Below are 53,625 nucleotides of genomic sequence, written 5' to 3' on the forward strand. Positions count from 1 at the left end.
AAAGATTCTGGTTTGAGGATCTGATAACCTAAATTAAGAGATTTGAGCACAACACTTTGCTCTCTAAGATAAAATAGAGAAAAATATACCTACTTTGTGAAATAAAAGAAAATACATGTTAAAATATTTTGTAAACTATAAAATACTACATATAAAACATCAGTGATACCTTTACATACTCCTGGCAAGAAGATACAGGTAAAATTGCCCTCAGATCAATGAAAAGAGCAGGGAAAGTTTGAGCAAATGTTGGTATTGGCTTGCAATTAGCAGGTACATGGTACTGACAACAAAGTAATGGGGCAAGAGGCAAGGAGTATAACATAACTCTTGGTTAGAGAATAAAGGAAGGATAACTGGCAACCTTGGTGACTCATGGCAGACATTAATCATTTATTGAGTCATTTCTATATGCTAAAGTTAAAGAAGAATGTAAGATACACGCTTTTGAGGACCTTACCTTCAGTGATAGACATTACTGTGCTAGCCAATATTTGTGCATCGTTTCCCTTTCCTGGACATGCAGGAGAATTACACTTCCTACGTATTTAAATTTGGCATAGCCACGTGACTTTCTATGGCCAATAAAGTATGAGTGGAAATGGCAGGTATCACTCTGGGTGAAAGCATTTAAAAGGCAGTGTGCAATTTCTCCATATTCTTTTCTCATGCTCTGGAAATTATGGGAGCAGTGTTGATAAGGAGATGATACAAGATGAAAAAGCCTGGAGTTCTGAGATTTGACATATAGTCTAGCTACCCTAGAATAGATTCTGAATGAACAAGAAATAAACTTTTATTTTAATAAACCATGAGATTTTTTTATATCATTTATTACTGCACTGTTACTTAGGCTATCCTGACTAAAGCACAATCTACAGAGAAATTATAGCATGGCGAAAGAGTACACTCATCCTTCAGTAGCCAAAGGGGATTGATTTCAGGACCTCCTGTGGATATCAAAATTCTCAGATATTCAAGTCCCTTATACAAAATGGTATAGTATTTGTATATAACCTATGCACATCCTCTGGTACACTTTACATCATCTCTAGATTACTTATAATACCTAATAAAATGTAAATGCTATGTAAATAGTTGACAGCACACAGAAAATTCAAATTTTGCCTTTTGGACCTTTCTGGAATTATTTTTTCAAATATTTTCAATCTGCAGTTGGTTGAATCTGTGGATGTACTACCCACAGATATGGAGGGCTGATCGTACATACATCTGAGGCAAAAGGAGCTGGATGTTTTACCTCATCCTAACTATTTATTATTGGTTGACTTTGAATATATTACTTAGTCCCTCTGAGCCTCAATGTTATCCTTGTAAAATGAAGATAATAATGCTTGCTTAAATTAAACCTTAATTAAAAAAATATGTGCAGGATGAATAAATGAATAAATAATTATTTGTCAAAAAAAAAAAAAGAGTCAAAGCTGTCTAATGAAGGAAGAGGCTGCCTGAGTAGACTGCAAGGTTCCCATCAGTAATAGTGTACTTAAAGAGGAGACTGCTGAAATAAGACAGGCACTGAACTGGGCCATTTTTAATGTTCTTCACCTTCTACACTGACTCTTTCTGTACTTCTTCAGGAAATGGACTCACTAGATTCACCCAACTTGTGTACTACAGCATCACAGGTTTCCCACAGTTGTGACTTCCAACTTTGTACCCTGTCCCCCACTGAAGCAATGCCATATAATTAGGTATGGATCTGAGAGCAACAGGAATAATGCAATATAGGAAGAAACTGACCCATCAGCACAGAGAATGCAAAAAAACAATCAGTACTGTTCAATGTGCCTTATATTTGTAAAGAAAATGTAAGAATTCTCTATCCTCGAAGTCATAAATTCAATTTAAAATATTATGGAAAAAAACTTTTTAACAAGTCTATACAGTAAAGCAAATGTGGCAAAATGTTAACAGTTGTTAATCTAGGTGTATAACACTACAGTGATCCTCTTTCAGTGTTGTGTATGTTTGAAATTTTTCAAAATAAAAAGTCTGAAAAAAAAATTGTTTCATGTGAGAAAGTGTCTATTTTTAATAGTAAGTTAATTAAACAAGGAAGCCATTAGACTAGGTGGTTCTAATACCTTAGCAACCTATGTAAGAAAACCAAAACCTAAGCCTGTAAATGCCTAGAAGTTAAGAAATCAAAACCTAAGGACAACTAATCACAAACAGCCAACTAGGCTTTCCCAAATAAGGCAGCCACTTGAATTATCACAAATAAAATTATTTCTTGCTTTGCTTTTTCATCTTCTCTATAAAAGTCTTGCCCCTAACTCTTTTCTTTAATAAATTTATTTATTTATTCATTTATTTAATTTTTGGCTGCATTGGGTCTTTGCTGCTGCGCGCGGGCTTTCTCTAGTTGCAGTGAGCGGGGGCTACTCTTTGTTGCGGGGCGCAGGCTTCTCATTGTGGTGGCTTCTCTTGTTGCAGAGCACAGGCTCTAGGTGCATGGGCTTCAGTAGTTGTGGCACAAGGGCTTCAGTAGTTGTGGCTTGCGGGCTCTAGAGCGCAGGCTCAGTAGTTGTGGCGCACGGGCTTAGTTGCTCCGCGGCATGTGGGATCTTCCCGGACCAGGGCTCGAACCTGTGTCCCCTACATTGGCAAGCAGATTCTTAACCACTGCACCACCAGGGAAGCCTTTGCCCCTAATTCTTGTCAGTGGAGCTCTCCTAACCACTTCTGGTTTGGTGCTGCCCCATTCAAATTGATTTTTGTTCAAATAAACTCTTAGAGCATTTAATATGCCTCATTTTATCTTTTAATAGTTAATCCTTGAAATGCTCATTATTATTATACCTCAGCAATAATAAAATACATTTGAAATATCTTAAAAATAAACACAACTCTTGTTGGTGCCACTACACATGGATGTCCCAATGCAATGGGTGCTAAAGAACTATCAAGGGCTGGAAAACAGGAACCATCCTTTGAGGTTGTGAGAGGTGAGATATTCCCTTGTTCCAGGAAATAAGGGTGAGGGTGCCATGCGTTCCTCTGGGACATTTTTTGCATTTCACAGTTGTCTAATTTTTTCTTTCTTTTTCGTAATTTTGAATTTTTTGTGAGACCCGGGTCTCAAGACAAGTGGAAACATCCTTACCACAGTGAGCAGACCACAGGTACTTTGAACCCTTTCCAAGGATTGATGATTCTTGGAATCTGGAAGTTCTGTTTTATGTTTTTATTTCTTTTAATTTTTATACAGATATATTCAGAGATCTAAGGAACTTTTTCCTTTCCCTGCCTTCTCCACCAACTTGAAAGTGAATACTTTTAGCAAAGGAAGCAGGAAAATACTATAGCAACATTTTGAGAGGTTTGGGATTTTTTATGAAAAAAAAAAAAAAGGACTGAATTGAGATGGAGAAAATGTCCCCACCGTAAGCCCACATGAGTCCCTCTCTCCCACCTCTACTGTCTTCCTAAGTTTCTATTAAAGAAGTTATTGAAGCAGCTCTCCTATCATCACAAAGATGCATTGAGTGAGGAATAAAGAAAAAGACAAAGAGCTGGGTAAAGAGTCACAGTCCATTGGTTCCCCAGTCGGTGTTCTACAGCACTCAGAATGTGAGAACTTGTCATCATGGCCATAGCCTCCACATTCTGGAGTTGTGGCCAGCTGCTCAGCTGGCCCTTCAATCCTGGTCCTGGCATCTGGGATCTCTTCACCCATCATCCTGTCTCAAAACTGCATGAAGAATCCCATCAGTCCAAGTCAGCTGTTGTCAAAACACCAGACGTGGAGTCCCATTGTTTCTGACACCATTCATGTCCCTGTGGGGTATGAACAAGATCGTTGAGATCTTTGGCTTCTCCAGCATCCATGCCCAGGAAGTGTTTGACTGTAGGAAACCCAGGTTCTCTAAGGGTGTACTGAAACCACAGTCCACGACTAGGGAAGCTCACAAAGTCTTTATCCTTGGCCGTTGAAATTTACCAAGTCCTGAGCTATGAGTAGAAAGAACAATAGGCAGCCAAGTGCTCCTGCCATGCCTGGAGGCTGAAAGAAAATGAGACTGTGGCACAGGAGACCTCAGCCCTCCGAGTGCAAGCCAAGCACATTTCCCTGTAGGATGCATTTTTTTTTTTTTACATCTTTATTGGAGTATAATTGCTTTACAATGGTGTGTTAGATTCTGCTTTATAACACTGATTGTTCTCTTTTGAAGAGACTCGTTTGTCTCCTGTCTGAGAGCACCATACCTGAACAAACCTTTCTGTCATAAACACTTTTCTAGTAGTACAAACACACTGACTCACATTTTAATCTACACCTGTGTCCAGCTATGTGCTCCCACACGTGCTATGGCCTGTGTGTGTGGTCACCAAGGTGTGTCTCTGTGTGTGTGTGTGTGCCCACATACGTATGAGTGAACACGTGTGCTTTTGCATTACTCTCCATTTTAAAAACCTTCATCTTTAGTTCAAAAAAAAAGTACCATATTTTTATTAGATTATGGAGAACTCTGATGGTTTTCCTCCCCTGCTATTCTCTTTCCTCTCTCCCATTCAGTGTTGTTTCACGTTAGACCTTATTTACTTTTCCATGTTGCTGTCTTTGGATTCACTAAGAACAACTTTGGTGAAATAGCAGATCTCAGTTTTCAAAAGTACAAGTTCTTATTTGTTTAATCTTTAAATTACATGATAAAATGCTATACAAAATAATAGCACGACACTGCAGCACTGTTAACGTATAGGTGGTTTTCCTCACATTTTAAGTTTTGGTGATAATTGTCTTCATATTTAAAGTGCTATTTAGATTTATTAAATCCCATATTTACTTACTATTTTATCTACTACGTTTCACTTTAATATTGCCAACCACGACCAGGTAAGAATAGAATTATTAGAACACAGATTTGGTTTTGCATCATCTGTACCTAAATCACTAATCCCATTGTACACAAAATTTTTAGATGGGGAAAATACCTCACATCCACTAGTAATACTTAGGCAGCATGCTTTTATGTTCTTTTCAGAAACAGAAATTAAACTGATGCATTTGGAACATGCCCAGAACATCCACAAGACAGAGGATCAAAGGAAATGTGAGGAATGAACAGTTATTTTCCGTGTAGGAGTCAAATGCTGTATTTCAGAACAGCTTTTGATATTGATATGATTTCCTATTGGACCTTTTCCATGTTCCTCTTGATATTCAAAACACTTCAATTATTTAAGTGGATTTTTCCATTTTTAATACATATTTTTATAAATTATTAGGAGGAAAACCCCTTGATGATTAAAATAACATTGGCTCATTAAGTAAACATGTAGCTTTTTAAAGACACTTTTTCCTAGTAGTGTCAATTCTTGAAGTAATCCTCACTCTAAGAAATTGTATAAGATAGTGTTTATTGTTTTAAGGTGTTAGGTTTGGTGTAACTTGTTATGTCACAATCGATAACATGTCACAATGGATAACTAATACATTTGTTAGGATTGAAGAGAAAAAGAAACATTTAGGATTTTTTGAAGCCTTCAATATTTTAAACCTATTACTGATATGCATCAGCATGTTTTCTGTTTTAAACTAAAATTGTAGAACGGTACTGAGGCTTATCATGCTGATTCCTATTCCTAAATACATAAGGAGCTTCCTTATTTTCAAATAGCTTTTTTTTTAGTCAGTTAATGTTGTCCAAAAGCACAAGATGAATTTTACTTATATATTTATTGGATTATATAGTATTTTTTAGGAAAAGCATCTGCCACAAAAATGTCTATTTCAAAAGGGTGTATTGCTGGCATGGATCACTGCTGCCAGTACCCTGCTTTCCCTTGTAGAAGGTCATGTTTTGTACATTGTGAGGTTTGTATCAGGGCTCTGTGGATATTCTATCAGTTGAGAGATGATTTGACTTCAAAGATGTTCTTTGTTTCACTAAGTTGTATAATGTCAAGAGATTCTGCTGTTACTAAAAGAGAACGTGTTTGATGCCAGATTGACTGCATAATTTCATCAATATGACTTTCTGGTTTCCTAACTCCAGAAGATCTCCAATAAGATGGGGGCTTCACTATCATTTCATCAGCAATGCTTCTCTAAGAATATCTAGTGGAGTCTTGGGGAGGCAGGCTACCTGGATATTCTTACTAGGTAAACATTTTGTTCAAGGTTCAATTAATGGTGGAAAATCAAGGTGGAGGAAGGGTGTTGGAATATGTATAAGTTTGCTAGGGCTGCCATAATAAAGTACCACAGACAGGCTTAAACAACAGAAATTTATTTTCTCATTCTGGAGGCTAGAAGTGTCAGCATGATTGATTTCTTCTGAGGGCCTCTCTACTTGGCTTGTAGATAGCCATCTTCCTCTGTGTCTTCACATGGTCTCCCCTCTGTGCATGTCTGCTTTCTTATAAGAACACCAGTCATATTGGATTAGGGCCCACCCTAATGACCTCATTTTACTTCTTTAAAACCCTATCTCCAAATGCACTCACATTCTCAGGTATGGAGTTACGACTTCAGTGTATGAATTTCAGGGACACATAATTCAGCTCATAAGAGAACTGAAATGTATTGTTTAGGAAAATAACTAACATATTACATAAATAAAATTGTTGGGAGTCTTAAGTAGAACAGAGTAAAAGATACGTGTTATAATAAAAGTGGTAATGAATTCAGACTTATTGTAGGTGATAAGGCTCAGAAATTGTATAAAAAATAAGAGCAGAAGAGTTAATCATGGAGAATCTCTCCATGGAGACTGGAGGTGAGGACCACTGGGGGCATCTTGGAATGGGCTGCCACAGTGAGAGAGAGAGAGTGTGTGTGTGTGTGTGTGTTACATCATCATGAAGTTGATAACGTAAATTATATCATTAAATGAGGAAGGGTCAAAAGTTTCTCTCTGGACCGTTTACATTCGTCAAGGTATAAATAGATAGATTTTTTTAAAGTATATTTGAGCATTGGTCTTTCTTAGAATTGGGTTGTTTGCATCAAATGAGCGTCACAAATGTTTTATGCAGAAGAAAGAAAAATTACAGTTAAAAAGTACATCAAAACTATGATATAAAACGTATATGCATTCAAGAAATCCAGAGTGAAAAAGTAATCAGAGCTGGGTATGGATGTAGTAAATGACACTTTTTAAAGTGAATTCACTGCTGCAATGTTAAATTTTAAGAAAAATCATTCTAAGACAAGTAAGCAAAGTTGTCACAGAGAAAAATATCAGCTAGTATATTAATATACATAGTTTTTAGTTGATCTCCAGGAAAAATTTGAAAATAAAAACTAACAATTTCTTTCAAAAATTTTAGAACATACCAATGCAACAAAAGACTATGATGTGGTATCTTACAATGATTAGATATTAATCATGTTTATAAAAATTATATTCACTTGTTTGGTGTATTAGCCTAATAGGTATATTTGGTCATAAATTATTATTATTTTTTTTTTTTGCGTTATGTGGGCCTCTCACTGTTGTGGCCTCTCCCGTTGCGGAGCACAGGCTCCGGACGCACAGGCCCAGCGGCCATGGCTCACGGGCCCAGCCGCTCCGCGGCACGTGGGATCTTCCCAGACCGGGGCACGAACCCGCGTCCCCTGCATCGGCAGGCGGACTCTCAACCACTGCGCCACCAGGGAAGCCCGGTCATAAATTATTAAAGGTAATCCTTTTGTGGTGTTAATATAACAGAAAGCAAGTTGAAATATTTTATTTTTCCTTGGGTGGAAGAATTACAAGAAAGACACTCAAGGACTATTTGCCTATTGATTTGTATTAAAGGTTTTCAATACTATAGTCCATTGTTATTTAATACTTTAGAGCAGGGGACAGCAATGTTTTTCTGTAAAAGTAATAAATATTTTCACCCTTTTTAGCCATGTGGTCTCTATCACATCTACTCCATTCCACAATCATAGCATGAAAACAACCATCAAAAATACTAAACAAACAAACATGACTGTGTTCAATAAAACTTCAGGTATGGAGACTGAATTTTGAATTTCAAATAATTTTCATGTGTCACAAAAATATCTTCTTTTTATTTTCTTTTTTAAACCTTTATAAACATAAAATCCTTTCTTAGCTCATGCAAAAACAGAATAACAGGCCAGATTTGATAAATGTCTATTTTAAATCCACCCTATTAGCTTGCTTACAGGTTGACAAGATAGGCAAAGCACAAAATAGGCAGGAAATCACCACTGAAAAGCACATAAAAAACATTAAGGCTCTTGAGCAGATTCCTAGATGTAAGCCCAGCTGCCTTCTGGGATACCTTAGTGCTAGATATCAAGCCACACCCAACTGGCTGAGGTTGAGTTCATTGATTTTCTAACTGAAATATGCAGAGTGGCTGAACTGTTGGAAAATATATGCACTTTGTACAATCAGAGGTGATATAATTTCAGCAATAAATACATCACAGTTGGTTTTTCTCTGATAGTCCTATATCATTGTAATAGCTAACATATATAGAGGGCTTTCCATGAGCTGGAAACTTGTCTAAGCACTTTAACTGCAGTAACTTATTTAATTCTCACCAAAAAAACCTAACAGGTGGGTATAACTGTTGTTCTCATTTTACAGATTTTACCTTTCAAAATTCTTTCACTATTTATCTGGCTTATATTGTTGTGTGTGTGTGTGTGTGTGTGTGTATTTGTCTAAACAAAAGAAAAAGTGTATTAGTAATTCACTGATATGAAAGACCATGACCACTATTATCAAAATCCCAGACCCATTCTTCTTTTCACATCCACTTAAATGATCTGAAGTAAAAGAGAGAAAATGTAAATATTCTACCAGCCTAATGAGTACACAATAGGTATGACAACTATGAGCATTACTCTCAGTGCCTGTGCTGTGAGGTCTGAGAAAGCATTTGGGGCACTGTCCTTCTCATATAACCTTCCAAACAGAGTTACTGTCAAGATAGGTCCAGATAGTGGCTTCTGGCTGCACAAGCGTCCGTCCCTTGACACCTATTTAAAACACAGGGAAGTTGACTGAGAATAACTTTCAGTTATACAACCTCACAACATACTCTTAAAATTCAGTACAACTGGATGAAGGAACAGTAAAAATAATGGCCAGATTCCATTCCATCTGAAATATATGAAATGGTACAGAGTATAAGAAAAATTGGAGCTATGGAATTGACACTGATTCATTTATTATTGAAATGCCCATAATCTATATCTTATCATTTACTCTGAGAGAGCATCTGATGAGTTAATAAACATAAAACACTGGATTTGAGAATAAATAAGAGAGAAATCTTATTCTCTCCAACAAGAAAAAGACTCCTCCAAAGGGTCAGGCGGGCTTGACTAATGGGGTTATGGGCTGAGCCTCTATCATCCCTGACACTCACTCACCACAGCCTCCCTACCTGCCCATTGTCCCCAACTCCCCATAGCAACTGTTTGGACGAGGAGAGGGGAGTGAGAGTGGGACCTGCAGGAAAAGTCAGTAGGAGAACGTGGCTGGACAGAGCACTTGTGCAGTAATAAATTATTTCTTGCCTATTAACAACAACAAAAAAAAAGGTTTTGCTTTCTTGCCAATTCAGCGACTGTCCAATTCTCTCTCAGCTTTTCCTTCTTTCCTTTTCTCTGATGGTCACACAGTGTCCTAGGCCATCCCTTCCCAGTGATACAAGAGGTGGGACTGGTCCTGAAACTCTTCTTGAGTCTTCTTTCTACTTGACAGACCTTAAACACCCCAGCCCACTCTCTGAAGTCCCCACAATAAGATATATTTCTTTATTCTCAAGGGCAAGCTCATTTTTCTCCAAGGGAATTTTAGACAAGAGATCCCATGTCCTCAGTGTCCTTGGTGAGCCCTAAGGACAATTTTACCCTTTCCAAATGAAGATTTTCATGATATGTGTAAGCACTTGGGCAGGTTTTCTATTCAAAAGATGCTTCCTCTTACATAAAATGAGTTGGCAATATTAAGCAAAAAATCGTACCTGAAATTCTCCAGGTGCAAGCTGAATTTCACTCAGCAGCACCTCAGGGAAGACATACTGGGTTTCAAAAGTGCCACTGAGGGAGAACATGTCAAACCTGGTGGAAGCAGTTTCAACTGAATCACCACAAGTGTGTAAGTCCGTTGTTTTACACTTCAACAGAGTACAAATCTAGGAACGTAAAAACAAAACAATAAGTCTTAGGAAAGCCAGTTGAAACATTCTCTTGACCTAGAAAAAAGTGCCTATGCCCCTTTGTCTATAATGTTTGTTAGAGTATTACTTCCTCATTAGATTTAATCTGGTTCGTTGCTGAATACTATTGCAACTAGTAATAAAAATAAAGGACTTCAGACCCTAGTGCTTTCTGCAGTTCACTGTAAACAGATTAAACCACGTAAAGAAATAATCAGATCCTTGGTCTATAGTCATGAACAATTATACCCTAATTGTTTTCAAGTTAGCCATGTTTTTAATAATCAAAACTGTCTGATTATTTTTAAAAAGTTTAGACACAAGTTTAATTTCTACCTTAGTACCTATTTCTAACAATGAAGGAACTTTAAATTTGTACTGAGCCCTAGAGTTGATCTAGAGACAACTCTTGTGATCTGGAAAAGTCACATACCTTATACCTGAGCAGGATAATGATAACAGCTCTCATTATCCTATGTAGTTATACTATACTACACTACACTACATAGCTATTTGCATGTAAATTTAAGTGTATGAATCACCTCACCATGCAGATGCAAAGTCCCCAAAAGGAAGATCCATCTTCATTTAACTCCATCTGTACTGTATCTTCAAAGCTTTACTCCAAGCCACCTTTATTTCTTGCTTGACTAAAGCAATAGCCCCTAAATGGTCTCCCTGCTTCCACTTTTGAAGTTGGAGAGCAAGCATTTTAGGGCAAGTGTGTCAAGACGGGATTCAAATAACTTTCAGACAAAGGTAAAATGAAGGCATACTTCAATTTTGTTCCCTTGCAATCCTACTAAAACCAACTTTATTATTATTTTTTTTGGAAGATCTAAACCCACAAGATTAGGAGAACAGGAGGATAGATTATGGCACAAGTTTAGAAGTTGGGGTGTTGATGAAAAAATGATAACTGAGGAAGCAACCTAAGTGCCCACCAACAGACTATTGGATTAAGAAGATGAGGTACAGGGCTTCTCTGGTGGTGCAGTGGTTGAGAATCTGCCTGCCAATGCAGGGGGCAGGGGTTCGAGCCCTGGTCTGGGAAGATCCCACATGCCACGGAACAACTAGGCCCATGAGCCACAACTACTGAGCCTGCGTGTCTGGAGCCTGTGCTCCGCAACAAGAGAGGCCGCAATAGTGAGAGGCCCGTGCACCGCAATGAAGAGTGGCCCTCACTTGCCGCAATTAGAGAAAGCCCTCACACAGAAATGAAGACCCAACATAGCCAAAAATAAATAAATAAATAAATAAATAAATAAATAAAGATGAGGTACATATATACAATGGAATATTACTAAGCCATATAAAAGAATGAAATATTACCATTTGCAGCAATGTGGATGCACCTAGAGAATATTATACTTAGTGAAATAAGTCAGACAGAGAATGTGGAATCTAAAAAATGATACAGGGCTTCCCTGGTGGTGCAGTGGTTGAGAGTCCGCCTGCTGATGCAAGGGACACGGGAGGATCCCACATGCTGTGGAGCAGCTGGTCCCGTGAGCCATGGCCACTGAGCCTGTGCGTCCGGAGCCTGTGCTCCACAACGGGAGAGGCCACAACAGTGAGAGGCCCGTGTACCGCAAAAAAAAAAAAAAAAAAAAAAAAAAATGATACAAATGAATGTGTAAAAAAAGAAAACAAAACTGAAACAGGTTCATAGATATAGAAAACAAACTTGTGGTTACCAAAGGGAAGAAGGAAGGTGTGAGGAACAAATTAAGGGTGTGAGATTAACAGATACACATTACTATACATAAAGTAGATAAGCAACAAAGGTGTACTGTATAGCACAGGGAATTATATCTATTATCTTGTAACAACCTATAATGGAATATAATCTGCAAAAATACTGAATCACTACGTCGTACACCTGAAACTAACACTATATTATAAATCAACTAAAGTTCAATTTAAAAAAAGGTAACTGATTTAACAGACCTAAGAAAGCCAAGTTCTGAACTAGCTGTGGGGAAAGCTAAGAATCAACCTATCTAAACTTTTGAGAATACTCAAAAGTTTCCATCCCTGGAAGCACTAGTTATCTCAGGAGCTGGGAGTAAATCGGGGTGCTTGAAGAAAGGAAAATTTGTGGGAAGCTGTTAAGAATGCCTCAATACTGAGTCCCCACCCATGGATGGGCAACTACCCTTTCCTTGTTCCAGTAAAAGGTGGAATACTTATTTTCAGAGAGGGTAAAGCAGACGATGTTTAGATGGAGGTTTTGAAAGACATATTTGAAGGGGATTCCTTGAATGAATCAAACTGAATGGTAAAACCATATCCCTCCACCCTGCAAGGTCATTTCCCTCACTTGACTCTCTAAATGCTGCCAAAAAAGGCATTTATCCTTCAGGAATAAGGTTGCCAGATAAATTACAGGACAGGAGTCCCAGTTAAATCTGAAGTTCAGATAAACTAAAAAAACTAAAACCAGTTTTTAGTATAAATATGTCCCAACTATTGCATGGATATACTTATTTTTTTTAATTTGTTGTTTATCTGAACTTTGAATTTACCTGGGCATCCTGTGTTTTTATTTGTTAAATTATTCAGGAAGGGAAATAGAAGAATTTTGAAACCTGGAAAACCTAATCATCCCAAAGGGAAGTCTCTAAAGACACTTATCTCAGGGATTCCCCTAATCAAAAGCCCAGCTAGACCATCCCTCTGTGAAGCTTAAAATTGGCAAGTATCACCCACATGCTCAGAACTTTTAGTCAGTTTTGGTAACCCTAAAAAGTCACCATATCCATGAAGAAAGCTTCTAAATTTAGAATTTTAAATTCGAAAACCTGTCTGGCACCAGTGGCTTAGCTAGGGGATCACTGTCCAGCAATAATAACAGAGGACTTCGTTTCACTTGACAGCACTAACCAACCTCCCAACACCAAGAAGAGACCTACTGCCAATCCCCTCAAGTGGAACCAAGACTCTGGGACAGGCAGAGAAGCAGACAAGACTGAGAGGGAAGGATGGAAAAGAGGGAGGAAGAGCTGAGAGACTGTATCTTGTGTTTTAACCAGCTTTTTAAACTTAAAACTAGATCACAAAATAATAAAAAAAATCACAGTTTTTTAATTTTAAAAATATGGCAATATAATACCATATATATATACCACATATATAATGCAATATATGTCAATATGCTGCATAATATATGATATTTATATGGCAATAAATATTCTTCTACAACATAATTTTTTTAACTAATTTCCAATCATTGGACATTTTCTACCTGTGGTTTTATACCATTTTTTCCCCCTTTCTTCTAGCACCTCAGAGCACTGATAAAGAATATTGATTCTGCCGATATTTTCATCCTTTCCTTTCTTGTTGCTCTTTCCCTTAGGCCTATATTTCTCTCATGTATTGGGAGAACAAAAAACAAAAAAAAGCATGGGCCTCTCTGTCTAGCTTCTACCTTGTTTCCTTTCTTCCTGTATCAGACAAGATTTTTGCAAAAGAAATATTCACTCGCTCTTTCAATATCTCACTTCCCTTTGACTTTTCAACCCACTGTAATCTGTCTTTCACTCTATCATTATGAGCCCAGGAGATTCCACCAAAATTATACTCATTCATTCAATAATGGTAAACATTGCACAAATACACTTCACAATTTCCTCCTTCTGAGAGTCTCTGCTTCCTTTCCTTCCATGAGAGTTCTCTTTAAGTTCTCCTTTATTTCTCAAACACATTTGCATGTTTCTATTCTTCTGTTTATTTCCTGCCCAAACACAGGAGTTTCAAAAGCTTCCACCTTTAACTCACTGTTCTTCACTCTTTTAGTCAGCTTTTGCAATTCACTCTTGTGGGTTTACCACCACCTTTTTCCTGCTGGTTCTCAAAACAATATTTCTAAATCTCGTATCTCCCTAAAGTATCAGACCCATATATTCAACAGCCTATTGGATGGCTCCAACTGAATGTCCCCAAAGTAATTAAAAACCAGCACGTCCAAAGCTGAATTGAACATCTTCCCCACTCCCATCCAATTTGCTCCTCCTCTTGAATCCTGATCTGTCAAAGCATCACATTTCATCCAGCCACTCTTGCCAGACACCTGGTATTCTAGACCCTTCATTCTGCTTTCCTGTTCCATGTCAAATTAGCTACTAAGTTTAGTTTTCTAAATATTTCTTGACTCCATACCCTGCTTTTATTCCTACGAACATAATCTTGGTTCAGGTCTTAATAGGACTATTTTAATAATCTAACTAGTCATTTTGTCCTATGTTCCATGATCCGTAGTGCAACCAAAACAATCTACTCAAAAACAGATGTGATCACATCATTCCCCTGCTGAACACCTTCCAACAGAAACCTATCACTGATGGAATGAAGTCCACATCTTAGGAATGAGAGGTAAGATCCTGCAGGATGTGGTCCTGCCTCTACGCTTATCTTCCAACCATCTTTGCTTCTTATGCTACATTTTAGTGACAGTCAGCTGCTTGCTTGTCCCTGCATACCCTGCTTTTTGACATATCCACTCCCCTGCTCAGGCTCTTAACCCTACCTAGAATTCCCTCCCACTTTTTTTCACCTGGATAGAATAGCATAAGTTCAAGCAGCATGTCTTCAGAAACTTCCCTGGATCCCCAAATTAGGCTAAGTGCAGCTCCTTAGTATTTCTATAGCAAAATATGCCTTTGTTCTATCACATGCCAACCTGTACTGAAATTATGTTCATCTGTCTTTCTCCCCTACTAAATTCCTCAAGAGGAGGGTCCATACTTATTCATCTTCACCACATTAGCACCAAATATATGCCTGATATGTATTTTGCACTCGATAAATATTTGTCAAAATGAACAAGCTGTGGTAGGGGTGCTTATCATACAGCAAACAAAATGCTACACAGTGGACATGGTTCCAGCACTCAAAAGGCTTCCACTCTCAAACAAGTATGTACATAATTTGATATGATATGTCTTTGAAAAAGTTAAGCATAGGATATATGGGAGTATATAAAGGAGTTACCTAACCCAGCTAGGGAGTGGGAGTGTCAGAGAAGCCACCTTGGTGAAGATAACACCTGTAAAGCACTATGAGTGCTGAGTAGCTGGGGGTCATCAAAGATTAAAACAAACAAACAAACAAAAAAAACTGTTCAAACATCCGGAGGTTCTACAGATGCTGACACACTGTAGATGGGAAAAATCTCAATACGATAGAAGCCCAGGGTACATGGGGGTAGAAGTGAGACATGAGGACAGAGAGTAGGAAAAAGCACGTGTTAAGACTTCCTGAGTCCTTTATGTTAAGGAATTTGATTTGCCAATTAGAAAACAGTGAGGAATTTTAAGCAAGTGAGGGAAATAATCAGAAATGGTGTTCCATGATTTTTGTAATTATAGTGTAAAGAATGAACTGGATAGAACTGAAACTATTAATGGGAAGCCCTCTTAGGAGGAGACTGCAATAATCTGGGTGAGATAGGATGGGGACCAGATCAAGGAAAAGAAGAGCAGAATGAGAGAAACATGGAAGCAGCTTGTTCTTAAGGGTTCCATCTCAACAGGCTATAATAGCTCCCCCTTTATGTTGAGGGCTGTGAGATGTCTCAATCTTTGCAACTATTCTACTGTACATCACAGAGGTCAGCTCTATATGTCTCCGGGACATACTCAGTCTGAAGCTTCTTATAAAACAAGATAGGCATTAGTGACCGTAAATGGGAAATGCCTTAATAAGTTCAGGCAGAAAATATTAGATGTTAATTATTCATTAAAATTATCTGTAATTTGATTAATATATCATTTTAAACACTGGGACTGCAAGTAAATGTTCTGCCTTTTCCCAACCAGTTTAAAATTGGACTGACATCTAAGATTGCAAGTTTTAGCAAGTAAAAATTCAGGATACCCAATAAATTGGAATTTCAAATAAACAACCAATTTTCAGTATACACATGTCCCCCAAAGTGGGACATACTTGTAATGAAAGTAATTCATTGTTTATCTGAAATTCAAATTTAACTGGGTGTCCTGTTTTATCCAGTAATTCCCCTGCCACCAAAACAATCATTACCTGTAAATAATAGCTCCCTTCCACAGTATGTAGTCCATCAAATGCCCCTAGTACATAAACTTCATCTGATCTCTTCTCAGACATCTTGTAACTTAGATGACAGCAGAGATCTTTCTGACAAACTGTGTAATTTCCTGTGATGTCTTTGAGCTCCAAGAAGGTGAATTCATCAAAAAAGATGATGCCCTTAAATTCCTGGTTTCCCATTGAGGGGGCTTCTATACCACTCGCATAAGAAGTCCAATTCACTACTGCTGTGGGGTGTGGGTGGGAGGCCAGTTGTGAGAGGAGGAGTTTTCCCTCCTCTGTCTTCATATCATAATGAAATATTCTTGGAGAATCAGGTGCGTAGATGCCACTTCCTGGAAATTGGAAATGACATTTAAAACAGTAAAGCAAAAAGGGGTTGCATAATTGTTATTGTTATTCTAAACTCATATTAACATTTTAGTTTCTCTAAGCTATATATTTCATTAATTTCAGTAAAATATGTTGATAAGGACAGATAGGTGAGATGAAATCCAATAGAGTATGTCACCAAGAAGCCAAGAAGAGAGAGTTTCATGTAAGAAGTAGTAAATTTTGAAAAAAACAATAAGAGTGTACATTCAAGTTGAATAAAGCTAAATCAATTTATGAAACAATTTAGGTTGAGTTTGATTCTACAGCATGTCACCAGCTAGATGTACAACCATTAAAATTTGGAAAACATTGTATTAAGGAGTACATGTTAGCTAGAAAGAACATGATTTTTTTTTTCCTTTTTTGATTACATCAAAATCTTAAAGATGACACGATACCTGTCATGTTCTTTGAGGGGTAATGTAGATTGGATGCAAGGAAGTTGACTCCCATGCCCATAGCCCAAGCTGAGTGGAATTCAGTAGCTGACAAATGTGGCAGAACATTCATCCAAGCTGTCGGGAAGAGTATGGTGTCCACATGGAAATCTTTCACCAGAGTCACAGCAGGATCATGGAAGAGAATATCAAAGCACGTGAAAATGCCAAACTTTCCAAAGGTGGTGTTGAAAGTCACGACCTCAGGTTCCTTGGGGGCATTGAACTGATCTTCACCCAAGAATAGATTTTGCTGCAATAAACAGAAGATGATGGGGGGGAAATCTCTTTTAAGAAGTTGGCCCAGATATCACTGCATCTAAAAAAGTGCAAGCTCACATCTATTAAACAGTGCCAATCTCATCTACCACCACTGTCTCTGCAGGGAAAGAGTGTTAGAAAATCAAAGATCACTATGCTGATAGGATTACTATGCCTTTGGTTTAATTTCCACATTTGATAGATCTGTAGAAGGGAATCCTTATCTATTAAGACCTTCTCAAATATTAGAGACATAGGAGTGAAACAGATAACTTCTATTTGTCAAGAACACATAATTTTCTGTGGACAAAGAACTTTCTTTCCTCCTTTCTCTTTAAAGCCAAGTCTATCTGGTAAGGAGTTTTTCATTTTAGCCTTGACCCTTTGCTAGGGCATGTCATTAAAAGGACAAAGTCCAAAAGGCAACATTTTATTTCAAAACAGGTAGCTTCTACTGATTATCACATACTCCTAATGACACATTCCTGTGTTCTTAAATGTACAGGAAACCTCCCTTTTCTAGGAACTTACCACAAATAATCATTACTTTCTATGCTTTGTCTCTCCTCTGCTTTCAAATTAAGCTTTTTATTATCAACAATGGTGATTTTTTTCCCTTCTTGTCCACTTTATTTTGGTAAACAATTCAGTAGTTGAATTATCTGCAAATGACTTTTACCTTATGGTAGCGGGCCACCAGTTTCCCCTCAGAATCAAACACCACATCAGTGTTGTATTGGTAACGACCATCAGGGGGACACTGAGGGTCACTTGTATTGCATGGCTTCTTGTCCCCAATGTTTGCCACGATGTAGATGGAGTTGTCCTTGGCCAGACAGCTGAGCCTTTTTTGCACTGGGGTGCGGCCAAATCTGGTATGTGTTCATTGGAAGAGGAAAAAAAATCAAACAGCGTTTAATTAAATTCAGAATGATAGTTGCCTGAACTTATGTGATATACACAAAAATAAATTCTAAATAGCATAGATAGAAGGGAAGGATTAAAACAAGAAAAGACTTCAGAGGAAGTCCATGCTTGTGGGAATTTGGTTCTAGGAAACTATTCTAGGATAAGACTCCAGGTCATGTATATTCTTATGGCATTTATCATCATCTATAATCATAGATTCATTTATGTGCTCATCTTGTATGTCACATCTTATAGACATTTGGGGGCAAAGACACACATTTCCTGCTCACCGAACACATACCTGAAAGAAAAGAAGTATTAAAAATATTTTGAATGAAAGAACAACATTTTGGAAGTAGGATGATTGTGGAAAGATGGCAGAGTAGGAAGTGCCAGGAATCCATCTCTCTACCTAGATAAAACTTGCCTACAAGAATCTAGCTGACATAATTATTTTGGAAATCTGGAGTCTACTCAAAGACATGAAACTTCCAGGGAAATTCTTGGAAGGTAAATTGCAGTCTCTAATTATAGAGAAAGAAAGTCGAATGATGGTTGCCAAGGGCTGAAGGGAGGCTGAAGTCGGGAGTTATTGTGTTTTTTCCCCAGTTGCATTGAGATAGAAGTGGTATATAACACTGTATAAGTTTAAGATGTAAAATGTGATGATTTGATACATGTATATATTGAGAAGTGCTTACCACAATGTGATTATCCTTCACCTCACAGAATTACAATTTTATTGTTGTTATGGTGAGAACATTTAAAATCTACTCCCAAAGCAACTTTCAAATATACAATACAGTATTGTTAACTATAGTCACCATGCTGTACATTAGATCTGAGAACTTACTATAAGAAAATTTGGTGTCATCTGCTGGCAATATAAGCAAAACCATAGCAATCATCCACAAAACATATAATTGAAAAAGACCAACAAGGATAGGAAAGTGCGTCTTAAAAAATTATTATCTCAGTGCATTTATATAAAAAAATGACTATTTGATAATTTTCCCCCCTTGTGTGCTTCAAGTCATATCTGAAATGCAGATATAAATACAATACATTGGACCACTTGAAGCATATTTATCCCATGTCTTTTCAAATCACCTGAAGTGGTAGAATAGATACATGAAATAGAAGCTTACTGTTCTGGATTTCTAAAACAGTCCCGATTACATATTTTCCTCCTGTCTGCATCATATATTTTAATACATTTCCATTTAAACTACATTTTTCAGACTGTTTGCTATACCCAGAAAAGCTCCAAAATTCGTTGTTAGATTTGGAGTTTAAAAAATGCATTTTGCTTATGTGAGCCTGAAATCTGCTTCTCACTTAATCCTTAATATTTGCTGAGCCCTTAAGGTATGCAGACCTCTGTCCTAGGGCTACTGGGAACAGAAAAAGGAGGTGAAACAGAAGAATTAAAATGTATTTTCTAAGACTGCTTTCAAAGTGTTCAATCTCAAAATATAATACAAGTCATCAATTATTGAAGAAGACATTTACTAACCTTAAAAATGTTATGAAATATTCAAAAAATATTTGTTGGGTCCTAGCACTACACAAAGCACCATGTTAGATATGTATGGATCTGGGGAAAGGACATTCTAGGTAGAGCTGTCCAAGTGCACAGTGTGGGAGATACAGTGTAAAATATGACTGGTGCACTTCAAAATCCTCTAATCTTACTGGAGAAAATGTGTATGCACAGAAAACCCTGAAACAACAGTACAAAATAATATGCAATCAAGTATCAAAATGCTTTTCATTCAAGCTAGCTAATTAGGCAAGTATTTTTTTTAACTTATTGAACTAATGACTGACTCTTTAATCTGCAGGCCACATCACCTTTATCAGAGGTGCAGACATTCGCTGCATTAAAGGATGTCCCTTATACAAGAATTCCTACTCATTCCCATAGTGGAGTACCCAGTACATAGGAAATAGTCAAGGAAAAATAGCTGAATAAGTAAATTCATCTTTGAGTTAGGTTCCTAGACACAGTTTGTCTCTCAAGAAATCTACAAGGTTTCTTCTGTGAGGCAATGAAAGCTTGTAAGTCATATTGTTCCTCTCAGCCTCCCAGGAACTCTCAGAACTGTATTGTATGTTCAATTGTAATTGTCAGCCCACTACCATGCTGCCTTGTAACAACTACTTCCTGTAATTTATTCAGGTAGCTTCTACTTTGTTTTTACATCTAAACTGTTGTGTTTTTTAATTATATAAGATTTTGTAAGAAGCCTCAGATCTTTCTGGAAGCATGTGAAGTATAAATGCTAAATAAATAAATAAAATTAAAAAGAGAAATAACGAGGGTCTGTTCCCATAACACCCAGGCTAAGTGGTGATGCAGACCCCCCCCTCCAAAAGGTTGGTGACTTTGAGAAAAGAAAGCAATCAACTCTGGATATGTCAAACATACTCAACAAGGCATGGTATCTGGTTGTATGTGAGGGGTAAAGGAGCTGGACTCCTCTCTTCCTTTCTCATCCTACATTCAATCTTTGAGCAAACCCTGTCAGAGCTACCTTCAGATTTTATTCAGAATCTGGTCATTTCTTAATATCCAAACTTCTACCATCTTTATCCAAACACCATAATCCCTCTGCCTAGATTATCGCCATAGCTTTTTAACTGTCCCCTGCGTCTTTACTGACCTACTTTCTGGAGACTATTCTCCGTGAGGCTGCTAGAGTGATCCTTATAAAACTGAAGTAAGAGCACATCATTTCTCTGTCCAAAACTCTCCAATGGCTGCTTTCTCACTCAAGTACCAAAGAAATTATTATGGTCCACGAAGCCTTATGTGATCAGGGCTTTCCTACCTGTCTGCCTTTCTGCCTCCATCTCCTACTTTTCACCCTCTCCCTCACATCATTTCAACCACACTAAACTTATTATTAGTTGACTATAGGTGCATGGGTTTATCTCTGGGCTTTCTAACCTCTTCCATTGATCTATATTTCTGGTTTTGTGCTAGTACCATATTGTCTTGTTACTGTAGCTTTGTAGTATAGTCTGAAGTCCAGGAGCCCGATTCCTCCAGCTCTGTTTTTTTCCCTCAAGACTACTTTGGCTATTTGGGGTCTTTTGTGTCTCCATACAAATTTTAAGATTTTTTGTTCTAGTTCTGTAAAAAATGCCATTGGTAATTTGATAGGGATTGCATTGAACCTGTAGATTGCTTTGGGTAGTAGAGTCATTTTCACAATATTGATGTTTCCAATCCAAGAACATGGTATATCTCTCCATCTGTTGGTATCATCTTTAATTTCTTTCATCAGTGTCTTATAGTTTTCTGCATACAGGTCTTTTGTCTCCTTAGGTAGGTTTATTCCTAGGTATTTTATTCTTTTTGTTGCAATGGTAAATGGGAGTGTTTCCCTAATTTCTCTTTCAGATTTCTCATCATTAGTGTATAGGAATGCAAGAGATTTCTGTGCATTAATTTTGTGTCCTGTAACATTACCAAATCCATTGATTAGCTCTAGTAGTTTTCTGACAGCATCTTTAGGATTCTCTATGTAGAGTATCATGTCATCTGCAAACAGTGACAGTTTTACTTCTTTTTTTCGAATTTGGATTCCTTTTATTTCTTTTTCTTCTCTGATTGCCATGGCTAGGACTTCCAAAACTATGTTGAATAATAGTGGTGACAGTGGACATCCTTGTCTTCTTCCTGATCTTAGAGGAAATGCTTTCAATTTTTCACCATTGAGAATGATGTTTGCTGTGGGTTTGTCATATATGGCCTTTATTATGTTGAGGTAGGTTCCCTCTATGCCCACTTTCTGGAGAGTTTTTTATCATAAATGGGTGTTGAATTTTGTCAAAAGCTTTTTCTGCATCGATGGAGATGATCATATGATTTTTATTCTTCAATTTGTTAATATGGTGTATCACGTTGATTGATTTGCGTATATTGAAGAATCCTTGCATCCCTGGGATAAACCCCACTTGATCATGGTGTATGATCCTTTTAATGTGTTGTTGGATTCTGTTTGCTAGTATTTTGTTGAGGATTTTTGCATCTATATTCATGAGTGATATTGGTCTGTAGTTTTCTTATTTTCTAGTATCTTTGTCTGGTTTTGGTATCAGAGTGATGGTGGCCTCATAAAATGAGTTTGGGAGTGTCCCTTCCTCTGCAGTTTTTTGGAAGAGTTTGAGAAGGATGGGTGTCAGCTCTTCTCTAAATGTTTGATAGAATTCACCTGTGAAGGCATTTGTGGACTTTTGTTTGTTGGAAGATTTTTAATCACAGTTTCAATTTCATTACTTGTGACTGGTCTGTTCATATTTACTATTTCTTCTTGGTTGGTTATACCTTTCTAAGAATTTGTCCGTTTCTTCCAGGTTGTCCATTTTATTGGCATAGAGTTGCTTGTAGCAGTCTCTTAGTATGCTTTGTATTTCTGCGGTGTCTGTTGTAACTTCTCCTTTTTCATTTCTAATTTTATTGAATTGAGTCTTCTCTCTCTCTTTTTCTTTTTTTTTTTTTTTTTGTGGTACATGGGCCTCTCACTGTTGTGGCCTCTCCCATTACAGAGCACAGGCTCTGGACACGCAGGCTCAGCGGCCATGGCTCACGGGCCCAGCCATTCTGCAGCATGCTGGATCTTCCTGGACCGGGGCATGAACCCGTGTCCCCTGCATTGGCAGGCAGACTCTCAACCCCTGCACCAACAGGGAAGCCCCTCTCTCTCTTTTTCTTGATGAGTCTGGCTCATGGTTTATCAATTTTGCTTATCTTCTCAAAGAACCAGCTTTTAGTTTTATTGAAATTCGCTATTGTTTTCTTTGTTTCTATTTCATTTATTTCTGCTCTGATCTTTATGATTTCTTTCCCTCTGCTAACTTTGGGTTTTGTTTGTTCTTCTTTCTCTAGTTTCTTTAGGTGTAAGGTTAGATTGTTTGAGATTTTTCTTGTTTCTTGAGGTAGGCATGTATTGCTATAAACTTCCCTCTTAGAACTGCTTTTGCTGCATCCCATAGATTTTGGATCATCGTGTTTTCATTGTCATTTGTCTCTAGGTATTTTTTGATTTCCTCTTTGATTTCTTCAGTGACCTCTTGGTTATTTAGTAGCGTATTGTTTAGCCTCCATGTTTTTGTGTTTTTTACGTTTTTTTCGCTGGAATTGATTCCTAATCTCATAGCATTGTGGTAAGAAAAGATGCTTGATATGATTTCAATTTTCTTAAGTTTACTGAGGCTTGATTTGTGAACCAAGATGTGATCTATTCTGGAGAATGTTCCATGCGCACTTGAAACAAAGTGTAATCTGGATGGATTGTCCTATAAATATTAATTAAATCTATGTGGTCTATTGTGTCATTTAAATCTTCTGTTTCCTTATTTATTTTCATTTTGGATGATCTGTCCATTGGTGTAAGTGAGGTGTTCGAGTCCTCCACTATTACTGTGTTACTGTCAATTTCCTCTTTTATAGCTGTTAGCAGTTGCCTTATGTATTGAAGTGCTCCTATATTGGGTGCATATATATTTAAAATTGTTATATCTTCTTCTTGGACTGATCCCTTGATGATTATGTAGTGTCCTTCCTTGTCTCTTGTAACCTTCTTTATTTTAAAGTCTATTTTTATCTGATATGAGTATTGCTACTCCAGCTTCCTTTTGATTTCCATTTGCATGGAATATCTTTTTCCATCCCCTCACTTTTAACCTGTATGTGTCCCTAGGTCTGATGTGGGTCTTTTGTAGACAGCATATATATGGGTCTTGTTATTTTATCCATTCAGCAGCCTGTGTCTTTTGATTGCAGCATTTAATCCATTCACGTTTAAGGTAATTATCAATATGCATGTTCCTATGACCATTTTCTTAATTGTTTTGGGTTTTTTTTGTAGGTCCTTTTCTTCTCTTGTGCTTCCCACTTAGAGAAGTTCCTTTAGCATTTGTTGTAGAGCTGGTTTGGTGGTGCTGAATTCTCTTAGCTTTTGCTTGTCTGTAAAGCTTTTGATTTCTCCATCGAATCTGAATGAGATCCTTGCAGGGTACAGTAATCTTGGTTGTAGATTCTTCCCTTTCATCACTTTAAGTATATCATGCCACTCCCTTCTGGCTTGTAGAGTTTCTGCTGAGAAATCAGCTGTTAATCTTATGGGAGTTCCCTTGAATGTTATTTGTCATTTTTCCCTTGCTGTTTTGAATAATTTTTCTTTGTCTTTAATTTTTGCCAATTTGATTATTATGTGTCTTGGCATGTTTCTCTTTGGGTTTGTCCTGTATGGGACTCACTGTGCTTCCTGGACTTGGGTGGCTATTTCCTTTCCCATGTTAGGGAAGTTTTTGACTATAATCTCTTCAAATATTTTCTCGGGTCCTTTCTCTCTCTCTTCTCCTTCTGGGACCCTTATAATGCGAATGTTGTTGTGTTTAATGTTGTCCCAGAGGTCTCTTAGGCTGTCTTCATTTCTTTTCATTCTTTTTTCTTTATTCTGTTCCTCAGCAGTGAATTCCACCATTCTGTCTTCCAGGTTACTTATCCGTTCCTCTGCCTCAGTTATTCTGCTATTGATTCCTTCTAGTGTAGTTTTCATTTCAGTTATTGTATTGTTCTTCTCTGTTTGTTTGTTCTTTAATTCTTCTAGGTCTTTGTTAAACATTTCTTGCATCTTCCTGATCTTTGCCTCCATTCTTTTTCCGAGGTCCTGGATCATCTTCACTATCATTATTCTGAATTCTTTTTCTGGAAGGTTGCCTATCTCCACTTCATTTAGCTGTTTTTCTGGGGTTTTATCTTGTTCCTTCATCTGGTACATAGCTTTCTGCCTTTTCATCTTGTCTATCTTTCTGTGTATGTGGTTTTTGTTCCACAGGCTGCAGGATTGTAGTTCTTCTTGCTTCTGCTGTCTGCCCTCTGGTGGATGAGGCTATCTAAGAGTCTTGTGCAAGTTTCCTGTTGGGAGGGACTGGTGGTGGGTAGAGCTGACTGTTGCTCTGGTGGGCAGAGCTCATTAAAACTTTAATCCATTTGACTGCTGATGGGTGGGGCTGGGCTCCCTCCCTGTTGGTTGTTTGGCCTGAGGCAACCCAACACTGGAGCCTACCTGGGCTCTTTGGTGGGGCTAATGGTGGACTCTGGGAGAGCTCATGCCAAGGAGTATTCCCAGAACTTCTTCTGCCAGTGTCCTTGTGCTCACAGTGAGCCACAGCCAACCCCTGCCTGTGCAGGAGATCCTCCAACACTAGCAGGTAGGTCTGGTTCAGTCTCTCCTGTGGTCACTGCTCTTTCCCCTGGGTCCTGATGCGCACACTACTTTGTGTGTGCCCTCCAAGAGTGGAGTCTCTGTTTCCCCCAGTCCTGTCAAAGTCCTGCAATCAAATCCCACCAGCCTTCAAAGACTCATTCTCTAGGAATTCCTCCTCCTGTTGCTGGACCTCCAGGTTGGGAAGCCTGACGTGGAGCCCAGAACCTTCACTCCAGTGGGTGCACTTCTGTGATATAAGTGTTCTCCAGTCTGTGATTCACTCACCCAGCAGTTATGGGATTTGATTTTACTGTTATTGTGCCCTTCCTACCATCTCATTGTGGCTTCTCCTTTGTCTTTGGATGTGGGGTATCTTTTTACATGAGTTCCAGCGTCTTCCTATTGATAATTGTCCATCAGCTAGTAGTGATTCTGGTGTTCTCACAAGAGGGAGTGAGAGCATGTCTTTCTACTCTGCCATCTGGGTTCCTCTTTCTCCTACCAGACTTCTTGAAATGGAAAAATGGAACACCCTGATGGGTATTTTCAGAAGGCCCTAGGAAATTTGGCTCTAGGGAAAGGTCATTCAGAGACAAATGAAATCAATTCAAAATGGAAGTCATAATGGTGCTTGCCCTTTAGAATCTGAAGCTCTGGTATAAGACATGGTTAAATAAGAAAAAATTATGATGTAATGAAATATAAGGTAGTTCATTAAGATAAATAATATTGAACTTTGTCAAAATCAAGGTGTCTCTATAAGCAGATATAGTTGTTTGTGTGGTTTTGAGAGCAGTTCCAAAAGAGGAACTCCTACAATTTTAGCAATAATGCATTTGGAAAGAAGTGAGCTAACTGATGTGATTCTCTAAAGTGTTGTACACAGTTTGTATTGTTTTGCTTATATTAAAAATAATAGTGCTACTTTTATCAGACTCCATATTTCTTATTCTAGACTTGATGTAAAACACTTACACAGTTCTGCTATATCACCTCCTAGGTTATCAGCTTAAGCTTTAAGAATTTCATATATATTAACCTCATTCAGCTATCTTATTAATGTGAAAGGAAAAATTTTAATCTTAAACTGACATGTGACTCTGTCTCACTATTTTCTCACTGAGTTTTAAAAGTACAGACCTACATAGGGAAACAATTTTCTGTTCACTGGCAAGGAGTCAGAAGAGGTGAGTTTGGATATGGTTCTTCCTCTAGCCAACCACCCTGTGGCCCTAAGTTATGCTATCATCTCCAGATCATTCCCCCAGTGGAAATTCACATTGAATTTGATCATTTCTATGTTACGTTACAGCACTGACTTTTGTGATATCATAATTCATATTCATTTTCCTAATACACATATCTGTAGGAGATGAAAAATTATAAAACTATCTTGAAACTTAGAGTCAATAGTAAATCTTATACAGTGATCTTCTACAAAGTTTTCCCAGGTAAAGTAAGTTCATGTTCATGGTTAAATTTTCCACAATATGTTTCTTTACCTGTCGGGATTATTACAAGGGATCCAGTTCACTTGAGGGTCTGGGATATCCTCCAAGTATGGGTAGATAGATTCCCTGTTGAAGTTAAAGCCGTAAATACCATCTTCTGGAGTCACAATAATATGTGCACCCTGTTAAAAATGGAGCTGAATCAAAATATTTCTCAAATAAGCAAACAGTCAAAAATGGGGCCTGCAAGAGGACCTGAGTGGCTGAAGAACAAACATTCAGGTTTTTTTTTCCACCTTATTCTTTTGCTTTCTATATTTTTATAATTTATTTTCTTTGCCCAACCACTTTCATTTTCTAATCCCACAGTAATCATTTCTATGTAACTTTTTCATCCTTTCACGGCTGTTAATATTTTTCCAGGCTATTCTCAGGCTCAACCACTCACTGTGGTTGTTAACTATAAACCTAACTCTTTCCTGGACAAGCCCTCTCCCTGACCTTTGGCCAATTATTTTGCCTGAGTGTGTCAGGATTGATTTATCACTCTCTCCTCCGCCCAGCCTTTCCTGCCTCGTACCCTGCAAATGTGATTCCTGCTTCTCAGAAGGGAGCTCTGACACAGTTACCTGAAGGGTGCCAGGCCTATAGGTACAACGTGAGCTCACCTGGGCGCCTTCAGTAGGAGGGCCATCCTGGAAGCTGCTGTGTGGCCTTTAAGGAAATAGTTGGACTAAGGTGAAAAAGAACCTCAGAATTCTTAATAACCTTCTAATTAATTAATTAATTTATTTGATTGTGCTGGGTCTTAGTTGCGGCAGGCAGGCTCCTTAGTTGCAGCTCACCGGCTCCTTAGTTGTGGCATTTGAACTCTTAGATGCGGCATGCATGTGGGATCTAGTTCCCTGACCAGGGATCGAACCCAGACCCCCTGCATTGGGAGCTTGGAGTCTTAACCACTGCACTACCAAGGAAGTCCCCTTAATAACCTTTTTAAATCTTTGCATGTAGAAGAATGTATGTTGATAGATATATGTCATATGTATATATCCATGACTTTCATCAGACTTTATATATCCCCTGTTTACCTGATCTACAAATAGCTTATTTCAATTATATTCGTCCAAACCACACACTTAAACTTAACCCTTCATTCAACTCAAGGACTTACTATGCATTAACATATGTACTTTTGTCTTGTAATTAGAATGAAGTATGAAGTATATAATACACACTGTATATAATACACAATGCAATTTACGTTTAATTGTCTTGGTGTTATGAACTAACCTGAAAACCTACAAACTCTTAAGAGCGCAAAAGCACACCAAGGCCACAAACACTCTAAGAATAGCAACTGATCCCTCACCCATCTGTCCTTCACCCTCCATCTGTAGCAGAAAAGAGCAACAAAACTGTTGAATTTATAGCAAGTTCCTCAAAAGTTTGTTGCCACATAATAACCAGCCATTCTTTTCAAAATGTTGCTCTCACTACAAGGGAAGCATGTAATAGTGTCTTTGCCCTGATAACTAGGAGCAGGGAGGACTCTGTAAAAGAAGGTCTTGGCTACCCTGACACATATGTCATTCAAAAGTGTAATTGACCCTGACAGTGATTCTGTCTCCTAAGACCCCACTCTTTTCTCTACGTAGAAGCCAGCACACTTGAGAAATCATACCTGCTTTGATGCTGATGCGATTGCTTCTTCCAAAAGATCCAGATTTTTGTTCATTAATAGCAAGGCCTCTTCATGGGACACCGGTATCAGGGTGGCATTAGGCAATATCACTGCATGCTCATAAACAGCTGCAGTAAACGTATCCAGAGAGCTGGCTTTTAAGACACAGAAAAAGAAAATTGTTGCATAATCCAGCAACTGAGACATAGTCATGCTGAAGTCCAACGATTGCTGAAAAGCAGAGCAAGCCCTGATATTTACAGGGAGGAAACACAAGAAATCACGTGGTTCCCAGAACTTAGCACTTTAAAAATAAATTACAAAAGCTAAGTTTAAGAAAGCCTTGTGGTTTTACATCATAGATGTAGATGTAATCAGATTTTATATAACAAATGACCATCTTTTTGCAAGAGTTTTTGAGGATCAAATAAGAAAATGCATATGTGTTTTCCTTCGCTAGGGTTGTCATAACAAAGTACCACACACTGGGTGGCTTAAACAACAGAAATGTATTCTCTGTCATTTCTGGAGTCTAGAAGTTTCAGAGGCAGGGGGTCAGCAGAACTGGTTCCTCCTGAGGGCTGTGAGGGAGAGATCTGTTCACGCCTCTTTCCCGGTGTTTTGCTGTCTTCTCTCTGTGTGTCTTCACCCGGTATTCTCCCTGAGTGCATACCTGAGTCCCAATTTCCTCTCTTTACAAGGACACGTGTTAATGGATTTAGTGCCCACCTTACTCCAGTAAGACGTCATCTTAATGAATTACATCTGATATGATATTATTTCCAAATAAGGTCACTTTCTGGGGTACAGGGGCTTAAGACTTAAACACGTGGATTTTTGGAATTCATACATTTGAGAACTTTAGCACCTAGTAGTCTATGTAAATAATTTGAAAAATAACTTTTCAATTTTGAAATTATTATTAATATCATCATGTGAATATTTGAGCTTCATACTTTGTTCACTTTAGTTTGCACAAAATGGCAAAGAGTCAGAACAAAGGGGAATATAAAAGGGCTATTCATTGTCCATTCCTATGTAACAGATCACCCTCCAAAAGTAGTGGCTTCTAACAGCAAGCATGTATGATCTCACATTTTCTGTAGGTCAGGAATCATGGGACAGCTTGGCTGGGTTCCTCTGGCCCAGGGTCTCTTTCACAAGTCTGCAAAGGCTGCAGTTACCTCAAAACTTGATTGGGAAAGGTTCACTTCTCAGCTCCAGGCTCACACAGCTGATGGCAGGCGTTGGGTCCTCACTGGTTATGGCCCAATAAGTTCTTTGCCACATAGACCTCAGGCCACACTAAAAGAACACTCACATTATGGCATGTAGGTTCCCTCAAAGCCAGAGAGCAAGAGACCCCACCACCCAAGACAGAAGTCACAGTCTTTAGTATTGTCATCTGGGAAGTGACAGCCCATCATTTTTGTTGTATTGTATTCATTAAAAGCAAGTCAGTACACTTGTTGGGAGGGGACTGCACAAGGGCATGAATGAGGCAGGGATCATTGGGGACCATCTTAGAGGCTGCATACCATACGAGTCATAGAGAGGGGAATATAAAGAATGAGAAGGAGAATAAGAGGGAGATAGAGGGAGAGAGAAGAGAGGAAAATAATAGAAAATAGAAAAAGAGCTTATAGATTTTGGTATGGAATAAGTAGGCAAATTTTTTTTTTTTTTTTTTTTTTTTGCAGTACGTGGGCCTCTCATTGCTGTGGCCTCTCCCGTTGCGGAGCACAGGCTCCGGACACGCAGGCTCAGTGGCCATGGCTCACGGGCCCAGCCGTTCCACGGCATGTGGGATCTTCCCGGACTGGGGCAAAACCCGTGTCCCCTGCATTGGCAGGCGGACTCTCAACCATTGCGCCACCAGGGAAGCCCTAGAATACTGTGTTTTATATTTGAATCAGAGGGCTTCTTGTTTTGAGTAACAGGTTCTAAATTGTTGGAACTGAGGACAAGAATAGCGTATTATTGTTATATGTGATAACACTGTTTTCCAAACACGTGATAAGAACATAGTGAATTCTCTTAATTATTTATTAATACTATGAAAGATAGATATTGCCATCAGAATAGTAGGTCATGTCTGGGATTTTACAAATGAAATTTGGATAAAATAGTAAGTGCAGTTTATTCTGCCGATTTTCTATATGGTAGGTGCTGTGTAGTGTGGAAAAAAACCTTGGATTCAAACACCAGTTCTCGCATCTACCAGCTATATAGCCTTAGATGAGTCATTACACTTTAATAAGCTTCATTTCCTTCTTCTGGTTCAAAAAACAGGTTAGCCGTCTTCCTAAGAATAGTTTTTAGAATTAGAAATCATGATCGTAAAGCACCTAGCACAGTGCCTGGCAGTGCTGAATAAATGGTAAGAATTATTTTTGTAATGTTTATACTGAGTATTTCTGTTACTAAGAGTAGGATCTTATGAATATACTTTGATTATACTATCTTGGCTTTTGCAAGTGGTTTTCTTGTTCTTTTTCTTGAATGGTATGATCCCAGGCTGAATGTTATTTCTATCACCTTGATTTCTAAAACAATTTCTCTTATAAATCTTTTGTTTTTTTTAATTAAAAAATTTTTTATTGAAGTATAGTTGATGTACAATATTGTGTTAGTTTCAGGTGTACAGCAAAGTGATTCATTTATACATATATTCTTATAAATCTTAAATTACCTGACTGGACTGGACAAAAAGCACTAATCAGAGACCCTGAAATAATAATTTAGCTCCTCCATCCTTCTCCCATGTCTTCCAAAATTATTTTTAGAATTATTAAAATATTTTTTAGTGAAAAATGTATCACAGACAAAAAAAAAATTAGTACCTGTATTGTAAAGCAATTTCTTTAGTGCATATACTGCTTAATTTAAATTCCAAAGGTGACATCTCTAAAAATAAAGCATTTTTCAATTACAAAAAATATATATATATATATTTAATGGCTAGAACACTGTGTTAATTTCCTATTGACATTAATCTGATTGATAAAGTTGTTTACATTGTAAGAATGTATGTTTGCCATAAGACTTAATAAAACTTTTATTTTTTTAATATAGCCTCAGATCATTATTATGTAGCTTGAACTGTCTCTCATGAAAAAAATTTTTTTTTTTTGCCTACCAGTGAATTATACTCTGTTGCCTCAGAAACACTAGTTGAAGCCAGAAGAGTGGCTTCACTCTCCAAAGAAAGAATCTCAATGAGGAAGACACAGCTGTGAGGGCTGAGTCTAGCAAGGTCCTCATTTATAAGTCATAGTAAATAAAATGAGAATTAGGGGGAGAAGTGTGAGAGACCAAAAAAAGGGGTCAAAGAAATAAAAGACGTGTGATATTAAAAGATAAGGGGCATGGGCTTCCCTGGTGGCGCAGTGGTTAAGAGTCTGCCTGCCGATGCAGGGGTCACGGGTTCGTGCCCCGGTCCGGGAAGGTCCCACATGCCACGGGGTGGCTGGGCCCGTGAGCCATGGCCGCTGAGCATGCGCGTCCGGAGCCTGTGCTCCGCAAGGGGAGAGGCCACAACAGTGAGATGCCCACGAACCGCAAAAAAAAAAAAAAAAATAATAAAATAATAATAATAATAAATAAAAGATAAGGGGCAAAACGACTTTCAGAGGACACTGGGTTGTTTAGTCCCAGTGACTAAGAGCTGAGAACACCCCAGTACTAGAGAAGGGCGAAGGTCAGCTTTTATAAGATGGGTGGAGTGAGGGGTGGTGAGGAAGCTAGAGCCACCAGGTACTAATGTAAGCTCCAGACAACTGTCTAGAAGGGAGAGAGAAGCCTAGAAAGAACCAACATGAGGCCATTGTGGGGAAGAAGGTCACATCCTGCACAAGTGGAGGAGTCTAGGGCATAGGTAGCATCCTATCATCGAGTGTTGTAGCCCCTGGAGAGAGATTCCAGGTAAAATGGAAACAGAGAGACAAAGGGCATTTTCTGCTGCCCAGAATGTCTCTAGCTTCCTGGAACTGGATTGAATTAAACCGAGTAGAAATGAACACCTGGGAAAAGATTAGGAAAGCAGTTGTCATATCTTTTAAGGGAAGGGAAAGGTGTCCCCAAACTCAGAGTCATCCTCAACCTCTCCCACACATCCTAGAGAGCCCTCCTGCTCTCATGTGTGTCTCTTCCCAGAGTTAATAAATGACAAACCAGGGAAAGGACTCAGGGCGCCAGGGTCAAGGGACCAAAGGTAACTGGGAGAAAGTTAACAAGGTAGCCTTTTCTGAGGAAGCTCCTGTCTGGCACAGGCTGCAACAAATCCATGAGTATGAGGGGCTTTAACCAGGATTGGGTAAATTTTAGGAAAGAATAATTTCAGAAGGAAACAGCATGTGGTCTGAAGGAGATCATTATTCATTTATCTCTTTTTAAATTTCCCTTCACACGTATCTAATTTCCATACAAATATTCCATAGAGGTAGAATAAAGAGATAATGGAACAATTTTAATTTGTTATAAAAGTCATTCATAATTACTTTAAAAGATACCCTTGTTTTTTAACTTCCTGTATCCTAAAGACTAGGACCAAATACTCTCCGCATTTTAAACACTTACCCTGTGCATTTACAAATGAGAGACACAATATTTGCATACTTTAGAGAAGTTACCACAAAAGAACTCTTCTAGGCTCCCCTCCCATAAATACATGTTGCACTATACATAGACATACTGACACATACTTAAGTGCACCCACACAGAAGATGCATGCAGCTCTCGGAAATGAATATGTAAAATGTGTACACACATCCATTGCTTTTTAAATCTTCTTAAGTTTGTTGTTTCAGCAAAGTGATGACATCTCTTCTAAACAGACACTAAAGACTCTCTCTTTTCCCTCTCTCTTTGCCAGGCTAATCCTGAAAGGATGGCGGTGAAGGGGATCATGGTAGTTGCCCAGTTCCCTGCCCTAAGTGTGGAAGGTCCCTCTCAAACACTCTTCCATACAGGGACAGAACCAAGAAAGGCAAAGGGCCTCCGCCTCGGCTCTGCAGACATCCATCTCCTGAAACCCGATCAAAGAAAGCAAAGGATTAACTTCAATGTAGAGTTGGTTCCAGCCCAGAAGCCTTCTCTGACAACATCACTCTAAAAGCAACATGAAATAGTCAAAAGCGCACAAAATTTGGAGCCAGTAGGCCCCTGTTTCAGCTCTACATGTCTAATAGTATCAGAGGGACTTTGGATGAACGTGTAGCAAATAAATCTATTGCCCTGAGGATAAGTAAGATAACGTATAAAAACGAGTTGTTTTTTTTAATTCATGAAACACTATACAAAGTATCAATTATTACTATCATTATTATAACCACACAGAATAATGCACCCATGAAATAAGTTATAGATGCATTATTAAATGTATTCAACTTGGACCTTCTTCACTATGCAAAAAAAGAAAACATTAGTTGCTGGCTATCATTGACAATCAATATTTTTATTTTAATTCTTCCATAATCTCCTTGTTCCTTTGGATCTCAAAATCACATTTATGTAGAAAAATAAACCCCAAATTCTCCACCACAGCCTAAGGACAGTCTAGAACCACAACTTGTCTTCCATATCATAGTTTCTTTGTATAAGTTGCTTGAATAAGGTGAACGACAATGTTGCCATGTTGTCTCATTATTTCAACGATTTTCATTATGCCAGTCTACTGCATCTGTTCAAAGGAATTTATCCTCCTGAAAATCTCCTACCTCATAATGTCTTTCAGGGGCAAGCTGACCCTCACTAAGAATGATCTGTGGGAAAACATAACTCGTTCCAAATGTGCCACTGAGGGAGAATTCTTCAAACTTGGTAAAAGCTGACCCCACAGGCTCTCCACAAGTTCTGAGGTCAGTGGTTTGACACTTCAGTAATGTGCATACCTGTGTAGGAAAAGAAAAGTGATTGGAAATCTTGGAAATATTTTCTCAACTAAAAATCCAATTTCAAAGAATAGAAGAATATTTGTCAGGTTGCCTCTTAAGTGTTTTTTTTTTTTCAAGTGCAGCTCATAATCTATTAGTAAATCCTAAAATTAATTTAGTGAGTCAAGATTAGCCCTTTTTTCAATGAAGCAAAATGGAGTAGACTAGAATTTTCAAAATTAGAGTATGTTGGTTATAATTATAGCTATTTCTAATTCTGATTTGAATTATTTTATAAAATGTTTGTTTCAATTAAGTACCTCTTTTAACTCAGTCATACATCTTGACTGCGCTTGTTTATGATGTGAAATGGACTTCTTGCTCTGGACTCTAGTTGAAGACAGCTTGCAAAACACAGCTCTAAAGTAACCTGACAGAAAAAGAGAGTATATGGGGGTTGTAGCTTTTTAAACTTGAACCCAGTCTGCTGAGAACTAATCAATCTGCTTCATGTTTTTACCTTGCAGCTTTAATTCTGTTCTCACTAAGACTGAACAAATAATGTGCTCTAGGGAGAAAAGTTCAGAGACAAATGTAACACCATTCCAATTAACTGAATCCAGCACAATTCTTAAAGAAATGCAATGATGACCTAGAAGACAAATCAGTAAAAGAGCCATTCTGACATATTCGAGTGTTTCTACCTGTAAGTAATACTGTCCTTCTACCATGTGCAGTCTGTCAAAGGCACCTAGTGCATACGCCTCATTGGTTCGTTTCTCGGACATCTTGTAAGTTAAGTGACAACACAGGTCTTTCTGACAAACTGTGTAATTTCCTGTGTTTCTCTTAAGCTTGGTGAAGGTGAACGCATCAAAATAAGTCATCCCTGGAAAATTCAACCGTTCACATGAGAATGGCTTGACACCTCTGGCATAAGCACTCCAGTGAACAGCTGCAGAGTAACTGGGTTCTCTTCAAGGCCGGGACTTCAATTCTGAGAGCATCAGCTGGTCACTCTCTGTTTCCATGTCATAGTAATACACCTTGACAACATCCGGTGAGTAGATTCTACTGCCTACGGGTGACATAAAGAAACACAAATATTGGTTTCAAATTTTGCATGGTGACAACCTAATAGAATCACTTCCATAAGAACTGAAATATAAAGTTATGAAAGCATAAGCATTTTCAAGATAAGGAGGGAGAGAGCTTTACATTGACCTAAATTCCAATTTGACTCTGAGTCCTTCGTATGGGACTGCTTACACTGAAACTATATGACTTAAATAGCTTTTTTTTTTTTAACTTAAACTCCCCTTTCTTTAGTCAAGTTAACAGTAAACCAGAAAATTTCTCAAACATGAAGAACAATTTTAGCTCTCCACTAACCTATCTAATTTATTTGTGTTTGAGATTCTTCACCTGGATCAATGAACAACAAAGCAGTCAAGAGGGGAGGCTGCTTTACCTTGAAAGTGGATACTATAAAGGATAAACTCTAAAAACCTGATTAAGTCTAAAGTCATTTTATCACCTCAACAGCAAGATTTATTTCAATATTACTCATGGATGTTAGCTGCAGCGTTCTTTAGCTCTGGCTTTGCTTTTTTTAATGTAACTTGAATTCTCCCTAACTCCAATTTCCCCTCACGTGAAATTGAGAATATAATGTTTGCCTCCTTCTTTACTCCCAGGAATAATGTTCCTTAAATAATGTTGGTATAGAAGCCCATGCTCTTATTAATTTTGTGACATTGAAGTTAACAGAAGAATCTTTAAAGAAAAGTGTGGATTGAAAATGAATGAAGGCTTCCCAAGACTGTGGCTGCCTGTTGGGGCAGAACCAGAGTGAGGTACCTGTCATGTGCATTGCTCGTGTTGTGGGTATTGGCAGCAAGCAGGTTGACTCCCAGGGCTCGGGCTCATTCCAAGTGGAAGGGGGACCGCCGAGAGGAGGGGCAGTGTGTTGTACCAGGCCGTGGGGTAGAGAATGCTGTCAACCTGAAACTCTTCCACCACCATCACAGCTGGGTCATGAGAAAAAATGTCAAAGCAAGTGAAAATGCCAAACTTCCCAAAGGGAGAGTCAAAAGTCACAAGTTCTGAATCCTTGGGGAAATCAAATTGAATTTCAGGTGCAAAAAGATTGTACTGTTAAGCGAAATGCAAAGAAGGGGAATATTAGTAAGAAAACTGTCAAATAGAAGTGATCAATATCTTCAAAATATTTTCTCGCGTGCATGTTGGTGTGCATATTTAAAACTGTTACACATAAATTAGTGTATATTATACCCACTATACCACTGTCTGTGAGTTTTCTCACTGTGACATTCATCAGAACACTTCATTTTCCCACAACTTATGAATCAACCAATGAGTTCATATCTACAAATGATATTTATTTATTTTTAATTAATTTATTTATTTATGGCTGCATTGGGTCTTTGTTGCTGTGCACAGGCTTTCTCTAGTTGTGGCGAGTGGGGGCTACTCTCTGTTGCAGTGCGCGGGCTTCTCATTGAGGTGGCTTCTCTTGGTGCAGAGCACGGGCTCTAGGCGTGAGGGCTTCAGTAGTTGTGGCACGTGGGCTCAGTAGTTGTGGCTTGTGGGCTCAGTAGTTGTGGCTCGCGGGCTCTAGAGCACAGTCTCAGGAGTTGTGGCGCATGGGCTTAGCTGCTCCGCAGCATGTGGAATCTTCCCGGACCAGGGATTGAACACATGTCCCCTACATTGGCAGGTGGATTCTTAACCACTGTGGCACCAGGGAAGCCCCTACAAATGATATTTAAAAGGTGAATATTTGTCTTAAAATCACTTGAAATTTTGAACCTCACAAATTTCTGATGGTTTTCCACTCTATTCTTTAAATACCAACAGCACTGTCTGTGTGAAGTCTAACACGGTAATAAAATAAACTTTGTCATGTCTCCCCATGGTACTGCTAGGTTTATATAAGTGAGGTGACGTAGATTGGAACTTAATTTAGACAATGTAATAGCTAAACCTTGTTAATTAGTAAGCCATTAGAATTTTTTTTCCAGCCTGATTATTGCTCCCAAACTCTAACTACCCTGGGCTCAGGAGAACAGCTTTATGTTCTGCTCACATTACTATTTGGCCTGATGTGAGCATATGTGCTCAGGCAACACCCCACCCCCACCCGAACAGTGAGCATCCCAAGCTCCTCGGCCCACGGCTCAGGGGGTAGCCCATCCTTCATCCCCAGGTGATCGACTTGAGGGCGGCATGTGGCTGATTTGGAGTCAAGGAAGGCTAAGGTTTTTGCAGGGTTTCTAGGAAAGAGAAATGCAGTCTTCCTCTGGATTTTGTTGCTGTTAGGATATGTGCTTTGTGATGAGCAGCCGTGTGGCTTCTGAAAGGACAGTCATCCTGGGAAAAAGTTATAACAAAGGAATAAGAGAGCTAGAGGGACGGCTGACATCTTCTGGGCCTCTTAGGGACAGACTGCATCGGAAACTAGACCTACCCTTTCTATGATTTATATTTTCTCAGGTACCTAAGCAAGGAAATTCTGTGTTGTTGTTTTCTTTTTAAGTCAATTTCAGTTGGGGGGTTTTGCTATCATTGTAATCAAAAAAGTCCTAATGAAATGAATGACTATAGCTTAATACCAAATATTAACAAATTGGTCAAAAAACTAACTCTAGTACTAAATCTTGTGATGAAACTGAGCATTTCTCCTTTCTCAGTCAATATTAAAATCCTCGTGCAGCTATTAGCATATCTGCTTTAATAGTCTGGTAGATTTGGGCTTCCCTGGTGGTGCAGTGGTTGAGAATCTGCCTGCTAATGCAGGGGACATGGGTTCGAGCCCTGGTCTGAGAAGATTCTCACATGCTGCGGAGCAACTAGGCCTGTGCGCCACAGCTACCGAGCCTGCGCGTCTGGAGCCCGTGCTCCGCAACAAGAGAGGCCGTGATAGTGAAGAGGCCCGCGCACCATGATGAAGAGTGGCCCCTGCTCACCACAACTGGAGAAAGCCCTCGCACAGAAACGAAGACCCAACACAGCCAAAAATAAAATATATAAAAATAAATAAATAAATAGTCTGGTAGATTCTATTTTATGACTAATTCAAATTCAGAACGCTTATACGAAATGAAAGTAAGTTAAATCCCTTTTTCAACTAAATGTAATAATTCAGAAACGCATTCACAACAGTTCCCTCACCAGCATTCACAGACAAGTATACTTAGATATCACAAACAAAAGAAGTAAATTGAGCTTAGCTAAGGCACAAGTAATTCTCACCTTGTGGTAGCGGGCCACCAGCCTACCCTCAGAATCAAATACCACATCAGTGTTGTATTGGTAACGACCATGAGGGGGACACTGAGGGGCACTGGCATTGCATGGCTTCTTGTCCCCAATATTTGCCACAATGTAGATAGAGTTGTCCTTGGCCAGACAGCTGAGCCTTTCTTGCACTGGGCTGCGGCCAAACCTAATTCAATAGATACTGCCTTAAACTCACTGTGTGTTAGTGATTTTGGAACTTCCAAAGTGATACTTTATTTGCCCGTTACCTATAACACACAACAGCTCTAGGTTAAGAATCAACAGTAAAGATTTAAAAACTCACATGTAATACAATCTTCTTCTTTATGAAAACTAACCTATTTTTTAATTGACAGATTCAAGATGGCAGTGCAAGACTGAAGCATAGAGCAAATTGAGGGGGAAGAGGAGGAAGAAGAGAAGCAACACATTTTCTTCTGATGTTCTCCTAGGAACACAAATGAAGGGCTTGAAATTTAACACTTTTCTAATGGGGAGGACCTTTTCCATAATCCAAGCCACAGTCCTACTAGGAGGCAGTATAGAGTTGGGCCCAGGCAGATCATCTTCTACAGAGAACAAATGCAGCATTAGGTACCAGAAATATTTTTGAAAAGGAAAGGAAAGAAAAGGAAAAAAGAATTTCACTATGCAGTCTCAGTGTCCCCATTTGTCAATGCAACACAATAGCTTCCCTTCTATCTTAGAGGGCCCTTGAGTGAAACCCTGGGATAAATACAGACTATGAAATTGCTTTTCAGAGTAATGCCCAAACCACACACCTTGGGGATATTTACCCTAGAAATAAGAAGGGATTGAGGTGAGGAAATAAGTGGGATTATAGCTGGCTTCAAATAATTGAAAGACTCTAATTTGAAGAAGATGAGTCACATATCTTAATATACGATAGGAGCAGTATGAACCCCAAAGGAAGTTATAGATAGATGATTTCAGTGGAAAATAAGATTAAAATTCCTAGAAACCAGAACACGCTAAGAAGTGGATTCACTAGTCACTGGAAATTTGAAGTATAAGATGGTGCTTCCAGGCACTCAAAAGTCCATTCCGTTAGCGTGGCTCAGTGGAAATGGCTGTGTTTGAATTCCAACCAGGCTAATTACCAATTGTGAAACCTTAAGCTCCCTTCTTTTCTTTTTTTTTTTTTTGCAGTACGCAGGCCTCTCACTGTTGTGGCCTCCCCCATTGCAGAGCACATGCTCCGGACGCGCAGGCTCAGTGGCCATGGCTCATGGGCCCAGCCGCTCTGCAGCATGTGGGATCTTCCCAGACCGGGGCATGAACCCGTGTCCCCTGCATCGGCAGGCAGACTCTCAACCACTGTGCCACCAGGTTAGCCCTCTCTTCTTTTCTTCATATTTAAAATGGGAATAGGGACTTCCCTGGTGGTGCAGTGTTGAGAGTCCGCCTGCCGATGCAGGGCACAGGGGTTCGAGCCCTGATCCAGGAAGATCCCACATGCTGCAGAACAACTAAGCCCATGTGCCACAACTACTGAGCCTGCACTCTAGAGCCTGCATGCCACAAATACTGAGCCTGCGTGCTACAACTACTGAAGCCCATGCACCTAGAGCCCATGCTCCACAACAAGAGAAGTCACTGCAGTGAGAAGCCCATGCACTGCAACAAAGAGTAGCCCCCACTTGCTGCAACTAGAGGAAGCCCATGCACAGCAACAAAGACCCAACACATCCAAAAATAAATAAATAAAAAGAAAGAAACAAACAAAAAATAATAAAATAAAGTGGGAACAGTTATACCTGCTACATAAATTGAATGAGATAATGTGCATAGTGTACCAGGTACAGATTCTGGAACCAAGCAGGTGCTCAATAAATAAATAATGGCCATTATGGATTTTGTAGCTAGAAGAAGACAGCCCAGAACACTGATGGCCTGATTGCTTGTAGAGACCATTCAGCCTCTCCATGGTTTCCCAGTCCCTTTGCAATTGATGTTGAACTAGTCTTTGAATAGAAGGAAGAGATTGTGACCATTTCTTTTATTTTGCCTTCAGGAAAAACAGGGTAATATTGTCAACATTCATATTCATTAAGGCCTTAATAAAACTATTATATATTTTATTTTGGTTTTCTTTCTCTTTTTTTTTTGGCTAAATAATTAGGGTACTTTAATGGTTCCTATTAGTTCCTCATGGGGAGAGCCCAAGGAAGAATGACATGTGTCAGTATTCTAAATGATAGTACTTAAATACACAAGGATGACTATGTGGACTTTTATTACCCCTTTTAGGGGTAAATGATACTAGGGAAGAAACGGGGGCCCTCTTTACCAATATCAGCATTATATTAAATACTGGATTTTTCTTTTGTACAACACAGAGTTGAAAGCTTGCCATTTGAGTAAGTGTCTGCAAGACTCAGTAGTATTAAAGTTTCATCAGTCACCTACCTTCCCTACTTACAATAATTCATCAGAGACTAATTATCAGGCTTCAGGACACCTTCCCCCTAAGAAAGTCAGTTTTATCAGCCAAGGCAAATAGAGTGTATTTCAGTATAAGCCTCTTGAATTACTGCAAATAATGAGTCCTTCCTGCTCTGGGAAAAACCCCATAATCAAATAGAAACTGAGTCATAATTACGTGATTACTATAAACACAGACTGTGCAAAGTTCAGAGAAAATTTTTCCAAAGGTGAAAATTCCAGGGTGAGACCTGACTCACATAATAGAGCTCTTATATTGCAACATTGGACTTGACTTTCCAACTGATTTCAAGTGGTCAAAATTATATAAGAAGTTTCTTTTTTTGTGTGTGCTAGATAATAGTTCTGAACAGAGGCATGTAAATTTAAAATTAGCAAATTAAATTACTTTTTAATGCATTGATTTTGCCATTTAAAGGGATTACATATGAACTATTTTAAAAAGTAAATACACCTAAAATAATTTATTTTCAAAAGTCTTTCTTATATTTTATGCAGATTTTCTTTAAGAAACTTATGCCTAAACTACAGCTATAAACAATTATTAAATTTCTTGAAGGACAAGAGAGCAAAAGTTCAGATCCAGCTCCTTCTGTTAAAAAAAAGTCATAGTGAGAGCTAACACTGAAGAGGGCACCATAATGTATAGATTCTATGTATTACTTCACTTTGCTCTCATTTTGGGGGTGTTTTATTTTTTGGCCACGCTGCTCGACTTGTGGGATCTTAGTTCCCCAACCAGGGATTGAACCCAGACCCTTAGCAGTGAAAACATGGAGTCCTAACCACTGGACGAGCAAGGAATTCCCTAGACTGCGTGTCTACTCTGTAAAGTGAAGTAGGAGAGGAAATTTTATTATCCCTGGTTTACAGATAAAGAAACCGAGATGTCAGTAGTTTAGGTTGTCTGTCCCACGGCACTCAGTCAGGAGGTGGTAGAATGTGGTCTCAGAAAAAGCACCTCCTTTTTCAAGTCCTATGCAATTTCCACTCACCGTACTGATTACATTGCATGCTAATATCAAAGGCCCTTGGGAACATAAACCCACTCATCTTTTTACCATTCCTGCAAAGGAGGCAGGTGTTCATGGGTGGACCTGCTTACTTACATTTGAGAACATAAGTCCTAGATATCACAACTTTCTCACTTTGTTGAAACCCAATTAAGCACATCTATTATAAAAGCTGTGTGTACACATACTATTCATGAAAGAAAACTACAATAAATAACCAACCAAACATCATCCTCTCAAGTCATTTACCAAACAGGAGACAAGCCAGATGGTACACATTATGAAGAATTAGAGAAGTCTAAATCCAGTGCCACAGACTGTTTGTCAGCAAGAATACTAGCCAAGCTTACTGAACTTGCTGTTACAATATCACGACATTTGTTTAAAATCAAAGGGTAGCTGCTTCCTCTTACTACCCTTTGGTTTTAAACAAATGTTGTGGGAGGGAGATGCAAGAGGGAGGCATAAGGGGATCTGTGTATGCATATAGCTGATTCACTTTGTTATACAGCAGCAACTAACACATCATTGTAAAGCAATTATGCTCCAATAAAGATGTTAAAAAAAAATCAAAGGGTAATGACATTACCTCTGGGGGTCTCTACATGGAATCCAGTTCACTTCAGGATCTGGGGTATCCTCCAGATAGGGATAAATGGTCTCCCTTGTGAAAACTCAGCCATAAATTCCATCTTCTGGGGTCACAATGATATGTGCACCCTGCTCAAAACAAGTAGGAGCAAAACAGTTTCTCCCAAATTCTAAACACTCACATTCTTATCAAGTTCCAAATTTCCTTTCCAATATCCCAGCTAGTGTAGAAAGGGCAATACCTGCCTGGCTGCCAGTTTAACGGCTTTCTCTAAGACATCTATATTCCTGCCCATCAGGAGCAAATCTTCTTCATTTGGCACAGGAGGTTCTGTTCTGTTTGGTAACATAACAGCATGCTTATACACTGCAGCGATAAAAGTGTCAGGTGCACCAACACTCAGGACAAAGAGGGCTAAAACGGCACCACATTTTGGAAAATATGATATAATCACAGCTAAAACTTAGTGCGCTTTGATAAACTCAGATTCTTGTATCTTGTATCACTGGAAAAACTTTTATGTTAAAGACCTTCCTGTCTGCTACCACCTATCTGTACTTTCTCATGAATAGGTTACACAGCACGGGGTTGAGAAAGAACATTGTGAAAGAAGTACATAATCAGATTGACTCAAGTGTGCGATGCTGTTGTTGGCATCGTTCAGAGGTCGACCCAACTCTAAAAGTGAAGTTAATGAGCCAACCAGATTAGTCCACCCCATTCCAAAACACACTGGCTGTTAAACTCTTTTCTTTTAATAAAATATATTTTCCTGGTAGTTCAATATTTCCATTCATAGGGCCAATATGGAATCACTGTAGTAAGAGCTATCATAGCAACAATTTGTGAAAATTTACATATTTAGCTGTAAGAGACAGAACAGAGTGTTAGGCAAGCCCTGGTTTTAACAGAGCTCACAAAATGGCTCACAAAATATACATGCAAATGACTGAACTCAATGTTCATGACCAGTGACCATAAATGTCTGCATTTATAAGAGGCTATCAGCAGAAAACACAGGAAAGACTGCCTAATAATCTGAGATATTAGAACTTTACCTGAACACTGTGCAAAACATAGATAGATGATAACGTGGTCAATGCTGGCAAGTGTCCAACAGGTTAAAACTCCGGACCTCTGGGGAACCCAGCTAATGCTGTGGAGTTTATGTGCAGAAAACATAAACTCCAGGGAGCTAGGCTTTGGGGTCATACAATTTCTTCATCTTTATAGAATATGCTCATTTTTCAAGTGAACCCCTTTTCCCTAAATACTTATACTAGCACATCGCTCAAAATCTAATTTTCAACAGGTTGTTTCCTTATGCCTCATCTGATGTAGGGAAACTGGTAGGTTTGGGATATTTGTGCCTTTTGTTTCTTTGGTTGCTTCAGGAAAACCAGGAAATTGTGGGTGAAGAAATTGCCTCAAAAATGAGGTAGTGGCAGCTGTGTCAAATGCTGCCAGCATGTCAACTAACTTCGTTTTAAGCCCTTTAGTTTTAAGCCCTTAATTTTAAGCCCTTTAATTCTAATAACTTTTTTTCATTATCTGAATATGCCTTTATCCTCCCAGACCCCTTGGTGGGTTTCCATGTGTCCTTATGAAATAATATCCATCAGACACAAATTCTTTTCAGAAAAAAATATTCGTGGACAAGATGAGACCTGTGTAAGACAAATAAATTGCTTTATAATGAGAAGGAACTTATTTTCATAGGTCAAGTTGAAATTCTACCTGTTGCTTCAGTTGACCTGACTTTCTGAATAGAAGCAAAAAGAAACAAAGGAATTTCCCTTTGCTCTCCCTAATATCAGGAAGTATACCAACTTTTTATTATGTTGAAATCAATAGAAACTTGCATTAAATATTTCGTTACCAAGTATCATTAGTAATGTCTTTGCCTCATTTGTACATAAGGAATAAGGATTGTGGATGCAAATTATTTAAATGAGGTTTGAACATAAACATTCAAGTACATAATTTGAATGACAGTTCAAAATTATTGTGGGATTAGGAAGTTTAGAGTCTAAAGTTTTGTATTAAAATAAATATAATTCTGCCTTTAAATATGTAAGGTACAAATTTTAAATGAGAGAAGGGCCCGTAGAATAAAATCTCTAAGTTTGTTGACTCTCCCCAGATCGTTAGTTCCAATATCCATTATAAAACCTGCTTTCTATTTTTATCATCAGGGTCCTGACTCTGTGGCCAAGAGTTACTCTTACAGGCCCTCCATCAGCCCTTCTGATCTCACTCCTCCCAACCTAATCTTCAATCAATACTGCAAACTATTGAGTTCCCTTAACCCTTGCTCTCATTAAGTGAAATGCTTCCCATGTGTATGTCAAATCAAGGCAGACAATCAGAGCCTTCTCCCACTCAGTCCCATTTTATCTTTCCTGTTCTTAGCTAAGACCACCTTTCTTATTATATTTTAATACACTTACTACCACTCTGATCCTGGGTTGGTTCCTCGTTAAATCCTGACCTTCCAACTCAAGTTTCTCACCTCTCACCTCTGTTGCTGTTCACTTCTCTGAACTCTGAATGCACTTATGGTCAGTAGCCACATTATTAATTACTTTTCATTCTGTATTCTACCGTCACCTTGCCCCCATAGCAGATCCTTTTCTACTTCATACCTTTAACTACCCTCTATGAACTGAAAACTACTGTCGCTATCTTTAGCTCAAACTTCTCCCCTGAACTCCAGGATTGTTTATCCAACTAAATAGACTTCCACAAGCTCCTACAAAGCATCAATCCACTTGCCAGCATCCATGCCTATCAAGTCCACCTCCCCTCCTCTCACTATCAATGACTGCTCATGCCCCTCTCTACATCCTTTCCCTATCTTTGTCCACCGGATCCCAAAGACATTGCTTTAGAAATTCTCTCTCTTCCTCCTTATCATCAATTTTTCTTTGTCTTTTGGGTTAATTCCATCAGCATACAAATATCCTGTTGTATTTCTTACCTTAAATAAAAACAAAACAAAACCCTCTCTTGATCTGACAACCCCTTCCAGTTCCTGTCTCATTTCTCTGTTCTATTGTACAAAAGAACTCTTCTACATGGTTGTGTATACTCTCTGTCTTAATTCCTTCCTTCCCATCAGGATTTTGTCCCCATGACTTCACCGCCTTGTCAAGGTCACCACTGATCTCTGCGTTACTAAGTTAGTTGACATGCTGGCAGCATTTGACACAGCTGCCACTACCTCATTTTTGAGGCACTTTCTTCACCCACAATATCCTGGTTTTCCTCATTCTTTCTTCTTGGTTTTTGTACTTATTTACTTCAGAGATTTTTTGTGGGCTTTTTTCTTCCTGCTTCCTTCTCATCATCCCTAACCTCTCAACGATGTTTGCCTTGGAGCCCAATTCTTAGAAATCTTCTGTTCCTATCTACACTTATCCATTTTGTGGCTTTAAATACCATTTATATGTTAGTGATTCAAAGATCTCTATCTCTATCTCAGACTTCTCCTTGAACTCCAGAATTCTGTGTCCTAAAAATTTTGTCTGCTCAGAATCTCCAGTTGGATATATAAAGGCATTTCAAATCAACATAAACAAAACTGAGCTTTTGACCTTCCATTTCCGACACTCCTGAAGTTAGTCTCAGATCTCAGTTAATGGCTTCTGTAAACTACCAGTTGTTGAGGCCAAAGCCCTTGGATTTATCCTTCCTTCTACCTTTGTCTCTCACTCTATACACATTCAATCAGGAGGTCTTTCACTACTGCAACTCTGGTGCAAGCCCACCATCATCTCTGTCCTGGATTATTCCAATACCCTGCTACCTGTTTCTGGTACCACTTCTTATACTTTTGCACAACAGCAGTTAGAGTGATCCTATTAAAATGTAAAACTAATTGTGTCAATCTGCTCAAAAACTTCCAAAGGCCTCCTACTTCACTTTTAAGAGTAAAAAGCCAAGTTCTTGCAATGCCTACAAGATCCAGCCTTCTGTTACTTCTAACATCAACTCCTAGTGATTTCCTCCATGTTCATTTGGCTCCAGTTGTATTGACCTTGGCGTCCTTGATGTTTCTCAATGTGCTATTCTGCCACCACTACCCTGAGGGAACTATTAGAATTGTCTCCTATATGGCTACCCTACATTTAGAATTTTCCCTTCTTATCTATCCTCCAAACTACTAGCAAAGTAATTTTTTATGGAAATTTAGTTGATTTACAAATTGTGTTAATTTCTGCTGTACAGCAAAGTGATTCAGTTATACATATATATACATTCATTTTTGTTTTCTATTCCATTATGGTTTATCACAGGATATTGAACATAGTTCTCTGTGCTATACAGTAGGACCTTGTTGTCTATCCATTCTGTATATAAAGGTGCAAAGTAATTTTTAAAACTATTTAGTTCATCATGATACTTGACTCTAAAATCCCTCAATGGGTCTTTTAGCTTCAGGATAAAGTCCAGACTTCATTTGTGCTTCAACGATCTGGCCCTCACCTATCTTTCTGGCCTCATATTTTTTCATTGTCTCTCCTTACCCTTCTCCTTTTACCCTCCCCCAGCCTCAATATATTGGTCTCTACTTGCAGCATGCCATTCTTCCATGTCTTTGTATGCATGACTGTCTCTACCTAGGATGTTCTGATTGACTTACCCAACTGGTCTCTGACAACTCTCTTGTCTTCCAAGGCAAAATTGACCCATTATAATATTCTGTGATGTTCGTTACATGTATTAAACGAGATACTTGAAAATGCATAAGACAGTGTAAGGCATATTCTACTTGCTCTTTTTTTTTTTTTTTTTTTAGGTACGTGGGCCTCTCACTGTTGTGGCCTCTCCCGTTGTGGAGCACAGGCTCTGGACGTGCAGGCTCAGTGGCCATGGCTCACAGGCCTAGCCACTCCACGGCATGTGGGATCTTCCCAGACTGGGACACGAACCCGTGTCCCCGGCATCGGCAGGCAGACTCCCAACCACTGCGCCACCAGGGAAGCCCTCAATATTTGATTATTATGATAATGAGTGACAATGATGATGGTGATGCTCTGTCTCCCAGACTGAGATCTTAGAAAAGAAACTTTTCATCATTACCATCCTGCACAAGACCTTCCTGACCAGTTGTAGGAATCCAAAATAAGTGGTTGGACTTCTTAAGATGCACAGGGAGATATGTACAAGAATGCTCAGAGAAGCTTTATTTATAATAGGAAATAATATTAATAATAAGTATAATAGGTAAAAAACCCAAAAGTAAAAAACCTAAGCATCCATTGAGCTGGACTAAACCACAGAAACAAACACAGGGACAAAGAATGTTGAAACTGGTGATTCAGAGTCAGCTGACGTTACCTTTTGATTCAGTTTGTCATTGAGAATTCACATAAGTTCCACAAAGTATATATTTGAGATCAACGATATATGTGTCCACAAAGCCTCTTCTCCCAGAGGTGCACCCAAAATTTATGGTTTCAGCAGCCCTCCTGTAGTGAAGAGCATAGCAGCTCAGAGGAAACCAGAGAATGGGCCTGCTGCTTTTTTACTGATGTCTGTGTGAGAGGCCCTGACAACATGCCTGGGACCACCACTGCATCATAGTTGACTGCTTCCACATTTTGTCGTTACTATATTATCAAGCTTACCCAAGATTTCAGTGCAGTGGGTTTGGCCATGCCCACCATATTCGTCAGTAGGAGAGAAGACAAATGAATATTGTCTTATCCATTGTGTCAGATGATGTGCAACCAGGAAAACAGAATCCACACCAGTTATTTTAAGAGAATTTAACATAGGGATTTGGTTAAACAGGTATTTGATGAATGAAGGACAAAAAAGGAACACTGAGGTAACACAGACAGGATAACTGAGGAAAGCAGCTACCACTCCATACGTGAACAAAGGGAAGAGGAGAGTGTAGGAGCTGGAAGCTTTCCAGGGAGCCCTGTGGAGCTGAGGCTCAGAGCCTTAGGGAGAGGGTACTCTCCAACTGCTGCTAATAAGCCAGCACCTCAGAGGAGGGCTTCCACAGCACTGGCACTCATCCCTTGAGGAGACACTTGTTGGTGCCAGTATTTTTGAGAGAGGGTAATGACACTGGTTCTGAAAGTATGGAAAAAACGGAAAACTAGAACCAAGTGCTTCTGGAACAAACTACTGCTGTTAGGTACAGTATTGCTGATGGGACAACACTGACAGGTGAGCAAACAAAGTCTCTCCACTCCTCGTCCAATCTTCTGTTTCCCTCTAGCTTCCTCTATTGGCAGAACCTAACAGGGAGCCAGGTGACAAAGGAGGAATATGTTTGCCTAGTCCCCGCCTCATCATCACAAAGAAGAATACAGAAAGGTGGGTTTGGAGCTGAGAGACAATAGCTGAATAACTGGCACACTAAGGCAACTGTACAACATACACTGTGAAAATGCATGAGGTAGATTGATGCTTGTTTACATAGATAAAGCTCAAAATTTCTTATGTGAAAATAAGAAATATGCACAATGATATGTATAATTTGATGCCACGTATACAAAATTTTAAAAAATGCAAAATAGTACTAAGATATTTATGCACATATTAACAAACTACCAAGAAGTCATGGGAATGATCTAAAATAACCTTAGGATAATGACTTCCTCTAATAAAAGCAAACAGGGAAAGGAGAAGAAAGCAATTGGAAGGAAAAACAAAAGGAGGCCATTCTATTCATAACATCTTATTCCATAAACGGGGCAGAGGGTACATATTCTTCCACTTAATTTCTTGTACTATCACTTTATCATCTTTTCTAGTATATTTGGATTCCTTTCAAATTAGTGAGATGTTTAACTGATGAATAGGTTCCTAGCCATGAGGCATGAGTTAGGACTTAATAGTAAGGCACATATCTGCCCTCCAACTACATACCTCCTACTTCTATTTTCATATAGTCAAGAGCATATTTATACAGATGTCTCCCAGCAGGAGTAAATTATAAGCAATTGCTTTTCTGTCATGTCCAAATGACAAAGCTCTCACAATTCACTGATATGTTCTATGAATCGCTAAGATACTTAAATCTAAATTCATATATGGTCATATTGGAAGCGTGATCTGGTCAGTGAAAGATTTATATCTTGTACAGTAGGATCTACAGAACTATCATGTCCCAAATACAAACAGACACCTATTCTGGGCACCCATTCTCTCTGTTCTTAGTAATTTTTTTTAGTTCATTCAGCAGCTTTGTTTCAGGCACTGTGCCATAAATTAGAAATACATCATGGTGAGTAAGCATGATTTCTGTCCCTGAGAAGTTCATTTCAGTAGTAAATATATCAAATGTGATACTTTTTATAACATGAAGCATTACTAGTACTTACCAATGCCATGAGGGTTGTAAGAATTAATAATGGATGTAAAGTCTTGTAGGAATAATTTATTTTAGGCCTCACATTCTTTGCTTTAAAATCTACCATTTCTTATATTTTTAATTAAGTCTTAGATTTCTTTAGCTCTGGCTTTTCAATTCTAACACATGAAACCTTACCTGTAATCTTGAAGTTGCTATGGTGGACCTCCTAATTACAGATAAGAGAAAGGCAGGCTAAAAGCAGGTGGGTGGGGAATGAAAGTCAAACAAAAAAGAAACCTGAAGGGTACTCTATGTAAGGTCTGATGTCCAAAACATTAAATTCCTGTCCTATCACTGGTAACCACGTGAGTGTCCTTGTAAAGTTGTCTATGAAAACCCCCATTTTAGCCTTCTGGAATTCAAATATGTTATATGTCTGTTATACCCGCCCTTCATTTATAAAGCCCTTCTGGCTCGTTAGTCATCCTGGGTAACTGCATTTAAGTTTGCACTTCTGATTCTAGAAGATATATAAACTGCCACTTTATCATAAAAAGTGAGTATTGACCTTCTTTGCCTCTTTTCTCTTTGTTCATAAAAATCAGACTCTCTTAGGAAACTCATCTTCAAACAGTATAATGAAAAACTCAATATTAGCAATCTCCTAAAATGTTTTCATTCTTTATTATCTATTTTATTAAAAAGATTGAAATTATAGTGTAAAATGACCTTAGCATAAGAATTCCTGAGTCTCCAGCTAATGGGCTGAATTTCGAGAGTTCAACAGGAATAAGTAAAGGGTAGCATATCTTTCTAAAAATTAACATCTGGGATAAAAAAAAAAAAGAAAAGTACATGAGAGGAGCAGGGAAACAAGGGCTCACAACTCTTATAACTGAGCAAAGCTATCATCAGGGTTGTTCGATCCATATTTATATGAGGTGTCACAAGATATTTGAGGACAGGTAAATTAATATCATGCAGTTCATCCCTATTATTTTTCTCCTTTGACTTATCATCAAGTGGCCTGGAAATTCTCTAGGAGATTGTTAAAATATCTTCTTTCCTCCTCCAAGTACTACTTCATGTCTCCAGGTCCAGTAACTCAAGAAATCCTCTTCCCAGTTGTTAGTATTTTTATTCAATACATCCAAATATCTTTTCAAGAATGCCTTTGTTAGAGGTATCTGTGTGTGGCTAAGTGTTTGAGTGTGTGTGTGTGTGTGTGTTATGACCATATTTACTTAAGCAGGCATCAGCCCTAAGATTTTTTTAGAACATTATCATCTATGAGATACCTAAGAGAGATGGTCAGAATGGAGTTAAAGAATGTGAATGGAATTTAAGAGAGGTGAAAACAGAGAAAAAATGTCACTGGAAATCACTTATGTAGATGAATATGCTAACACTATGAGGATGGGTCAAAATGCAAAGAAGGAATAAAAAAGTAGAAAGTAGAGGTAGTGATCCTTGCAGAGTAGGCTGCAAATATATCACAGAAATTACTGGACTAGATTATATGACAGGGGAAGTGTCACAGAATGAATGGTGAAAAGATCAAAGAGAATGCATAAACCATGTCCCAGTACCTAGTGCCTGGAACATAGTATGAAATGAACAAATGCTATGTGAATGAAAGAACAAAAGACAGAGAGTGAGCGCTGAGGGAAGGAAGCTGAAGGAGCAGCTTTGCAGTACAGGTGCCCGCAACTGGGAAGCTGTGACAGCGCATTTTAGGAAGAAGCCTGGTGAAATCCAGGCTAGGTGGAAACCAGCACCTTGTTTATTCCCTCCAGAACCACAGGAGACTCAAGAACTAACATGAAATTTTAAGGTGAGACAGAAAGACACTTATCACAGAAACTGGACACTGACATCAGATTCGTTAGAAACTAAAGAGCTACTCCCTCACGTGTATTTCCCTAAATCAATGCCAAATGAAACTACTTGAACTGTTTGATAAAACACAGTGGTTGTGTGAAAACCACTGATGAGATATGGGTTAAAACATTGTGATGCAATTTTGCAATTAAGTACTCTTTATTTTCCTTGGGACTGGTGTTATTTGTTTTTCATTTTTGTTTTTATTTTTATTTATTTATTTATTTATTTATTTTGAGGTACGCGGGCCTCTCACTGTTGTGGCCTCTCCCGTTGTGGAGCACAGGCTCCGGACGCGCAGGCTCAGCGGTCATGGCTCACGGGTCCAGCCGCTCCGCGGCATGTGCGATCTTCCCGGACCGGGACACGAACCCATGTCCCCTGCATCGGCAGGCAGACTCTCAACCACTGCGCCACCAGGGAAGCCCTGTTTTTATTTTTAATGAGTTGAAGTACAGCTGGCAGCTCTAAGTGTGAATGAAGGGAAGAACTGTCCCTTAGAATCTGTGAGGATATTCTTGCTTGCATCTTTCTCAAACCAGTGGGTTTAGTTTCAGCAGTCGACTAGAAGTGAAATATCATTGCCCAAGAGTCACAGAACACATTGCAAAACCATTGCATACTGTCTAACTTCCTCAAGCGAAACCTGGCAAATCTGAAATGTTCTATATTTTATGAAGAGATAAAAGAACACAGAATTTTGATGACTATGTGATTTCGGACTATTTACATACATGTACATTCACCACCACTAAAAAAGCAGATACTCAGTGTTGAAAATAGTGTTACCATTAACAGTCATGGTGGGGCTTCCCTGGTGGTGCAGTGGTTAAGAATCCGCCTGCCAAGGCAGGGGACATGGGTTCGAGCCCAGATCCGTGAGGATCCCACATGCTGCGGAGCAACTAAACCCGTAGGCCACAACTACTGAGCCTGTGCTCTAGAGCCCGCGAACCACAACTCCTAAGCCCATGTGCTGCAACTACTGAGCCCGTGCTACACAGCTACTGAAGCCCGTGTGCCTAGAGCCTGTGCTCCACAACAAGAGAAGTCACCGCAGTGAGAAGCCCACGCACCGCAGCAAAGAGTAGCCCCCGCTCGCCACAGCTAGAGAAAGGCCGTGCACAGCAACAAGGACTCAACCCAGCCAAAAATAAATAAATAGAATAAATTAAAAAACAGTCATGGTCTTTGTGTTATGGGATTTGTGCCTGTTAGATTATACCACAGCCTTTAGGCAGGACTGTTTGGAGCTATGAATACCCATTGACCTGGACTAGCTGTTATTTCTTCTAGAACATCTCAAAACAACTTTCATTGTTAAGATAAACTTCAACGTTGGAGTTTATGTTTCCAGTGAAACTCCAATGAGTTTATGTTTCCATCTGATTAGAAAGCAAATCCTCCCCAATCATTAGCACAGAAAACTAGATGAGTTCAAACTGTCTTTAATGTCAAATGGAATTCAGTCAGAAACGTCTCAATTCCCATCATTACTGTTCTCTCCCAAGGCTACCACTATATTTACAATGTCCCTGAAGCTCTTCACTCTGTTCATGCTCACACGCACAAGCACACACAAGCACACACAGCAAATAAGGCTG

General features: G+C 38.8%; 2 protein-coding genes across 2 annotated transcripts; both read right to left on the reverse strand.

The window, feature by feature from the left end:
• Nucleotides 1-8,794: 8,794 nt before the first annotated feature.
• Nucleotides 8,795-28,789, reverse strand: LOC307061467 (pantetheinase; the record flags this gene model as incomplete). The annotated part of the gene is made up of 7 exons (XM_079716630.1): nt 8,795-8,977; nt 9,970-10,140; nt 16,213-16,574; nt 17,013-17,304; nt 17,992-18,184; nt 26,947-27,077; nt 28,577-28,789. 7 exons carry the CDS (start codon nt 28,787-28,789, stop codon nt 8,795-8,797), a joined length of 1,545 nt encoding a protein of 514 aa, XP_079572756.1.
• A 4,691-nt stretch (nt 28,790-33,480) lies between these two features.
• On the reverse strand, nt 33,481-45,607 carry LOC307061559 (vascular non-inflammatory molecule 3-like; the record flags this gene model as incomplete). The annotated part of the gene is given in 12 exon segments (XM_079716740.1): nt 33,481-33,602; nt 34,287-34,467; nt 35,154-35,426; nt 35,430-35,527; nt 36,310-36,322; nt 36,324-36,374; nt 36,376-36,603; nt 38,725-38,917; nt 42,820-42,905; nt 42,909-42,950; nt 43,064-43,278; nt 45,598-45,607. Coding segments are annotated over 12 exon segments (1,512 nt in total).
• Between the last annotated feature and the right edge of the window lie 8,018 nt (nt 45,608-53,625).

Source organism: Hyperoodon ampullatus (genome assembly GCF_949752795.1).
Source record: "Hyperoodon ampullatus genome assembly, chromosome: 12".
Lineage (NCBI taxonomy): Eukaryota > Metazoa > Chordata > Mammalia > Artiodactyla > Ziphiidae > Hyperoodon > Hyperoodon ampullatus.